At 50.9% G+C, this 70,704-nt stretch overlaps 2 protein-coding genes across 5 annotated transcripts in view; one reads left to right on the top strand and one right to left on the bottom strand.

Annotated features, from left to right (window-relative positions):
• Positions 1-10,181, top strand: part of INSYN1 (inhibitory synaptic factor 1) — a 12,403-nt gene extending 2,222 nt beyond the window's left edge. The window contains exon 3 of the mRNA XM_045848643.1: positions 8,608-10,181. Within this exon, the coding sequence (XP_045704599.1) occupies positions 8,608-9,330 (723 nt within the window). The 3' untranslated portion in view covers positions 9,331-10,181. The remainder of the gene's footprint in view (positions 1-8,607) is intronic.
• Positions 10,182-37,970: 27,789 nt separating this feature from the next.
• CD276 (CD276 molecule) lies at positions 37,971-68,210 on the bottom strand. Of its 4 annotated transcripts, none has more exons than XM_045848558.1 (8): positions 68,077-68,210; positions 52,490-52,610; positions 47,553-47,894; positions 47,079-47,375; positions 43,347-43,484; positions 42,246-42,287; positions 40,748-40,783; positions 37,971-39,287 (listed from the first exon to the last, which is right to left on the bottom strand). In XM_045848558.1, the coding sequence occupies exons 2-8, from the start codon at positions 52,554-52,556 to the stop codon at positions 39,265-39,267; spliced, it is 945 nt and encodes a 314-aa protein (XP_045704514.1). In that variant the 5' UTR covers positions 52,557-52,610; positions 68,077-68,210; the 3' UTR covers positions 37,971-39,264. The 4 variants fall into 4 exon arrangements, with proteins under 4 accessions (XP_045704514.1, XP_045704513.1, XP_045704515.1 ...); XM_045848557.1 differs by lacking the exon at positions 68,077-68,210 and adding an exon at positions 67,204-67,628; XM_045848559.1 differs by lacking the exon at positions 68,077-68,210 and adding an exon at positions 55,938-55,968.
• Positions 68,211-70,704: the final 2,494 nt, after the last annotated feature.

Raw genomic sequence — 70,704 nt, 5'->3', positions numbered from 1 at the left:
TTCGAGCCCAAAATGCATGACCAGCGTTCTGAGCCACTGGCCTGAATTTGCCCACTGGGTACCATTACACCAGCCAGGTGGGCTTTAGGCAAATTTCAACTCCTTGTAACTAGGGCCCCTGCAGAGATGGCAGGGAGAGTGATTGAATTGGAGTTATGAGCTTGGGCTCTCCCGGCCAGCTGTGCTGGGAGGATGGGGGCTAGGAAAATTGAGGAGAAGGGGTGATGGTGGGTACCGACTCCAGACTGGCAGAGTGGCCTGTAGCCGGGCCCATGAGCCAAGAAGCAGGGGTTGTTTGAAGGGAATTTTTTCCAGAGTGGAGATGGTGGGATAGGAATGTAGGTTGGGCGGGACAGCCCCTCTACCCAGCGTCAGCGTCATGGAGCCTGCCAGGGAGTCCCTGCTCAGTGCTGCAGGGAGAGAGAGGTGGCAGTGCTTATGCCGATGGGCTAGGCTGGTCAGGGTCTGGGCTGAACATCTTTGGGGAATACAATTTGGTGGTAAGTGCCCCTGAACAATCCCTCCTCCTCCAACCTCTTCGGTCCAAAGGACTACATCCCCTCTTCAACCCTCCCCAACCCCCATCTATTTCAGATGTTCTATGGCTCCATCAGAGTCATCGTAACTGTCCAGAGTCTCAGTCCTGAACAGGGGCATGGGGCCTATGCCCCAGCAGGCCCACCCAGAAAGAACCAGGATTGACTCAAAGCCTGAGAGTCGGCTTCGATATAGCACAGAGCCTGTTCCCAACTGACCAACTGAGCATCTTGTAGGAATTTGCTCTCTTCCCACTTCTGCCCCTGTGCAGAGCCATCCAGAGTTTGAAGGCTTCTCACAGGTCCTCCAGACCAGCCCTGTCCACTTACTTTTGAAAAAACTGAGGCCCAGAGAGGGGTAGGGACTTGTTGAAGGTCACAGAGCCTACCAGCAGCACTCAATAGAACCCAGGTTCTGATACCTACTCTGGGGCTTCAGAAGGTGGGCTAATGGGCAACCTCTTTCCATTTTGTTAGAGACCTTCTATAGATGATACCTTAGGCTCATGCTGTGAGAGGGTGCCCTTTAGGGGGTGAGACAGGAAGATCAGAAGCACTGAGATTTAATTGCAGATCTTTGAGATATCCCCTCCCTCCCTGCTCAACACACACATTCACCCACTCGAATGTCCTGAATGGCAGAGCTTCAGGTTCATGGGCTGTGCAGCCCAGACACCTGAGCCAGAACAGAGAAAAATGAGTCCCCTCCTCCGCATCCCCTCTAGGCCTTGTGCCTCCACCCAAGACTTTGGTGGGTTGCTACGACAACCAGAATCGACCCCACATGCCACCACCTGCCCACTGCCAATGGCACCCAGCTGGGGTAGGGGGCAGGCCTCAGAGTTCCCCCCACCCCTCAGGCAGGTCTGGACATGAGGTGATGGGCAGAGGGAAGTGTCAGGGAAGGCAGGTGAGGTTCCGGGAGGGCCAGGCAGAAGAGGAGATGCCATTTCAGGGGGATGGGATTTGTCAGGAATGGGGTTACCACCTAGGGGTGCCAGGCCCTGGTTTGTGATAAAGGTTGCGCCGCCCCCACTCTCCCACACACTTGGAACCTGTGATCTTGACTCTTGGTCCTCCAAGGGAGCTGCAAAGCTGGATCAGTTGCTTTGTGTGACATTTTTCAGTGGGGACCTAGGGTAGGCCCAAGGTTGAGAGGATTCCTTTATCATACCCTACCCTCTAGGCAGCACCAGCTGAGTTCACCATCTAAGTTCTGGTTTCAGGAGAGCAGACCACTTAGATCTGAATCCAAAATTCACATACAAGACTGCCTGGGAGCAGTACAGGGTGCTTGATAAAGGAGGAAGGCCAGCAGAAAGGAAGGGCTTAGCTGTATCCCCTCTGCTATCCCCCTTCTCCATCTGCTGCTTCCTTCCCCAGATACCACAGATCATGGCAGAGCCTCCTCATCCTCTTGAGCATACAGCCTGAAATTCACAGAAAGATGAGGAGCACTAAAGCACTGCTCCCTAGCCCCCAAGCCTCAGTCTGCTCATCTCTGGAATGGGGATGATGATAATTCACACTGAGAATGATCTTACAAGGATTTATTGGGGGCGTGGCATGCAGTAAGTGGGGGCCAATGCCTACTCACACCTCTAAAGGGTTTGGGGTTCCTTCTCCCATGTCTCCCTGACCTCCAAACCCCTGCTGCAGCTCTGTCTCTGCTTCCCCAGGGAGACGAGGGGCAAGTTCTGTCCCATGGGTGGGGAAAATAGTTTCATGGACTAAGTGAGGTGAGGAATGTAAAAGTGTTTTGAAAGCAAACATGGTGCTGCAGAGGGATGTGATGGTAAATCATTAATTAGCCCCCTAGGTTCACCAGTACTCCAGGGTGCCAGGCCAGTCCTAGCAGGCTCAGAATTCTAAGCTCAGAATTCTGTGGATCTTAATTTAGAGAAGCAGCACAGCCTGACATCTAAGAGCATGGGCTCCACAGCCCAGTGTCTCTGGTTCAAACCCAAGCTCCACCCTCTTCCTAGCTGTGTGAACTTAGGAAAGTTACTTTACCTCTCTGTGCTTCTGTTTTGAATCCCTAAAATGAGGGTATGCAATTTTATGCCACCTCCTGCCACCAGCCCTAGGGTGGTTGTGAGAATTAAATGTGATATTATATATGATGTACTTAGTACAGCGATGGGCACAAAACTAGCTCCATATGCGTTAGATATTATTGATTAAATATTCTAACACTGGCCTACTCCTCAACTCCATCTCAGGCCGTGTTCTTTTGGAGTCTCTGGCTTCTTCACCATGATCAGGGAGGTCAGAGCCAGGGCCCTGTAGTAGGCAGTTCCACCCTCTTCTGGTTGGTACAGGGGACAGTGATGGGGGTGGGAAGCAGGGCTCCAATAAGATGACTTTTGAACAGAGACCCAAAGGAAGGGAAGGTACAAGTCAAATGGATATGTGGGGATGAGTCTCCAAGCAGTGGGAACAGCCAGTGCAAAGGTCCTGAGAAGGAAGTGTGCTCAGCATGGTCGGGATCAGCAGGGAAGCCGGTGTAGTCAGGGTGGGCAGACCACAAGGCGGAGAGCAGGAGGCAAGGGCACACAGAGTGTACTGGAAACGGTACGGAATTTGGATTTTGTCCTCAGAATCCCACATGCTCTCCAGGAATCGCCTTGTTGTGTTTCTGGGTGGGAATCTGCCTCTCCACTGCTTTCCCTGTTCCCTACCAATTGGGAGCCCCCAGGGGCAAGGGTAAAAGCCCTTGTCCTTGGCCCCCTAGATGCTGAGCTTACCTTGAGTAGATACTTGGCCTCCTCTTCCTTGGTTCTCCCATCCCCAAGGCGTTGCTCAGCATGGGGCCTCAAAAACGTTCCTGTGTTGCCCATCATCACTGGCTGTTTGGTAGGATGTAACTCAAGGGCACAGTCGCCCACCTTGGCATAAACACCTCAGGAGAATGGAGCAGGGGACAAAATCCTTTTGCAGACTGAGGTAAAAGTGAAGTTCCCCACCTGATTTTCTTGGGGACTTGGGGACTTAGGCACATGGCAGTGGTGCCATCCCATTGGCAAGGTGCTGTGTATGAGGTGGCCAGGAAAGCCACAGGCCCGACAGCATGAGGGGAATGAATATGGCCCAGCCAGAAAGCAGCTGGAGCAGGAGAGGCTGGGGACCACAGAGATGTGCCAAAGTGGGTCAGCTCCATCACCCGCAGCTCAGCAAGAATTGTGCGAATTTTTTTTCCTTGCCTCCTTTTTCCCTTTGTGTTCTCCTCCTCCGGAGAGATTCACGAAGCTCCGTGGTCAATTAGGCCAAATTGCAGGATGAGAGATGAATCACGGTCAACTCACTCCCCCCCCCCCGCCATGCTACAGCCCCCAAGAAGACAATAAATAACATGATCACAGAATTAAAAAAATAATCAGTGGTCATAAATAATGCAGAATCTCAGTTATGTAACCATCTGCCTGGAGAGCCGGGAGGGAAGAAAGGAGGTAGCAACTTGTCAAGAGAAGTGAGGGGCCCAGGGGCGAGCAAGGGAAGACAGGAGAAGGCAGAGGCTGTGGGACTCCCCAGGCCTCTGTCCTGGCTCCAGGGTTTTGTGGAACACAGCCATGCTTTTCCTGGAGAGGCAGCTCGGCCAGGGCTGGAGGGAGGGCTGGGACAGGCAATATTGGGATGTCTAGGACCATAGAACATTTTCTCAGAAAAGGATCCCCCAGCAGTTTTTATTAAGCTGTCTGAACTCATCCACTCACTCAATGGCTGTATTTGTAAAGAATGTCCCAAGCCCTGTATCAAACTGGGGATCCACTGGCGGGCAAGGCATTTTCTGGCCCACTCCTCATAGGGAGAAGACACCAAGCACATTATAACCTATATGCTCATAACGTTGTAGCCGTGATAAATACTGGATAATATGTGAAGGAAAGTTACAGGGTGCTTTGAGAGGCTCTCATAGGAAACCTTTCCTTACCTGGAGATCGAGGAAGACTTCCTTGTGGCACTGAGGTGGAGTGAGTAGGACAGGAGCGAGACATTTGGGTGAGGTGCAGAGGCAGCAGCGTGCTCAGACAGTTTGCGTGTCAGCGTGGTGAGAAGGCATGCCTGGGAGGGTGGAGAGCAAAGCGCCCTCGGCCAGATTTGGTGAGGGGTATTGTTTGGAGGCGCAAGAGTTTGGGGAGCAAACTCTTCAAGTCTCCAAGCAGTAGGAGCAGCCAGTGCAAAAGTCCTGAGAAGGAAGTGTGCTCAGCATGGAAGTGCTCAGGAAGTACTGGAAGCAGAGTAGTGCTGAGGTCCTGTGGGCTAATTAGGAAGTTCCCTGGGTGCTGCGTGCAGTGGCAGCTGGACAGGAAGCTGCTGCTCACAGGGAGACTAGATGAGTTTGGATGCATTTGTTCAGGTGAGGGGAGCTGAGGCTGTGACCAGGACAGAAGTTGGGGATGCCCTTGGGTCAGGGCCCAGGCCCCCAGAGGATTCTGCCTCAGCCTTCACCTGCCCTTCCTTCCTACTGTTCCCTCTTACCCACTGTAAGCAGGCGATTCATGTTCTTAAGGGACCGGGCCCAGAGTCAGGACTCCTGACTTCTGCTCTCAGCTCGGCTCCTTCCAGTCTCTGGGCCTGTTTCTCTAGCAGCACGCACAGGAAGAAGGGTGGACGCAACAGTGCCTCCAGTCCCTTCTGGCTCTGCACTCCAAGACAATCTCAAATTACATGTAGGCAAAATGATTATTAAATCTCGGAGAGAAATCACAAATTTCAAGATATCTCAAGCAGAGAGGCAGGTAGCATGGGGCCTCCTACCCCTGCCTTCCCACTGGCCCCATGAGACGCAGCACCAGGGACGGGCAGCAGGGCTGCAGCCGACCAGGCCCCGCATACAGCCTGGGTGCCCCTGGCACCTCACTCCCCTTTCCAATCCTCACTGTGTCATTCATCATGTGAGTTTGACCTGTCCCACTTAATAAACGGAGCCAGATTGGCCCGTGGGCCTCAACCATTCAGCTTTTAGAAACTCTTCGGCGTCTGTTGCATCTGAAAACAGCCCTGCTTTAGGCAACATGGGTGCCACCCATGTGCTGGGGTTTGAAAGGCCCAACATGTCCCATCATTCTGCCACAGGCGCTGGATACGTCCCCATCAGCGTTATTCCTTTGGTAAAGAACTGACTCCCATCAGCTCTGGGGCCTGCTCATGTGTTAGTGCCCAGTGGTGTATGGTGAATATTGTTCCACATGCTTTCTGTGCCTCAAGTCCTTAAATCTTCACAACAGCCTAACAAGCCCCAAATCCTCACTGCAGTCTAACAAAGGAGAATGAGAATTCTTTGCTGAAGAAAGTTATACAGAGACAATGAGTAACCTGGCTAAGGTCATAAAGCCGGTCAGCTGTGGGCCAGGGCAGAGCCCCAAGTGTGGCTCCGGAGCCCAGGTTCTCAGGTGCTTGTGCGTGCTGACTGCACTTGAATGCACATTCATGTATCTCTTAAGTCCCCGTCCCCTGGGCAAGGAGAAGAGCATCATCCCACTTTACAATGGAGGAAACGGAGACTGGAGAGGGGAAAGCCAGACTTGGGACTTGAATCCAGGCCTCCCTCTTTGTCTTGCCTCCACACCTCCAGGGTGGAACCAGGGAGGGAATTCTCAGGGGGAAGGGGAAGGGCCTGAATGTGGAGGCCTCTGGAGAAGATGGCTGGCGAGGGCCTCTTGGATGAGGGAAGTGAGTTCAGAACTGACAGCCTCAGGGATTTTGCCCTGTGCACCTTGGATCTTTCTCACAGGGTGTTAGGAACCCAGCTTCTAGGCGTGGCCTGGCCTCAGCCAACTCTGTCATCCATCACAGCCGAGTAATGTTACTCCAGGTTCGTGTCACGTCCTTTTAGGCAGCAGCAGACTCTCAGCAGCTAGCTCGGTCAGGGCAGTCTGATTGGAGGGCGTGGCTTCCCAGAGGTACAAGCCCTCTCCTGAGGCCAGCAATGCCCTGAGGTGCTATTTCTTCATCAGCTTAACCCCAGGCCCTCAGGTCAGTGGTTCTCAGTTTGTTCCCAGACTAACAGCAGCAGCACAGGGAAGCCTGTGAGACCTGTACCTTCTTGAGCCTTACCCAGAACTTACTGAATCAGAAACTCTGGGGAGTGGGTTGATGTACACTCCAATTGGAGAGTCCTGATTCTAGGCCAGGGTCCCCACCAGCCCTCAGGCTGGGGGGGGGCTTGGGTTGAGCAAGGGCTTCTGGGTCATGCAGCCTTCTCTGTGATAGGGGGAGTCGTTGGAGTGGGAGACATAACAAGGGATGGCCAGACTGGAGGGTGGGGCCCCATGCCCACTGCCTGCCCAAACCCAGAAATCACAGCAACACTCAGAGCAGTGTCCAGACTTGCAGGACATGGCAAAGGCAGGAATCTCAGCTTCCCCGGTGACTGGTGCCTTAGTCCCATTACCTGTGACCTCAGGAAATGATGATCTCATGGGTGGAAAGTCTGACACAGAGTAGGTGCTCAGAGATGGGAGATGATGTCTCCTTTATCACCAGTGCCCCATAGGCCCATTTCACTCCCCCTGTCATTGTTCCTCATGAAGCTGTGGTGAAGTTGGCAGGATTGAGGTTGTCAGGCCTACTTGGTGGCAAAGGATGTGGAGGTCCAGAGAAGCTGTGTGACTTACCCAAAGACACACAAAGCACTGTCTGAGCCTGGAACCCAGGTGTCTTGACTCCCCCAGCTCTTCTGCAGGCCTCAGACAAGTGTTCCGGCCACTCTTGACCTGGGGCTGTGGGGATGGGCATCCCTAGGCATCGACACCCCGAGCCAGCTTCCCCAGTCACTCCTGGGATCTCAGAGACTGGAAGAACCTTGGAGATCAACCACTTCGGCCAACTCCCCATTTACAGATTGGAAAACTGAGACCTAAGTGGGAAATTGACGAGGTCACCTGCATGGACCCCCTGATCCAGTAATGCCCTGATCCCACTGTACACATCTCACTGACCCAGACGCTTCCTGATCCCCCAGTTTTGCCTTTGCTTTCCTCCTTCACTTTGGAGGACTCTTCGCCAGACCTCTAGCACATCCCTGGACAGCAGAGGTCCACAATAAAGATTTGTAGGCTAGGGACTGCACTGGGTTGTTAATTGACTGACTGGCCTCTGGGTAGGGATATTGGAGAGGCACCGATTGCTGGCCCTGGGCTTGCTCACTCCCTTCGTATGGCTTTGTCCCTGGGTCTCTTGGTTCCTCCATTTTGTTTTTGATGTTTTGCTATTTTGTTTTTGGCCTGAAGCCTCTCTTCTCTCAATGGTCCTCTCCCTATGTCTCTGATTGGGTCTCCCCTTTCCCCTCACCATCTCCACCCCTGAACCATGTGCTGACAGTTGTCTGGGCCAGGGGATGTCCCGCGGCAGGCCTGCCTGCGTGGGGTCAACTTCAGTCCTTCTGGGGTGGGCGGGCTGCAGTGACCTCACAGCTGAACTGCACCCCCAACCCTGACTGCATTTAACAGGCAGCTCTTGGCCCGGGAGGGATGGGTTTTTGTGTTGCTTACCGAATAATGATTGTTGTATTCCTTCCCCAACAAGCGAGGATTGATTGGCCAGTCACCAGAGGCCAGGCAGAGGAAGGAGGGAGAAGGCTCTGGGGTGCATGGGGGTGGGGTGGTAGGGACCTTAGGGGGACATTTGCTGACCAGCTGCACAGGCTGATCCAGGGTGTTTCCTCATGGTCACCCCATATCATTTTTCTCTCTGAGGATGGGTAGACCTGTCAGCTCTCCACTGAGTGGACTTGCTGGCATCTCTCAGCCTTCTTTAAATGGCCCCTTATTGGTCAAAGGAATCGGAACAGCAGCTGGCTTTGGGGGCACAGGGTGTGTGAATGGATGGGGGCAGGGCTGGAAGGCAGTCCCCCTGCTTCCAACAGACCACGGAGTGGAAGACTGGGATGGCAGGGTCAAGTCCTAGTCTATTCTGGGCTCTCCACAGGGCAGACAAGCCTGTGACTTCAAGTGTAGTCACCACCCCATAGGGTCATCAGCTGGGGGATGTGGGTAGGGGGACATGCTCGCACCTAAGTGACACCAGGTGCTGCCTGGCCCTTCTCATGTCTCTGCCCTTCCCCGACCAGGTGGTGAGCCAGATAGATAAGCTGACCTCGGACTTCGACTTTGAACTGGAGCCGGACGACTGGACCACGGCCACTGTGAGCAGCACCTCCAGCAGCGACAAGGCCGGTGTGGGCGGCCCCTTTGACCTGGGTCACTTGGACTTCATGACTGCCGACATCCTCTCAGATAGCTGGGAGTTCTGCTCCTTCCTGGATGTCTCTACCGCCTCGGACTCTGTGGACGGCCCCGAGCTGACCCGACCAGGGGCTGGCCCTGACTACCGACTCATGAATGGCGGCACACCCATCCCTAATGGGCCTCGGGTGGAGACCCCGGACTCTTCCAGTGAGGAGGCCTTCAGCACTGGCCCTGTTAAGGGCCAGCTGCCCCAGCGGACCCCAGGCACACGGGAGAGAGTGCGGTTCAGTGACAAAGTGCTCTACCATGCTCTGTGCTGTGACGATGAGGAGGGGGACGGCGAAGAGGTGGCAGCAGAGGAGGAGGTGGGCCTGTCCCCAGAGCCTCCTAGAACAGAGGCCCACAGGGGCCCCCTCAAGACCTCTCTGGCCCCCAACAAGCCAAGGCGCTCTCTACTTCCTGGCCGATGCTCGGGCCCCACCTTGGCCCCTGAGCAGACCCGAAGGGTCACAAGGAACAGCAGCACCCAAACGGTTTCAGACAAGAGCACGCAGACAGTGCTTCCCTACACAGCCACCAGGCAGAAAGCCAAGGGGAAAAACTAAGGGCCAGGGAGGGGACAGGGGGATGGTGGGTACATAGAGTTATAAATATATATATACATATATATTTAAACAAACACAGTCATAATAAAATTTTAAAATGCCGAGGATCCAGCCCCACAGACCCCCGAGCTTTCTCGGAGCTCATCTCGGGCGCAGAGATGCCGACTTGCCTCCCAGATCCCAGGAAGTGTGTCCAGAACTTCCTTCCCGCCCCTCTCATTGCAGGGCTCCTGAAGGGGGCAGTCCAAATTTAGGTAAATTAGGTGGGCTAGGTCTAACCTGAGGCTCCTCTGGAGTCTGGCTGCTGGCCTGGGCCAGGTCCTGGTGGGACTCGTGCACAGGAGGCGGGCTCTGAAGGAACCGTGTCCAGGGCCAGGGCTAGCAGTGTGTGGAGGCGGCGGTAGGACTGAGGGCCTGGGGCAGCAGCACTCCACCTGGGCCAAGGGTCACGCCTTCTACTCCATGGCAGATCTTGCCTCTCCTTCCCCAAGGATATATACAACGCTACCCCAAGCCCCCATCTCAGGGTTGCCCAGGACACACAGGGAGCAAGCTGCTCCCATGGGCCAGGCCTGCATGCTGGGAAGCTGGGCTTACACAGACCCTGCAGGATTAGCCTGGGCTGGGTAGGGGTTTAGAGAACCTGGACCACTCACAAACCTTTCTGTTCCATGCTCAGCCCTGTCCACCAGGGAGCAGAGACTCACAGCAGAGCCTCAGCCATCCTGTGGCTCAGCCCTGAGCGCAGCTGAGATCCATGTGAGAAAGGAGGCAGCAGCCACCATGGGGCACAGACAGGCCACTGACCTCAACAGGCAGGCAGCCCCTAGAGGAATCCAGTGGCCTTGCCTCTACACATTGGGACCTTGAGCCCACCTTGGCAGGTCATGAATGACACCAACAGAGACGAGGTAGGAGCCTAGCAGTACCAGGGTTTCACCTGGGGCGTGGTCCGTGTAGATATAGCATCTGAATATTCTAGGGCTGATAATCCAAACTGTTGCTCACATTCATTAAGCAGATCTCTATGCTGCTACTGTGCCATATGCGTTTCATAGCATAATCTCATTTAATCTTCACGAAAACCCGACAAGACAGGAACTATAGCTATCCTCATTTTTCAAATGAGAAGACTCAGGTTCACAGAGGTTAAGTAACTGGCCCAAGGTCACAGAGCCTGTGCTACCCTGCCCCCCATGAGCATGTGGTTTCCAGGCCATACCTGGCTCTGATACCTGGTAGCCGTGTGACCTTAGGCAAGTCCATTCGCCTCTCTGAGCCTATCTACCTCATCTATGAAGTGGGTCTGATAGTGTTCACCTACCTCACCAGCTACTGTGGGGCTTTGACAAGATGCCGACTGCGAAAGCACTCGGTAAAGGCCAAGGCACTGAGCATGTATTGTTGTCAGTGGGACCCCAGCGCCAATTCCAGTGTTTTCCAGGGCTGGGAGCCCTGAGTGGGGTGGGAAGGAAGCTGCTGCTGCCAACTGGGAGCTGCTTCTGGGTCACAGCACGATGGCCTCCCACTTGCTCAGAGCAGGGAGGTGGCGGTGATGGCAGTGCAAGGATGTCACTGCTCGGGGCTTCCCCGCAGCACACTTCAATGAAGGCAGAGGTACAGCCTGCCAGGAGGGGTATCTGCTCTGCACGTGGGTGCCCAGGAGAGCCTGGCAGAAGAGACGCTCTGCAGCCCCCGGGGTGGGGTGACAGACTGCTGGCCGGTTTGGAGCACATGCTGGAGATGCTGTCAGGATGAGACAGGCCAGGCCTAGGAGGCCTGCTCTTCAGTGTTGGGGTCTCCCCTCAGCCCTAAAGAGTCAGCCAGGTGTAGCCTCCAGAGTGGAAATCCAGGGTAGGGGGTTGTGGCTAGCTATTTCTGCCCAGGACTGAGAGTAAGAGGTCTGAGACCCTCCATCAGCCCCAGGACATTCTTGGACAGGGGTGTTAATTAGTGATGGGACCCTGGCTCAGAGAATAAATGCCAAGGGGTCCCCCAAGGGATGGCCAGCTGGACCCTGCCCTGCCTCACCAGGTCTGGGCACACCTAGCTTTGGGACTCGTTTTTGTTCTCCAATGGCAAGACAGATTGTAGACTTCCAGTCTCTCTGCCTTACAACAGTCAAGGGGAAGACATCTTCAGGGAGTCCCACTTCACCAGGAAGAAACTGAGGGAGCCCTAGGAAGGGCGTTGTCCTCTCCTGGGAGACCCCCATTCTGCTCTGAGATCACGTGTGGCCATGGCTAACACATCACCTGGCTCCTTGCCCCGTTGACGCAGTAGTGAGAGAGTGCCCTGAACGAGGGCGAAGTGGGTATCGAAATGGGTATAGGTTCTCAAAGGCCCCAAAAGTACTTGGCTGCCCTTGTATTGATGCCACACCCAGTCTGGGCCTCACTGACAGGGGCGGTTCCCTGTGGCTTTCTGATGACTTGAAAGGCAAAGGACGGCCACCTATGCAAAAGCTGTGACTGTGGAGCTGTTGAGCATGAAACACACTGCTTCAGAGTAGTGGGCTCCCTGTCTTGAGGCAGACACAGCCAAATCCCGGGCTTCCTCCAGACCTGCCTGCTCCTCCAGGTACAGGCTCTCCCTGCTTTTCCCCACCTCCGAACCCCTGCCAGTTTCTGGGTTCCTCGCCCAGAATGTCCCATCAAATCTCCCTGTTTCCAGGAAGTCCTATTTTACTGACCACCTACTGTGAGCTCAGGCCTGTGACAGCCAGTGCCATGGCGGAGGCAGAGGGTGCTGTGTCAGAGAGTAATCATAATCATAATACGTTCACTGAGCATGTCCTATGCACTGGGCATGTCCTAAGTATATGTCTTATTGCACTTATTCCTCACAGCAAATATGAATGAGATAAGCAATTATATTTATACCTGTTTTCCAGATGAGGCAACTGAGGCTCTGAGAAGTTAATAACTTGTCTAAGGGCACAGGATAGGTATGGTACCAGGATTTGACCCCAAACTCAGTGACTTGGTACTCAAACATGTTCTGTAGTCATAATCATGGTGGACCAGTGCTCTGGTCTCTGGGAACGAGGGATGGGCTGGGATCTGAGAGCCAGATGTGCCTCTGGTGGGGTGCGGGTCCTGGGAGCAGAAAACCTGTGAATGCCATTCAGTCTTTGGAGAGCTTGGCTATTATTAATGGCCCTTGACACAGAGCCTGGCACCAAATGGATTATGTATTCAATAAATGTTTGTTGAATGAATGAACGAGCCCCATTTGCAAAGGGAGCATTCATTCAATCAGCTTTTATTGTAGACCTCCTGCATGCCAGGTCTCATGTTGCTTGTGCACACACACACACACACACACACACACACAACTCTCCTGGGAGGGTCCGGTCTAGTGTTGCTCAGGAGCTGGGCAAAGTCAAAATGAAGGGGTGTGGGGTTTCATCGAGAAGCCAGGGGTGGTGGTGGGTCCAGCCTGTGGTCCCTGGGAAAGAAGCCAGGAGCATGAACCAGGGTGCTGGCTTGGTGGGGAGACCACTCTGGGATGTCAGGGCAGTGAGGAGAGGTCCTTGGTCCGATTCCACTTTAATGGCGTAGGCATATTGCAGTGTCTCCAGTGTGTGAGAATGAGGAGATGTCATTGTCTCCACTTTACAGGCAAGGGATAGGCTATCTAACCCACAGAAGTCTGATGTGACAGAGGAGCAGAAAGGGGGGCAAACTATTCTGAGACCCCAGCACCATTCCCTCCCCTTATGGGTAAAGCGGGGTCCTGTGAGTGGAAGGGAAATGGGCCAGGGGAGAGCTAGGAATTTAAGGCAGGCCCAGACCTCCACTGCTACCCCTTCTAAGGTCCCTTTCTCTGTCCCTCACCCACCCCCCACCACCCCCATCTATCTCCCATCCTCCAGCTGGAACTTATGTAAGAAAACTAGCATTTATTGACCACCTATTATGCCAGGCACTGTGCCGTGTCTTTTAACTAACACTAAATGACAGGTTTAGCTGCACCCAGTACATAAGAGGTTGCTCAGTAATTATTAAATAAATGGATGACCACAATCTTCATTTTACAGGTGAGGGCTCTGATGAACTTACAAGGAATTTGTTCAAAGTTGCACAGTCAGAAATAGGTAGAGCTGGACATTTGGGTTTGCTGTTATTTATTATTTATACCACATAAAAGCTGCTATTTCTGGAGTACCTACAATTTGATGCATTAGGCACTTTACATAAATTATCTTACCTATTTTACAACAGCTCTCCAAATAACTGAGATGATTACCCTTCTGCACATGAGAAAACAGAGACTCAGCAAGGTGCAGTGTCTTATCCAAAATAACCAGCATCTATGCAGAAACAGGACCTGAATCTAGACTTCCCCCTGCTTGCCACACTTCTAGCTCCAGGGGACCTAGAATCCCTGCAAGCAGAGATGTTGCCAGAGCCCAGATTTGCAGTTGGCACCACTGAGCAGTGCTCACCAGGGGTCAGGCTATACTTCCCTCAACACAGCACTAATGCTCCCCCGGGAGCATTAGCCCAGGCTCCTAGAACCCACCCCCAGTTCCCTGTGGGTCTGGGCACTCAGTAGGCAACCAGCCTAAACAGCTGTAAGTCCAGTGTCATTTCCCCTTCTCAACCTGTGGCAGAACCTGGAAAATTAGGCTGCCCTCAGCCCATTTCTGGTCTAGACTAAACTGGCCCTAGTTAGGGGCTGGGGTATCTAGGAAAGGCTTCTGAAAGGAGAAGGGAGCTGAAATGGAATTTATTTGCAATGGAGTAGAAACTTGGGCACCTGGAAATGAGAACTAAGGGCAATTTGAGCCAAAAATGGCTGAGGTGGCCACACAAGGACTAGAGACAGGCCTTGGTAAAGCAGAAGGTGCGAGACGGGAAAGATGTGAGTGCTGCGTAAGAGGCAGAGCCCCATAGCACCCCCAGAGCCACTCCATCCTCCTGACTGTGGGAAAAGGAATGGGGGTTTCCTGTCTAGTCTGAGGCTGAGAGATCAGATTTAAGATAACTCAGTAAATAGGGACCCACTGTAATGAATAGAGAAGAACAGCACAAAATCACACATTGGTAAGTAAAATAGATGTGCTAAAGCCCTTGAAACTCATCGTACCTTCCACGTAAGTCCAACATTCCTCCTGCAGTGCATGCTCACTAGACTTCTCTTTCCCCAGAGCGGGTGAGGAGACTGGGGTCGCACTGTCCTGCTCCTGCTCCTGCTCCAGGTAAGCTAGCTTAGGTCCTGATGAGCCCTGACTGTGACCACCGGCCTGCCCTGAATCCTGACTACAGACCCAGCCACCGTCACCACCTGACTCTCCCACTGTACCTGTCCCCAGCCATACTAGCCAAGGAGACCAAGGTGGGTGACCCCAGGCCCATGCTGTCCACTGTGCTTGATCAGATCTGACTCCCTGCCAGAAACGCTCAAGTTCACACACCTGCCTGCAGCTCTCAGTTCCCTGTTTAGGCCTCTCCCTCTCCTGCCCCTGCTGGGTCTGTATCACACATTGTTGCCCAGCAGGGTGTCCTCCCCACAGCCCTCTTAAAAGCACCACAGAAAACCAGTCTCCAGGTGCCAGCTCACCTGTCAAGACACTGTATTCCTCTGGTGCTCTATCCCCAAGAAGGAAGTACAGGGTGGAGGTCACTAGAGAGGACAGCCTGCACAGAAGCTATGGGAGGCCTTTCTGTATGGCCAGCGGTAGGGTCTTCCCAGAAGACCTCTGTAAGAATAGAGAATTTTTACCAGAACTGAGAAATAGACTGTGGGAAGGGCCCCCAAAAGGTAGTGATGGCTACATCCACTTTGGTGAGGTGGGGAAGGGAAGAAGTTCACTGGTGACCCAGGTGTAGAGGTGTGGAGGGACAAGTCAGGGAAGCCCAGTGAGCACTCCAAACTTCTTTTGACCAGAGATATCCCCCACCACTGACCCTACTCACCCTCCAATTCCCTGAGAATTTCTCTTCTCAACCAGAGGGTGCAAATTGGTGTCCTACACACCCATTTGCCTCCCACACCTAGATTTGTTTTACTTTAAAGAGACTTCTGGTCAAGATTGCAGAGTAGATACAAATGCTGTGCTCACCTCCTTCCATGACCACATCAAAATTACAACCAAATTATAGAAAAACCACCCTGGTGAACCACCTAGCTTAACAAAACTCCTATAACTAAGAATATAAAGAGGAGGCCACATCATCCAGACCAGCAGAAGGGGCAGAGAAGCAGAAGGGGCTGATCCCATACCCACAAGTGATCGTTAAGAATTAGGAAGAATATCCTGGCTGTGGAGGTTCCTGCTGGAGAGTGAGGGGTCCCAGCCCCACATCCACCCCCCAACCTGGAGCACCAGTGCCAGAAGAGGAATCCCTGTAACAGCTGACAGTGGAAACCAGTGGGGATTCCAAAAAGGACTGCTGTAGACACAGGTGTCCTCTTAAAGGGTCAGAGCATAGACTCACACACTCACAAACACTCACCTTAAGCTCCAGCAAAGGGACAGCAGCTCAAAAAGCACCAGGGACATATGGGGAGGAAATACATTGTCTGGCTTCAGGGTAAGAGCAGGAGGGGCAGCTCCCTGGAAATAAATGCTCGCAGAAGCCATTGTCTCTTTGCTGAGCTCTCCTTCCACCCAGCCAGCAGGCTCAAGTGGGTGCCAAATTTGATTGCCATCAACCTGACTAACCCTGCTCTGCCCACCCTGGGGATTCCCTGAGACCCTGCCCCACCCAACTAAGCACCAACCTGAACCTCTTTCAGTGGCTGTTTCTCCAAAGTAGCCCACCTAGGCTCACACTATGGACATTCCTAAAATCTCTCAGAAGTACACAAACCCAAAACAATCAGCAGCTGGCCTTGGTATGCCCTGTATCTCTTGCTGAGTGGCTCCAAGCCTGGCACCATTGGCAGCCGGCCTTGGTTCACAAAACAGCCTCTCACAGGTGCCTCCAAGCCTAACACAGGAAGCTACCAACTGAAGATTACTTTGTATCTCCTACCAGGTTGCCATGGGTCAGGCAAGGCAGAGATCGAACTTGACCTGCACTGGAGCCTCTCACAAGAAGACCCAGAACCAAAATGCCTAGTGTTTTGCTTCAGATCACATTAGAGCACCACCCAATTAGACCCACAAATAATAAAGGTGGAATTGGAAGGCACCAGAGCCCCACTAAAGTGAATCCTGCTCTGTAGGGTCAGCCCTGGCACAACAGCTCCTATGATATAGACATAGTCCATCTTCATAGCCAGTCAGCCTGAGGGTCAGTCCCTCCCACTGATGTGCCAACAGAAATCAAGTTTCAACAACAATGGGAGGATACACACAACCAACCCAAGGGACACCCCTAGAGCATTCAGCTCATGTGATCAGGGAGATTGTGCCACTGGGCCCCACAAGACAACTACTACATAAGGATACCTTGCCAAGACTAGATGTAGTAACTCTACCTAATACATGGAAACAAAAACAGAGAGTCAGCCAAAATGACTTCTGATCAAGATTGCAGAGTAAGTATAAATGCTGTCCCAAATGAAAGAACAGGATGAAAACACCAGGAAAAAAAAAACCTAAACAAAATAGAGGCAAACAATCTACCACATACAGAGTTCAAAACACTGGTTATAAGGATACTCAATGGAATTATGAAATAAATGAACTCAGTGAGAATTTACACGAAGAGATAGAAACCATAAAAAAGTCAGAATGAAGAATTCATTAACAGAAATAAAGAATACATTATAGGAAATCAAGAATAGATTAGATGAAGCAGAGGCTCAAACAGCAATTTGGAAGACAAGGTAGTAGAAAAAACCCAATCAGAAGAGAAAAAGAAAAAAGAATCCAAAAAATGATAGCTTAAGGGACCTCTGGGACAACATCGAGTGTATCAACATCTGCATCATAGGGTTACCAGTAGGAGGGGAGAGAGAGCAAGAGATTGAGAACCTATTTGAAAAAATAATGACTGAAACATTTCTAACCTGGTGAAAGAAATAGACATATAAGTCCAGCAAGTGCAGAGTCCCAAACAAGTCAGACCCAAAGAAACCCACACCAATATACATCATAATTAAAATGCCAAAGATTAAAGACAAAGAATCTTAAAAGCAGCAAGGAAAAAAGCAGTTAGTTATCTACAAAGGAGCTCCCATAAGACTGTCTGTCAGCTAATTTCTCAACAGAAACTTCGACATGAAACATTCAAAGTGATGAAAAGCAAGAACATAAAGTCAAGATTAGTCTACCCAGCAAAGCTATCATTTAGAATCAAAGGAGTGACAAAGACCTTCTCATACAAGAAAAAGCTAAAGGAATTTATCACCACCAAACCAGTATTACAAAAAATATTAAATGGAGATTTTTTAAAAGAGAAAAAAATCAAAATATGCATAATAACATGAAAATACCTACATACCTATCAATAATTACTTCAAATGTAAATGGATTAAATGCTCCACTCAAAAGACATAGGGTGGCTGAATGGAGAAGAAAAAAATAGAACCCATACATATGCTACTTATAAGAGGTTGACTTAAAATCAAAAGACACACACAGACTGAAAGACAATAACAAGAAACAAAATAGGACATTTCATAATGATAAAGGAATAATCTAACAAGAAGATATAGCCCTTGTAAAAATTTATGTACCCAATGTAGGATATCCTAAATATATAAAGCAAATATTGATAGACATAAAGGGAGAGATAAACAGTAATACAGTAATAATAGGGAACTTTCACATCCCATTGACATCAAAGGACATACCATCAGGGAAAAAATCAACAAGGAAAGAGTGACTTTAAATGACACATTACAGCAGATAGATTTGGTTGACATTTTTACAACATTTTACCCAAAGTAGCCAATTACATATTCTTTTCATGGGCACAGGCAACATTTTCCAGGATAGACCACATGTTAGGACAGAAAACAAATCTTAATAAGTTCAAAAAAATTGAAATCATATATGATTACAATGATATGAAACTAGAAATCAATTATAATATAAGAAAAACACACAAACACATGGAAGCCAAATAACATGCTACTAAACAGTGAATGGATTAACAACGATTTCAAGTAATAACTCAAAAGTTACCTTGAGACAAATGAAAATGAAAACACAATGACCCAAAAACCTATGGGGCAGAGTCAAAGCAGTCCTAAGAGAGAAATTCATAGCAATACCAGGCCTACCTCAAGAAACAGGAAATATTTGAAATAAATACTCTAACCATACACCTAAATGAGGTAGGAAAAGGAACAACAAAGTTCAAAGTGAGTAGAAGGAAGGATATTATAAAAATCAGAGAGGAAATAAGCGATAGAGTCTAAAAAACACAAAAGAGCAATAATTCAAGAGCTGGTTCTTTGAGAAGATAAGCAAGATTGATAAAACTTTAACCGGACTCATTAAGAAAAAAAGAGGACTCAAATAAAACCAGAAATGAAAGAGGAGAACAACTGGCACCAAAGAAATACCAAGGATTATAAAAAAGTATGATGAACTACATGCCAACAAGTCGGACAATCTGGAAGAATTATAGAAACATACAATCTTCCAAAACCAAATTAAGAAGAAACAGAAAATCTGAATAGACCAATGACAAGTATTAAAATCAAAGCATCAAAAATCTTCTAACAAACAAAAGTCCTAGACAGGATGGCTTCACAGGTAAATTTAACTAAGTAGTCAAGAAAGAATTAACACCTATCTATGCTGGTGTGAGTCAGTGGACTGAGCACTGGCCTGTGAACCATGGGGTCGCCAGTTCGATTCCCAATCTAGGGCACATACCTCAGTGGCAGGCCAGGTCCTCAGCAGGGGGCATGCAAGAGGCAACCACACATTGATTTTTCTCTCCCTCTTTTTCTCCTTCCCTTCTCCTCTGTCTAAAAATAAATAAATAAAATATTTGAATAAAAACTATCCTTTTCAAACTATTCCAAAAAAATTCAAAAGGAGGGAATATACCCAAGTTCATTTTACAAGGCCAGCATTACCTTAATTCCAAAACTAGACAAAAACACTGCGAAAGAAAGAAAGAAAGAAAGAAAGAAAGGAAGGAAGGAAGGAAGGAAGGAAGGAAGGAAGGAAGGAAGGAAGGAAGGATAGGCCAATATTTCTGATAAACATAGATGTAAAAATCTTCAACAAAGTATTAGCAAACCAAATTCAGCAATACATTAAAAATATCACACAGCATGATCAAGTGGGTTTTATTTCTGGGACACAAAGTTGATTTAATATCCACACATTATTTGATGTTATATATCACTTAAAAAAATGAAGAATAAAGTTCATGTAATCGTATCAATAGAGGCAGAAAAAGCATTAGACAAAATCCAGCACCCGCTTATGACACAAACTCTCAACAAAGTAGGAATAGAGGGAATATTTCTCCAATATAATAAAAATCATATATGACAAACACACAGCTAACATCATACTCAATGGTGAAAAGCTAAAAGCATTTTCCTTAAGATCAGGCACAAGACAAGGATGTCCACTTTTACCACCTTTATTCAACATAGTATTAAAAGTCCTGATCACAGCAATTAGAGAAGAAAATGAAATAAAAGGCATCCAAAATGGAAAGGAGGAAGCAAAACTGTCATTATTTGTAGATGACATCTTGTAATATAGAGAGAACCCTAAACATTCTACAACAGAACTATGAACAGATAAATGAATTCAGTAAAGCGGCAGGATACAAAATTAATATTCAGAAATCAATTGTATTTTCTATACCAATAACAAACTATCAGAAAGTGAAATTAAGAAAGTAATCCCATTTACAACTACATCAAAATAAATAAAATATTTAAGAATAAATGTAACTGAGGAGGCTAAAGACCTGTTTTACAATATTATAAGACATTGAAGAAAAATATTAAAAGAGCTACAAGTAAGTAGAAGCATAGACCATGCTAATGAGTAAGAAGAATTAACATTGTTAAAATGTTCTTACTACCCAAAGCAATCTATAGATTTAATGTAATCCCTATAAAATATCAATGGTATTTTTCACAGAACTTTTTAGGATTAGAGCAAATAATCCTAAATTTATATGAAACTACAAAAGACCCTGAATAGCCAAAGCAATCTTGAGGAACCGAACAAGTTTAGAAATGTCACACTCTCTGATCTCAAACTATAGTACAAGGCTATAATAATCAAACAGTATGGTACTCTTACAAAAACAGACAAAAAGCTCAATGAAACAGAGTAGAGAGCCCAGAAATAAACCCTCACTTATACGATCAACTAATTTATGATAAAGGAGATAACAATATACACTGGAGTGAAGACAGTCCTTCAATAAATGGTGTTGGGAAAACTGAACAGATGCATGCAAACAATGAAACAAGGCCATTTTTTTACACCATATACAAGAATAAACTAAAAATGAATTAAAGGCTTAAATGTAAGACCTGAAGTCATAACACTCCAAGAAGGAAACATAAGCAGTAAACTCTATGATGTGGCTCTTCATAATCTTTTGGATATGTCTCCTAGAGCAAGGAAAAAAAATGAAAAAATAAAAAGTTTTGCACAGCAAAAGAAACCAGCAACAAAATTAAAACATAATCTACTTAATGGGAGAAGATTATTTGCCAATGCGACATCAAATAAGGGGTTACTACCCAAAATATATAAAGAACTCACACAACTTAACACCAAAAAACTCCCAATCCGATTTTAAAAAATGCTGAAGGCAGATTACACTTATGATGGCTGTGTAAGTGAACGTGGTGCTCAGAACCTCCCACAACTACAACAAAATTACAACTAGTGTAGAGAACAATCATCATTCAGAACTGCCTGAAATCTGTCTGAACAGAAATTCTAAGGATATAAAGAAGAAGCCATACTGAGACTGGTAGGAGGGGCAGAGATGCGGAATCAGTCAGTTTCACACTCGTGGGTGGTGGTTAAAATTCAGGACAGATATATCAGCAATGGAGATTCCTCGTGAGAAGCAGGGGTTCCAGCCCAGATCTCCTAGCCCAGGGTGTGAGGGCCAGGAAGAGAAGTCCCATAACTTCTGGCTTTAAAAATCAGCGGAGATTGTGGTGGAGTAAGATGGAGGCTTCTGGGGTCCCAGGTGTTTCTGTTAAAGGGCTCACACACTGACTTACTCAGACTCACTCAGTCTGAGCCCCAGCATTGGGACAGCAGCTTGCAAGGTACCAGGGATTTATGGAGAGAAACTAAATTGTCTGCATCAAGACCAGGGCTTGAGGGGCAGCTTTCTCCCAAACAAAAGTGCTTGCAGAGGGCATTGTTTTTTGGGTTTTGTTTTTTGTTTTTTGCTGAGCTCTTGCCCCACAGAGCTAGCAGGTGGGTGCCATATCTGAGTCTCCATCAACCTGGCTAACACTGTTTGCCCTACCCCGGTTATTTCATGAGACCCCACTCCACCCAACTTGAAGGTCCACCAAAGCCATTTCCAGTGGCTTTTCCAAACAAATGGCTTCTCTTAGCTCATGCTTTGGACTTTCCTAAAATCTCCCAAACAAGCAGCATCTGCTCTCTGCACAGCTGTAGCTCTTGCTAAGTGGCCCCAGGCCTGGCAGTAGTGGCAGCCAGCCTCAGTTCTCATCTTGGGTCTCCCATGCACCTTCGAGTCCAGATCAGATAGCAGCCACCGGTAGATTGCTCTGTAATTCATGCCAGGTGGCCCCAGGTGGGGCACAGGCAGTGGCTGTCCTTGGCCTGCATCTCCTGGGAGGCCCCAGAGCTAGTGCACCCAATGGACAGCTTCAGACCACACCCGATTACAACCCAAACTACAGGACACCAAACTACATATGACCACTCTACCAAGACAGGGAAACATAGCAGCTCTACTTAATATATAGAAACAAACACAGAAAAGCAGCCAAAATGAGGAGGCAAAGGAATAAGTCCAATATGAAAGAACAGGAGAAACCTTCAGAAAAAGAACTAAATAAAATGGAGGCAAGCAGTGGGTCTAGGGATGCTCAAGAAACTTAGTGAGAACTTCAACAGCATAAAAACAGACATGGAAACCATAAAAAAGAACCAGTCTGAAATGAAGAATACACTAAAATGGATGATACATTAAAGGGAATTAACAGTAGAGTAGGTAAAGCAGATCAAATCAGTGATTTGGAAGACAGGGAAGCAGAAAACATCCAATCAGAAGAGCAAAAAGAAAAAGGTTCCTCCCCCCACAAAAGAAGGTGAGGATAGTGTTAGGAGCTTCTGGGGCAACTTCAAGCATACCAACATTTGCATTATGGGGGTGCCAGAAGGAGAGAGAGAACAAGGAATTGAAAAACTATTTGAAGAAATAATGATGGAAAACTTCCCTAACCTGTGAAGGAAATAGACCAAGCCTCAGGACAGAGAGCCCCAAACAAGATAAATCCGAAGAGGCCCACAGTAAGACACATCGTAATTAAAATGCCAAAGATTAAAGACAAAGAGAGAATATTAAAAGCAGCAAGAGAAAAGCAGTTAGTTTCCTATAAGAGAGTTCCCATAAATCTGTCAGCTAATTTCTCAACGGAAACTTTGCAGGCCAGAAGGGACTGACATGAAATATTCAAAGTGAAGAAAAGCAAGGGCCTGCAACCAATATTACTCTACCTGGCAAAGCTATCATTTAGAATTGAAGGAGAGCTAAATAGCTACTCAGGCAAGAAAAAGCTAAAGAAGTTCATTGCCATTAAACCAGTATTACAAGAAAGGTTCGAGGGTCTTCTTTAAGAAGAAGAAGAAGAAATAAAACATATGAATAACAAATAGCACTAAATACATTTCTCTCAATAATTAATTTAAATGCAAATAGATTAAATGTCCCAATCAAAAGACACATGGTGGCAAAATGGGTAACCAAACTAGATCCCTACATATGCTGCCTATAGGAAACTCACTTCAGAGAGAAAGACACACACAGATTGAAAGTAAAGGAATGGAAAGGGGTATTTCATGAAAATAGAAACAACGACCAAAAAAAACTAGTTATATCTGACAAAATAGACTTTAAAACAAAGGCCATAGCAAGAGACAAAGAAGGACCTGGCAACTCCACTTCTGGGTATTTATCTGAAAAAACCCGAAACACTGAAGAGAAAAGACACATGCATCTATACAGTCAGTGCAGTAGTGTTTGCAATAGCCAAGGCACGGAAGCATTCTCAGTGTCCACCAATAGATGAATAGGTAAAGAAAAAGTGATGCATATATACAATGAAATATGATTTAGCCTTAAAAATGATGGAATCTTGCCCTCTGCAACAACATGGATGGACCTAGAGGGCATTGTGCTGAGTGAAATAAGTCAGAAAGAGAAAGACAAATACCAAATGATTTCACTTATATGTGGAATTTTAAAAACAAAATAAATGAACAAGGAGAACAGAAACAGACTCAGATACAGAGAACATTTTGACAGTTGCCAAATGGGAGGGGGGTTAGGAAGATGGGTGAAAAAGGGGGAGGGATTTAGAAGTACAAATTGGTAGTTATAGTATTATCACAGTGAGATAAAGCACACCATAGAAATATAGTTGAATATAGTCAATTATATTGTAATAACTATGTATGGTGCCAGGTGGGTACTAGACTTATCGAGGGGGGATCACTCTGTAATTTATATAAATGTCTAATCATTATGCTGTACCCCTGAAACTAATGTAACATCGAATGTCAACTGTAATTGAAATTTACTTTAATTTTTTTTAAGAGAGAAATGGGTTGAAGCCCAGCTCTGGCCAGAACGAGGTAGGGAGCTGGGCCAGGCTTTCACCCACTGGGCTACTCATTTCAGCACCCCTCCTGTGTGCTAAGTATAAGGCAGGGCACACGTACACTCTGACCCAGCCCTCAGGGGTTCAGGGTCCAGTGGGGAGACAGGTGAGTGAGGAATGGCCCTCAGTGTAGAGCAACGGGAGGGGAGTGAGCATAGGGGCTGCGTGAGCCTGGGGGAGGATCAGACTCAGCTTAGGGTGAGGGGGACAGCAGAAAGATATCATGGAGGCAGGAGCGGCTACATAATTTGTATGGCCCAGTGCAAAATGAAATGCAGGCCCCTTGTTCAGATTTCCAGACGGCAGGAGGAAGTAGTAGAGCACTGAAGCAAGCACTGGGCCCTTCTCCCCTACCCCCAGCTGGGGTCCTGTGTGGCTGTGCAGATCACATACCCATGAAGACCGCCTTGCTCACAGGAGGGGACCCCTGAGCTTGTATGGAGGATGGGCGTGAGCATCATGAGCAATGGTGGCGGCTGTCACACAGCCCAGGGCATGCTGGGACCTGGCAGCCCTGTGGAATTCCCAGAGCCTCCGTTCCTCAGATATGGGTCTTAATACCCATCCGGGGGCTGAAGCGGCCCAGACAAGGTTCCCCCAGACCCCAGGGACCGCATCAGGCTGCTGGCTGTGCTTTCCAGGCAGGAGGCAGGGCTGGGAGTGGGGTCGCATCATTTTACTCTGACTGAGAGCCTTCCCACTCACTGGGAGATAAAACATCCTTTATTTCTTAAGAAATAAAAAAAGATTTTGATAATGTATTTGGCAAATAAATAAACATACAAAAGTGAAGTGAAAAAAGAGATATACATACAAATACATATTTCAGGTTTCTTGGGGAAAATCTTTTCACTTTTGCTCTTAAGAATTTGGCATAAAAATCACTCTTGCTGAGGAGGGTGTGGGAGGGTGGAGGGATCCAGCAAAAAAGAGCAAAAAAGAACTCCTGGACACAGACAACAGTGTGGTGATTGGGGTGGGGGCAGGGAGAGAGGTGGGAGAGAGTGCAGAGGGGATAAATGATGATGAAAAAGTGAAAATATAAAAAATTACAACCCTCTTCCCCCCCCAAAAAAAATCAGTAGACCTGACAACAGTGGGCTGGAATCCCTGGGGCCTCACTCATTCACGGTGGCTCCCACAGCGAGTCGTCTAAGACAGTGTCCTCTCCTGCCCCCAGGTGGTCTCTCACGGTGCCATCCCTTCCTTTCTGCCCCTGCTGCGTCTTAAATGTACCTTCCCTCTACCTTCATCACTGCATCGAGATCTGTTTTCCTGACACAACTGTCTGTCTACTCGAGTGAATTATAAGCCCCTCTGAGGGCGGGAATAGTCAATGTGCTTCCAGTGGTGGCCCAGGGTTGGCACACAGCAGGCACTCATTGTGAATAGAGTTAATTAACATGCCTCTCACCCTCAATGGCCCTCCTTTGCCCTCAGGAGAGCAAAAGCGGGGTGTCATCCTGGGAGTGAAAGGACCTGACCCTCCCGCTCTTTGAGGTGCTGACCTCTATTGGAGTGCCCAAACACTCACCCTGTTTTGTTTTGCTTTGTTTTCTAATTCAGAGGGGTGGTTTCATACTTTTTAATAAAGGAAACTGCAAGTCAAATAGCCCTGTAGCTCTTCCATCTGTCCACTGGAGCACCAGCCACAGCAATAACTCATTCACCAAGTAATTCCATTGTTCAAGTGTTCCATCAAGAGATGTCAGTTAAGTGAATTTTTGCTTAATCAAGTGCCTTTGCCCCATAGGTTTGTACATTCTAAGGCCCAGTGAAGTTCAGACAAGCTGGTCTACTTAAATACATCAGCACCTGCATCCCCCAGCTCCCCACTGCTGGTAGCCTTGGGAGCCTGCCTCAGAAGCCCCTCTGGACACCCTGCTGGCCAACCCTGTGAACTTAGCTCCTTCTGCCCCTGCCCTAGCCCTGTCACAACTTCCTTCACTGGAGGCTGCTGAGGGCACCTGCCAGGACCACTGCACATCTCCAGGGACACCATTAGATCACATTCCATGTGGAATGGGCCCTCAGCATAGCTCCCAAGAATACACCAGGGGAATTACGTCCCTTAGAGTTGTACAATGTGGTGGTTTTGGCATCTGCACAGGACCACAAAGACATAGGCCCAGACTCTGAGCTGAGGCTACCTGGGTTTTTTAGACCCTAGATTCAGAATGTCCTCATACCTCAGGCTTCTGAGCTCCAGCTGCCACCGAGGCACCCTCACCTCACACACGGTGGTTCAGAGAGGTTCTGATGTGGACTAGAGCAGGGGGCAGGGTGTGGCTAGTGACAGGGTCCCTGCCCTGGTGCCAGACTGATCCCACGAGGACCATAACTTCCACCCCTGGCGGAGAACCCATCCTCAAATTTCAGAGGGCAGAGAAGAATACCTGTAGCAGCCCAGCCTCAGCAGAGCACCATCCATGGTCTTGAAGCTCAATTCACTGACACCATGGCCAGATTCATGAGCTGCCTGCATCCTGGACCAAATGGTGGCCAGGGCCAGCCCAGAGGAAGCTGTCCTCCAAGTGACATAGCATGAAGTCATGGGCTTTGGGGACAGAGAGACCTGGATCTGAATTTGGGCTCCATCTTCTACTTGCATGTGACTTTGTAGGAGTTGCTGCATGTTTTTGAGCTTCACCTTATTGAGGAAAATAAGACCCACCCATCGGCTCTGCTGTGAAGGCTCAGTGACAACAAACATGGAACGCCCCTATCTGGGGCTGGGGCCCGGCGCAATGTACACCCGCGGTGTGTGTTTTCGTCCCTCTCAGGTTCTCTGCCTCCCTGTCACACGGGCCCTGGGAAACGTCCTGAGCTCAGGAGCAAGGTTCCAATAGAACATTCCTGTCTCTGCTCCTGGGATCAGTTTCTCCGGTCTGGAGACAGATGGTGTCTGCCCCTCATGTCATCACACAGGTAGTGCTGGAAGGTGGCCAGGAGCAGAGCATCCCCAGATGGCTTTGCTGGAAGTGGGACCACCAGAGCTGGTGGTATCCTGGTTTGGCTTTTTTTAAAAGATTTTATTTATTTATTTTTAGAGAGGGAAGGGGAAAGAGAGAGAGAGAGAGAGAGAGAGAGAGAGAGAGAGAGAGAGAGAGAGAGAGGGGGACATCAATGTGCAGTTGCTGGGGGCCATGGCCTGCAATCCAGGCATGTGCCCTGACTGGGAATCGAACTTGTGATGCCTGGTTCACAGCCCGCGCTCAATCCACTGAGCTACACCAGCTAGGTTGTATCCTGGGGTTTTAACAAGCTGTCCATTAGGGGAGGTTTATCTCATCCACCTCACAGATGACCACACCTGGTAGCAGGCAGAAACCTCTCTTGTCCCCTGGACTTTTAGAGACAGGACAGAGGCTTGCCAGACTGGAATCAAAACAGGAAACCTACATTGTTGAGGCTGGGGAGCAGGGCATGAAGGCATGGCCCAAATGGAGCTAGAAGGGAAAAGTGGGAAAGTGGAAAAAGTGTGAAAGTGGGAAAAGTGGGATGCAGAGGACAGATTCCCCTCATTCTGAAGGCCTCAGGACACTCCCTGTAATGCTAGGGCCTTGCACCAGACAAATGGGTTGTTGCTCCAGGGCCCCGCCCCAGGGGCAACTCCCCTGCTGCCTCCATTCAGTGCTGCCTGGGCCTCACGGTGGGTGCCCTACTGACCAGGGCTCCTCAGCTCTGTCCCCACTAAATAAGACCCCTGGGGACGTGGGTGGAAGAGCCCTGGGTCTGATCTCTCTCCTGGAGGCCCAGAGAGCGCACCTAGCCCAGGGCTATGATCACACCGCCAGCTGGTTGTCAGGGAGCTCCAGGTCTGTAAAGGGAGCCCCCTTTATGGTGGCAAAGGGAGCTTCATATTTTAGGAACTTACTCTCCCCTCCTCCCCCTCCTCCTCTTCCTACTGTTCCTCCTTAATTCCTGTAAAGCAAGCATTGTCCAGGCACCCTTCCCCAGGAAGCTGACACTTCTCTGCTTTTTTTAAGATGTGCGCTCTGGGCCGTGGACAGAGCCAGAAAGCACGGCTTCATTGAGTAAGTTGCTCTCTCACTGGTCGCACAGTGATCCACAGCATTCCCAGGTGGCTGGGTGAGATGCGGGCTGGGTCTCCACCAGAGTTAGGGCTCAGAGAGGGCCCAAGGGTAGGCAGGGCTCAGCCTGTGACCTGGGTCAGAGCTCAGTCTGCTCTCCCTGACCTGGCTCCCTGACCTCTAGTTTAAACCATTCTTCACACACAAAAGGCAAAACAACTTGTCCCTTCCCTGCCGTAAAGCCTTCTATGAAACAAAACAAACTAACTAGCTCCAGTGCTTCTCCGTGGCCTTTGTGGCTACAAAACAGGACACAGGCTGGTCTGCGCTGCTCTCTGCCTGCGCAGCCCCATCCCTGCCGCTCTCAGCCAGGCCGAAGAGCTGCTCACGGTCTCTGAAGCGCCTGGCTCCTCACACCCGATGTTCTTCTTCAAGTCCATTTCCTCACGGGACTAACCCTGCTTCTCCTCAGTGTCAGGTAGTGTTTAGAAGCTGGGGCTTTCAAGTCGAGAAAAGCTGGGTTCAAACCCTTGTTACCAAACAGGAGTCCGTCTACCTGGAGAAGCGTGGCATAGGATGTCATCTCAACCTCACAAATCACCCAGGCCCAGAGGAAAAGCAGAGTATAAAATAGTACAATATGTTCATCAGCTCCAGGGCTGTTGCCCAATCTGGGGCTTTTTGGCCCTGAATGCAGAACGCATAAACGGGAACGTGTGACTGAGGGAGCAGACGGGCCCCCATACAGGGGAGCATGGAGGGTCAAGTCTGGAAAATAACCAGTGAGCAGAGGGTAGGTCTCTCTTGACTGGAAGCAGAGGAAGCAACGGGCCAAACAGGGCCCCCACCCAGGGCAGGCCCTGACCCACTGCCCCCGGGACAGGCCCAGAGGCCCAGCCTCAGAACCCAGAAGGCCGTGTCCATGTCTGGGCGTGAACAGGGCAAGGAAACTGTTCCTTGAAAGTGTCAGATGCCTGCAACAAATGAAAGAAGACTCTGTGAGCCACTTCAGACAACACACCTATGAAGAGGGGCACAACAGGGGCAGACAGCTCTGCGGATGGCCGCCTCTGCTGCCAGGCAAGAGCAAAGGAGCCCTGCACGGGAAAACCGGAAGGTTCCGCCCTGCCTGTGGCTGTTGCTGTGACACTAGGCAGACACCATGCCCACTCGGGCCTCCCTCTTCTCCATCTGCGTAGTTGGAACAATAGGCTGTGTGCTAATGGGCTCATGGGAAGATGGAAAACAAGAGAGAACAGTGCAAGGCCGGGGTTAGGAGGGGGGAGGAGTGAGAGAGGCAGATCCTGGGCCACAGGGGCAAAGGGGCTCTGGCTGGGGAGCTGTCACCGACAAGGTTTCAACAGACAGGGCTGGGCATGAGCGAGCTTAAGGGACCAGCCCTCCTCCATCTCAACACTCAGCACACTTCAAATTAATAATTAAAATGCTTCCTGTCAGGTTCCAGCCTGACCCATAATTAGAGCAGCTCTAGGCTTCAGGCAACAGTGATGAAAACAGTTCTTGTTGAAAAGGAATTTTCTGAGGAACAGTGGGATGAGAATAGAACCTCCTCCCCCAGTTTCTCCATCAGGCCCTCCCCCCCATTGGCACTCCAGGCAGCTGGGGCAGGGCCCTCCCTCTGGCCCAGGAAGGGGCGAGGGGTCGGCAGCAGCATCTGTTCCCTCACTGCACAGGGGGAGGTCAGACAGGGTGCCGTTCCAGCTGACACTCGAGGACAGCACCAGGATTTGTGCAAGAAGGACTGGCAGGGCTCCGTGGAGTTTCAAAGGGCAGACAGACCAATCTGGGGCCCAGCTGCAGACCTCAAATCCCACCCCCAGCTTGTGCATACAAGGCGTTGCTATCACAGCCTTTCCTCTGAGGGCTGCTGGGCAGGAGCTGAGCTTGGTCGCCAACTGCTCAGTGGTCAACACACCCCAGCCCCTGCCCACTAACCCACGACACCCACCACTCTCTCCCAGAGGACAGCCCTTCCCCATTCCTATTAGCAAGATGGGCACTGACCCAGGAGTCCTAGCTCCCAGCTCCTGGACTTCTCAGTAGCCCAGGGGCAGAGATTGGAAGTGCTGTCCATGGTTCTAGAGAACCTGGCAGTTTTCAGGCCCCTCCCCGGTCAGTTCCTCCAGAGCCTCAGCCAGTCCCCTCACTCCCTTGACCCATTCTTTGAGAATCCAGCCTTTGAGCCCTGCCAACTGTGTCATACCTTCTCACCTGCTACCAGGCCTGCCCCCTGCCCCAGGAGGGAAGGGATCCCCCACGCCTAGCTCATACAGGGGGAGCCCTGAGTGCCCACCCTGGAGGCCTGCCCTGTGGAACTTGAGAAGCAGAGCTCATGCCAAAGTTAACTTATTAGAAGAAAATCATTTTAAAGCAATGCTATGCTACCTCATTGAAGTTGCCTTCATAAATATTTTAAAGGTGTTTATTAGGAAAACCACAGGAGTGGAGAGGAGGCTGCTGAGGCGGGAGGAGAGGTGTCCTATAAGGTCTCCATTGCTGCTGCCACTGCCGCCGATAAAACCTTTACTCCCTCAGGGGGGCTGATGCTGTGGGGGCTGCACCACTCTTGCAGGAGGAGGCTGAGAGATGCATGTGTCCCTGTCCTTAGACTGAACCGCGTAAGGCTGTATAACAGAGTCCTATGGACATGGCACCGAGCCAGGGCAGGGGCTTTCTGGGTCCTCCTCTCAGCTTTGCTCCCAATTGCTGGGCAGTTCCTGAGCTCATGATACAGCAGAGAAGAGGCTCGGGGTCCCTTCCTGGGTGATGTTTCTAGATTTGTGGATTCTGTCCTTTGCTTTCCTCTCCCACTCCCTCTTCTACTCTTCCTCCTGGGCTCACAACCATCCAGGGCCTTGTCAGACCAGGAGCAGCAGAGCCTGAGTGGGTACACAGGGCCAGACAAACACTTGCAGGAGCATCTTGGCCTGCCTCACCCCAGTCCAGCCAGCAGGGAGAGCAGGGCTTGGGGGTTGGGTAGGGGTGAGAATGGCATCTGGCCCTGGCTGGATGGCTCAGTTTGTTGGGCCATCCTCCCATACACCAAAAGTTTGTGGGTTCGATTCCCAGTCAGGACACATACCTAAATTGCATGTTCGATCCTCTATCAGGGCACAGAAGGGAGGTGGCTGGTCAATGTTTCTCTCTCACATCAATGTCTCTCTCTGTCCCCCCTTCTCTTGCTCTAAAATAAATTAAAATATATCTTCACGTGAGGACTAAAAAAAGAAAAAAAGAAAGAATGGCGGCTGTATGCTGCCCCATCTTTCCTCTAATAGGGTGGGACTGGGAGGGGGGCACCATGGCTGCCTCAGACATAGCTTCTCTCCTTGGGAAAGAGCCTCTTTCTCTGCCTCAAGCCAGAGCCAACAAGCCAATTAAACCTGGAGAAAACAGAATCAATCTGCAGGCTAAGGGACGACATCCATCTACTCTGCTGGCACCCAGGGGCCACAGCTGCTTTCTTGTGTCCCTGAGCTCCTCTGTTGCCATTGTCCTCTGGGCACTGAACCCTCCTCCCACCCCCATCTCTCTCTCACCCACCCCACTGCCCCAGACACCCTGTCTCACTGCCTGTCCCCTCCCTGTTGGTCTCGGCAAATCTCCTCACTTTGTCTGGACTGAGCCAGATGCCAAATGCTTAGAACTATGTATTCACACAGTGTTGGTGTTGGAAGTGCAGGTGGGCAGCACCATGGAGCCTCTGTCCTCTGGATGATCTCTTTCCATCTCATTCAGCCGGGGATATGGACACGACTCTTGACCCCATTTCACAGCTGTTGCCTGCAAGGTCTCAGAACATTCAGCTCCCCAAGTGGTAGCAGGTAGTGTATCCTCCACAGAGTTTAGGGAACCTTCTCTGGTAAATATTGTATACATAGAGAATGACTTGCCATTACTATATCAATTGTTTATGGGCAAATAGGGGTTTCTAAGAGATTTTAAAAATAGATTATTGCTTTAAATAAATGTGTGGCGTGTGAGAACATGGGCCCCTTTCCAAGCTCTGATTCCCCCTCCCACCCTGTGGGAACATGATGAAGCCCATCTGTAAGTGTGCTGTGGGGCATTGGGAGCCTGGAGGAATGGCCAAAAAGAAACTGTTCTTCCTGCAAGCCCAGATTGTAAATAGCTGGCACTTGATCTCACACAGCTTGCATGCAAGCACATCCACTTGCATGCCTGGTTGCTTTGTCTTCTGTACTCTGTGTAACCCTGCCCTGGGAAAGCCTGTGCTGCGGAGACTTCACCAGCAGACTGCCCCTGGTGCCCACAGAAGTCCGGATAAACTCACGTCTTTCACAGCCAGTCCTCCGGGTTACTTCTTTGGCATGCAAGCTATATGCAGAAGTCTTTTGGGGCCTCAGGTCTTTGCATAACAATAGGTTAAGCACGCTTGGCGGCCTCATTTCCATTATTCATTTGCTGGGGAATCAAGTTTTCAAGGGGTACTGCAGAAGCAGACTTCATCCTGGTCCTTTTCCTTCAGAGACTGGATGAACGGTACTTTCGTGCTTGCGCTGGGCTGGTGGGGGGCAAATGCAGACCTGCTCTGGGGAGGTGAACTCCCGGAGAACAGTGAAGGAGCCAGTGCCTTGTTTGGCTGTGAAACACCAGGTGCAGTTGGAGACCAAGTGATACACAGGAGGGCATGTGCAGGATTTGCACGGGCAGAGGAGACGGAGGGCAGGTCCTTGAGGGGAAGAGTTTGAGCAAGCCTTATGACCAAGACTGAATGTGATCCATGCAACTTCTGCCCTCCATAGGTCACCTCCACCTCCTCCCTCATCACCCATCCTCCCAACAGAGTAGAATGCACCCCTCACCCAGTACTGCAGACCCTGTTCCACAAACATCGGGGGTCCAGATTCCCTTGCTGCCAGCATATTCCCTTTTGGAACTGACCCAGATTTGTCTGGCTGCAGTGGGCAGGGGGGCACTCAGAAGGACAGCATGGAGAGAGACACCAAGGCAATCGGCACCATAGCCAGGCTTCCTGGGTCACCAAGGCCCTTAGCGTGGCCACACAGAGAGCTTGAGCCCCCTCTGCAACTTGGCCAGCTTCAGGTGCCCATAATGTATGCTCAAGTCACCTTGGTTGGTGTGGCTCAGTGGATTGAGCACTGGCCTGAGAGCTAAAGGGTTGCTGGTTCGATTCCCAGTCAGAACACATTCCTGGGTTGTGGGCCAGGTCCCCAGATGGGGGTGCACAAGAGGCAACCACACACTGATGTTTCTCTCCCTCTCCCTAAAAAATAAATAGATAAAATGTATGCTCAAGTCGCCATGATGAACATATAGACTTTAAAGCAGTTATGAAAACTAGAGGAACAAGAAGCAATGTGTTCATTTATTAGCAGCAGATTACACGAAACTGTCCTAGCAAATAATACAAAATGTCCGTTCAGTGGTTGGCAGAGACGCATGTTGGTCCTTGCTCCCAGCACCCCAAGACAGGGAGTCACAATCTGCAGAAACTGTTTAGGGAAGAATATTGAAACACAGAAGGCAGGAAGGGAGCCTGAGGGCTTGTGAAATATGGGATGAGGTAGGTAAACCCCAGCTGTATAAAATTTGAGCCTGAGGAAGGACTAGAGGCCAGAGACCTTGCAGGAGGGTGGTAGGGGCAGGTGTGGAGTAGGGAGCCTCTGCTCTGGGCACTCCAGGAATGGCAGGGCTGCAGAACAGTAGAGGCCCCAGGATATCTTGGGGGCGGAAGCAAATCTGAGACAGGGAAGGAAGAAAGCAGAGAGAACGTGAAGTGAAGGCTGCTTTCTTGAGCCTGGCACACACGCACAGAGTGACGGGCTGCCAGAGCAGGACAGATGGTCCTGGCCTCATGAAGAATACAGTGCTGGAGAGATGGAGCTGAACCAGCCGCGTGACTATGCACATCTGGAGGCCTGGGGGTGGAAAGGAAGGGAGATGCAGGGGGAAAGGGCGGCGGGCCTCTCATTTCCTAGACTGACCTGAGAGGGCCCGAGCCACTGTCCATGGCACCCCATCCTTCCCCATTCCTCCAGAGCGTGGGTGCCTGGTCTGACTTAGGGCAGGGGCTCAGGGCTCCGGGCCCCACAACACCCAGAGCGGGCCCCTCCCTTTTCCACACTAACCGTGATCGTGCCCTTTGATATTCCTTGCATCTATATGTTCTGTGCATCCTTTAATGTGAAAACAGACGTATCTCAGGTGCCTGGTCTCAGAGACCTCTGCTCGGGGTTGAACTCTGAATTCTATTTTGCATTGGCTTCTTTGGCTAGCTAGAGCCCCTGGGTGTGCACATGAAATATTTAACGGTTATCTCAACCAACTGCACCAGAACTTCTAGGGATGGATACCAGGTACTTCTATCATTTAAAAAATCTCCTAAGTGATTCTAATGTGCAGCCAGAGTTAAAAACCACTAGATTAATGGGATCTGGAGCTGTATCACTAGGAGCATGGCACTCAGGATCAGGGAGGTGAGAGGGTGATTTATTATGAGCTGCAATATTACAGTCCGTGCCAGGGCCTCACTTAAGAAGACAATGATGGAACCTGTCCAGAGAATGGCGACAGGGGTGGAGAAGTCATACAGCTGAAGGAGGGTGCGGGGATGGGGCTTTTTTGCAAGCTCAGATGCTGGGGAAAGCCTGGGGACAAAGGCCACAGGCACTCTTTTGCCCCATGAGACCCAGGTTTCTAGTGCTTTAACAAGCACCACCTCATTTGTGGTGAAATAGTGTCACCATAATTACCTGGAGCTAAGGGAGCCAAATAGCAGGTTAGGAACATCCTCAGACACAAGTGGAGAAGACTGAACTTGCCCTGAGGCACCTGTACCCAGCAAGGTGCGGATGAACTGCCCCCATGCATTCGGGTCAAGTGTCCCAGGTACGGGATGCAGGGCTTAGCCCAGCCCCAGCACACACTCAGACCGCCCCATCCAGCCGGAGGCAGACACACTCACCCTCAGGACTGGGATCCCAGAAATATGAAGATAGCTCCCCGGGAACTGAGGCAGCTGCTGAAGGGAGCAGTGGTCCAGAGTGGGTGAGAGGGAGAGATGACCACAGGCCCATACACTGAATCAGGCCCCCAGGTCCCCGACCAGCTGGGGTGGCAGTTCCCAGCGCCCTTCCTGCCCTGTCTGGAATCGGTTTTGCTCGTGGCCCTGAGTGTTCTTCGCTTGCACATTCTTGCTCACAGAGGCTGGCTAAAGAAGGCAGCCCAAACAATTGTCAACTCTGCCAACACTTAAAGTGTGCAGGCCTGTGACCCCAAGACCCCACTTCTTGGGCTCCATCCTGTAGAAACCCTGGCACAAGTCTGCATGATTTATACGCAAACTACACATAGGAACTGGCAAAACATTAGAACAGTAGTATTAATTCTAGAACATAGAATTTTAGCAGTAAAACTCTAGAACAGTAGTATTAATACTGTGAGATAGTACGTAGCCACTTAAATAGAATGAGGGAGGTCTCTGGATGAAGCTAGACATAGTGTAGGCTATAGGATTCTGCTTACAAGCAAAACAAATCTATGGCGAAAGCAGCCAGAATAGTATGGCGGGGGTGGGGGGGTGCTATTGATTGAGAAGGGTCACAGAGGAACTTTCTGGATTTGGAAAGTGAATCATATCTTGATCTGGATAATGGTTACATGGGTAGAGATAACTTGTGTGAGAATTCATGGAACTATACACTGAGAGTGATGTCTTTTAAACGCTAGATGTGTGTTACACCTCAATTAAAAAAAAAAAAGAAACAGAAGAACTGACTTGGGGAAATGGCAAAGAGAAAGAAGTTGCAGAATGACATGTGTGACTTCATTTTTGTGAATGTGTGATGGGGGGAGGTCTGGAAGGACCGCAAACCCTTAGCCGTGCTTCCCTCCGAGTAGGGGCCTGGAGGTGAGAACAAGAGCTTCACACGTTTCTCTACTGTTTGCACTTGTAGCGTTTGAATCTGCTGCCCCCACCCCCACCCATGCTGGCTCCTCACATCATGTCAGCCTCCAGCTTCTCTGCGGGTTTCCGGCCCTTGGAGGCCTGGGGCTTTGGCTACATGGGGCAAACTCTGGCTCCACATCGCAGTGGAGGCCTTGCCTGGCTCTGGTCAGCCGGGCTCTCTGCTCTCGAGGACCAGCAAACACCTCACTCAAGAACCGCCTCCTGGGACAAGCAAGGTCAGGTGCCTCCCCTGAACCGGGAAGGCACCGCTCACCAGTGTGAGCAGCGGGGCGCTCGCTCCGAGGGAGGGAATGAGCAGGCAGAGGAAGGCAGGGCGGCTTGGGGCCCTGGCCACGCTGTTTTCACTCCCACCGGGTCTGCTCCCTCTGAGTGGTCAGGTACACTCATGGTCGTCACAGCCTTGGTTACAAACGGTCCTGGAGGTGAGCTCCAGTCACACCCTGAGCCAGGCACACGAACCCTGACACCTGCAGGCTGCAGCTTGCCGCAACCTGAGAAGTACTTCTCCACTAAAACGCAGGAATTGGACATTTGCCCAGAAAGGCAGCTGAAAACACTGCTCTCTGAGGCACTTGTCGCCAGGGACATAGTAGCCACCTTCCTCCTCTCTCAGGCCCCCTGGGCAAGCCCCTTATCTGCTGGGTCGCTGGCCCAAGCACTTGATACACCGTCACCTCTAAGCCTTAACCTGGCCCTGCCAGGAAGAAAAAGCCCTGGTAATCGTACCTGTTTCACAGATGAGCAAACTGACTCGGACGGCGTGTTCTGGGCCGTGGCGCGCCAGCTACAAAATCGCGGAGGGAGCGAGAGTGCAGCCTCGGCGGCAGGGCGGGAGATGCCGTCCTGCGTCCCAGCGCTTGCTTCACAGTTCGCAGGGTCTTCTCATCGCTGCTTGTCCAGCCCTCACCACCGCCCCATGGAACCAACTACCCCCCACCCTACAGGCGGTTGATGCCCAGTGCGGCGAGCGAACCCCCTGTGGGGTGGAAAGCAAAGGCAGACTCTCACAGACCTTTTGATTCTAAAACCAGCGGTGGGACTTCAAGCCAGGCGCCCGCCTCACTCCCGAGGCCATCTACTTTGTAACAAGTGCTCCAGTTCGTAGAGAACGTCACCCCTACTTAATGGATAAGAAAACTAAGGTTCAGAGGTATGAAGGGCTTCCTCACAAGTTAGTAGTGGAGCCAGGGACAAAAGTTGAGCGTCCTGACCCCCAGCCCTAGGCTCCTCCTGCCACCCCAGGGCCTGCGGAGCTCTGGGGCCAAATGACTGGGGCAGAGACTCAGTCCCCCGGGGGGCAAAAGCGCAGCGCACTCTGCAGGCCCCCACTTCCGGAACCCGGTCCTCCCAACACCTGTGTGCCTGCACTATCCATCCCTTCCTCTCAGTCTTTGGAGGTGGGCAGTGGAGAAAACCTCAGGCCCACTTTACATACAAGTCAGGCCAGGGAAGCTACAGGCCCTGCTGGGGGTCACAGGCCAGAAGGAGGTCCTGGACCTCTGACGCAGGCCTGGCGTCAGCTTCCCCATCCGTAAAAAGCAGCGTGTGTGGGGCCCTAAGCAAACCTAGACAAAGCCTAGACGAAGGTCCCAAGGAGTCTCCCTGGACGAAGGACTGAAAGGATGTGGTAAGGAGTGGGTGGAGCCCCACGGTGGCCTGAGGCCAGGGACGGGCCACAGGCCTCCGAGCCCCAGTGCTGTGGGGAAGGTGACAGCAGGGAGACTTGGCTTCGATGCCCAGGAGGGCTCAGCTCCTGCTGAGCCCTGAGACCCGTCCTGTTTCCACACACTTCACAGAGAAAAAGCTTTCTACAAAGGCATTTATTTTTCCCCAAACCCCCAACCCACCCACCCAGTAAACAGAATTCTTCAGAGTCCCACATTTAAATTAGAAATACCCACATCTTCCATTGCCGGCGAAGGGAGACATTAGTGGGAAGACACCAGAACTTCAGAAGTTGACTCAACCGGAGGCAGGGCTGGCCAGAGAAGCCGGAGCTGTCTGCCCAGCCCCAGAACAGCACCATGGTGGGGGTGGGGGGGCGCTCTACTCCTACCCCCAGAAGTCCCAGGCTTCCCCTATGCTGGGTTCTCAGAGTCTGTTGGGCCTCAGTTGCCTGTTCATCTGCTCACCCTGGAAAGACTCTTTGGGGACCATCAGCTTCTCTTCAGGTAAGAATAGGGATGGGATGGGGGTGAGGCACCCAGGCAGCTAGGGGCACATAAGAGCAGCATAGTAGGGACAAGGCAGGAGCCTCTCTCATGAACCGCTATTTCCTCACCAGTTTCTGGCTAAAGGGCAAGATCCTTGAGGGAGTGGCTTGTCTTTTCAAAGATGGTTCCACAAACCATCTCTGGGGAATGCAAGTGCTCAGTGAGCACCGTTTGGGCAGATGAACAAGGGTGGAAAAAGCAGAGGGGCAGAAGCTGACCCTCAGAGACCCAGTGTGACCGGCACCTGCTTCTCATGGAAACAGTGGGCAGAGGGGGGCTCACAGGGCACACCTGGCGCTCTGTGGAAGAGATCGGACAGGGGAGGTCTGAATGAGCTCTGGCACATGCCTCTGTGTCTCTCTGCACAGCTGGGGAGGGCGCCTGTCTGCACTTAGAAGGGAAAGGAAAGGCCAGCACTGGGAACAGTGCAGGAGAAGGCAGGAGGAGACACCACTGGACTCAAGGAGATGCTGAGGCTGCAGTGCCCCGTCTGAGGACCCAGGACTATAGGCAGCTCGGGTGGGGAAGGCGGAGGTGATAACTAGTGTACCAGGGCCCCTGGAGAAATAAGGCAGGCTGACTGTGTATCGTGTCTTTGGAGAAGTAAGGCAGAGGGTCAGTCTGCATACTGTGTCCTCCGGAGGAAAAAGGCAGCCAGGGGGCCCATGTGGCATATCCACTGGAGAAATAAGGTAGTGGGTCATCTGTGTCTTGTGTCCGTGAGAAATAAGGCAGCAGAATGACTTGGGAGCCATGTCCATTGGAGAAATGAGGCTGTGGGTGGTCTGTGAGTCACATCCTTTGCAGAATGAGTCAAGTCACCGGGGTGGGGCCATCTGTTGGGCACAGGGAAGCCCCAGCCAGGGGCTCACACTGAGGTCCCAGGGCAGCCAGAGGTTGGGAGCTCAGGGCAGGGGCAGCAGCTCGCTGGTCCTCGTAGTCAGGCTATCTCTTGTCCATCACCTGCATTTCATGATCGGAAGAAAAAAAGGAGGGAAAAGCATTAAGTGCAGGAGCTCTGCTGTTGGGAGTATGTCAGAACCCCGCGCACATGGTCGTATGCTTCAGGGTGGGGGGTGAGTGTGAGAGTGGGCACAAAAGTCTGACTAGCAGTCTCCAGCACTAAGCCCTGCCCTGAGACCCAAAGGACATAAACACAGGACCTGGGAGTCAGCAAACCGCAAGGGCACCTGCGGGAGACGGCCCAGTGATCGCCAGCCCTGCTCCCTCCCCACAGGTCTACTCACCCAAAACACTCCCCACCATGGGCCCCTCTGCCTGGCCTACTTCCCTGCTCTAGCAGGAAACCCTCTCCAACTTCCCTATCCCACACTGATTTCCCCAGCATCCATGCTGTAGGGAGCCTCCTCCCCCTGGCTTTGCGTCACGCCGCAGATTCACAGCCTTGACCTCACAGCTCCTCTCTGGCCTGGATGGAGATGCATGACCTCGCCCTTCCCTCGGCCATTCTTTGGGGGTCTGCCTGCCTGTTGGAGAAGCCGCTCTCCCTCCTGGGGACTGCCCCTGTGCTGGTCCAGCAAGTCCAGAGCCTGGGGCCCAGAGGAAAGCCAAACACAGGCAAGAGTATCTAGAAATTCCTCTCAGAGGTGACTTGAAAAATACTTAAGGTTCCATAATCTTTGGCGAACAACCTTGATTTTCTAAGTGGAAGCCACTCAGATCTAGTGGCAATATTTTACATCATGGAATATTTTGTTCAAAATACACACAGAAACACACACAGAAATACAATATTTACACACAAACATACATATATAGAGGTGCCTGTTGGTTACTTTAGAAAGAATCTCAAACTAACCTGCAACCATTTCCTACTGTAACTGCTTGTTACAATAATATGAGCACTAATAATTGTTAACATTTACTAACTACCTAAGTACCAGGTGGCTGCCCTTGTGAGACATTTCCTGGTCTCACTAGAGTTAGGAGTCATGTGATAGGTTCTGACCAATGGGATGTAAACAGAAGTGCCCTGAGCTATTTCTAGTCAAGCCCTAGAAAAAATTGCACTTCCCTTGCTTCCTTCCCCGCTTCAGGTGTGGGGGTGCAGGACCTGGAGCAGCCCCGTTGGACTTGGGAACAGAAGCTTCATGCTGAAGGGGCAGAAACTGGGAGGATGGAAGCTGGCTTCAGGACATGAGTGGCCTTAAGATCCCCTATGCTTAGACTTTTACAGGAGAGAAATGAGCTCTTGTCCTGGTTAAGCCTGTCATGTTTGTGTCCTAGCAGAGCAGCTGGGACCTTGGTTACTCTGCCCTTGGCCACCTCACTAGGGAGGAGTGCAGGCTGCTCGTGTGGGGAGCAGGTCACCAGTGAAGGGTGATAATTACTTCCCCATAGCCCTCTCTGCCTCCTACACACAGGTGCACGCACGCACAGTCTCAAGCACCACATGTCATTACCTTCTTTGTTTTCAGAGTGTTTAAGAGGCCGCAGGACTGTAAAAAAGGAAGGAGCACATGGTGAGGAGGGAACTATGGAAAGTGGTAGGGCAGAGAGAGAGGAGCTGAGGAAGGGAGGGCCAGGACTGGGGGAGCAGGAGGAGGCAGGTGAGTGGGGACAACATCACGGCACCAGGGAAGGTGCCCCAGGCTGCTGTCCCTAGTCCCAGCTCCACGCTGTGGCTTGTTGCCCCTTCTCTGGGGCTCAGTTTTCTGCATCTGCCTGAGAACAACCCCCCTGCCCTCCAGCAAGCTAGTGATGTGGAGGTGCACTGGGTCTGTTCCAAAAACACAGTGAAGTGAGAAGCTAAAGGGGCTGCCAATGTCCCCAGATGGCCCCGGGGATCGTGGGGAACTGACACTGACCAAATCTCTAAACCCCTGCTCCTCCGCACTCCCTCCCTTCTGTCAACTACATCTGCCTCTGGGCACGAAAACAGGAGGCCCGATCCCACAGCTATCTGCACCCTGCACACCAAAGGCAGAGAATTCACGGGCATAATTCACAGCAGTCCCAGGGGTCAATCTCCTGCCCTTCCTCCTGCAGCCGTGGGGAGGGCACCTGTGGGAGGGGACCAGCGAAACTGGCACCATCCTGAATGGCTCAGGAGGAACCTGCCTCTCCCAGCCCAGAAGCCAAAAGGGAAGACAGTGAGGCCACTGTGGCCACAGGACACCAGTGCTTCAGCACCCACCCCCGCTGGGCTCCCGGTTTGTGTCTCCTCAGCATCATGACCTTTGCAAACCCCTGTCCTGTCCAGTTACTCCAGAGAACTTGAAAACTAGCCCCTGGAGCCACTGGTGCAGGGGCAGGGTGACATTTTCCAGATGGAGAACTGAAGCCCAGAAGAGCAAAGCACTTTGACCAGAGCTACCTAAGCTCTAGCCAGAATGGGACTATCTTAAACTATCTGCCTGGTGACAGGACTCCAAGGTATTTACTGGGCACCAGGTAGGACACTAGGCCGTTATAACCCCTACTTCATCTAATTAAACCCACTCAGCCAATGAAGACAGGCAGTTACTATGAGGAAACTGGGACTCAGAGACAAGGAAGCTGAGGCCCAGAGAAGCAAAGTGACTAGCTCCAGACCGCCCAGCTTACATGAGCAGGATCTGGAACTGAAACCCAGGTTGCCCTACCTCCTGAGCCCTTCCCACTCCCCTAGGAAGCCACCAGACTCCACAGTGCTGGGTCCCTAGGGGTGGAGCCAGCTGGCAGATGGGCGAAGGTGGGCAGGAGAAGTGAAGCAGCCCCTGGGAAGGAATCAGGGAGCTCCGCCTGCAGGCCTAATGCTGAGTAGAGACCAAAGTCACCCCGGTAGGGAGGCCTCTGCCCACCAGACATACTGCATTCAACCTCACACAAATGTGGCTCCCCCAGGTCCTGGACACCTCTGCCCTGTCCACTGTCCTCCTCTCAGCCAGTAAGGCAGGCCAGCTCCAAGCTTAGACTTACCCGTCTTAGAGCCTTCTCCATCTCCATCCTGGTCCTCAGCTCCTGGAAGACAAACAAAACCTTCCTCAGCTCCATTTTCATCACCACACTTTCCTGCCTGGGGGTGCAGGAAGCCGGTACATGGGAAGCAGGCATGGCCTATGGTCAAGTGTTGGACATAGAGTTGGACCTTGAGAGCAATGAGCACAGAACGGAGCCTGGGGGCCGGACGAAAGGGCTGTCTGCTTAGAGTCCACCATGCGCCCAACCAAGGACCAGCTCCTCACCTCCCCCATCCACCCACCCATCCCCTCACCTACCCACTCTCTCACAGATCCAGTCAACCTCCACCCTCCAACGTGGACAACCCCCACCTATCAGCCCACTCACCCTGCCACCAGCCCGGCCAGCCACACTACACAGGTGTCACCTGTCGACCAACCAGACTCCTCCCCATTCACATATTCACTGTGACACACTCCAGGTCATCTCCCCACTCTCACCGCCGACTTTCATGTTTATCCAAGAAAACCTCCCACTGGGAGGTTTAACCCATGCACCACCCACCGGGCAACTCGCCCATGGACCAATGTCCACTCCCTCACCCACCACTCACTAGAGTCGGCTCACTCACCCACCAAGGTCAAGTCACCTGTCTAGCGATATCAGCTCACCACCTGCCTGCCTGTCGCCAAAGGCAACGCATACTGACCCCAGCCCAGCAGACAACAGTCATGCCTTCACACAGTGACCCCAAGCCCACGAAGCACCCACACTTTGCTAAATTTCCTGGTTCTAAGCCTGCACTCTCACTCACAGACACACCCATGGGACTCACACTCTCATAGTCACACTTGTTTGCACAGACATATTCACACCTCTGCACACTTCAGCCTTATACATCCACTACTCATTTCCAGTCACACTCATCCTGCATATTTGCACACTCACAGATAGGCTCACACTTCTTCACACACACAAGACACTCAGCCTGGAGATAACACACACAATCCAGCCCCATTGGCAAACTCACTCTGTTACCAGACAGTAACACTCAGATGGACATCCCGGAGGCCCCAGTACACCCAGGCATGTGTGCACACGCACTCGCCCCCCCCACACCTGTATTCTCCTCTTCTTCACAGCTCTGTTTGATCTTTCTCCAGCACACGAAGGCCAGGGCCACCAGCAGCACGACAAGGCAGATCGAGAGTCCCACAGTCACCCACAGGGCTTCAGGGGGGAATGACACAGGCTGTCCTGGGAGAGGGAGGGGAGAGAACAGGGAGGAACCATCATCTCTGGCCCCCATGGTCACAGGAACAGCACCCTCTGGCTCCAAGGTGTGAATGGGGGCCCCCACCCTTTCTGAGCGCCAGCACTACACAGAGTTCATGTGCCCCTTTGCTGCGCATTCACACACCCTCCAAAGCCTGACACGGCCGAGCTGGAAAAGACATGCCTCAGCCCAGCAAGGCTGAAGAGTCTGCAGTTGATGATGCCCAAGAACCTTCTATGGCTCCCTGCTGACATGGAAATAATGCTACAACCATTTCAGGATGATTCAAGAATCTCAATAATGTAGCTGCTGCTTAACCTCCCCCAGGCTTTGTATCTTATACTGCTATAGGAACCTCTCATCCAGCCAAACTGGTGTCGCAACCATTCTCTGAGAAGACAACAGGCACCCCCCCAACCTCCACACATTGCTGTCAGTTTCCTCCACCAAAAAGTGCCCCCAAGATCTGCACCTAGCTGAAGTCCACCTCCGCAGCCCTGACTATCCCAGCCCTACCTGGTGACGGTCCCTACCCTACTCATAAGGAGTCAGCAAACTAAGTCCTGTCAGCTAAATCTGGCCTGCAGCCTGTGTTTGTACAGCTTGTGAGCTAACAGTGATTCTTCCACTTGTAAAGTGTTACCAAAAAATGGAAAAGGAGGGCCCTGGTGGGTGTGGCTCAGTTGGTTGGGTGTTTCAGTTGTGGGTTCGATTCCTGGTCAGGGCACATGCCTCTGTTGCAGGTTCGGTCCCCGGTCAGGGTGCATACAGGAAGCAACCAATCAATGTTCCTCTCTCACATGGATGTTTCTCTCCCTTTCTTTCTCCCTCTCTAAAATCAATAAGCACGTCCTCAGGTGAAGGTGAAAAAAAAATGGAAAAGGAGGAACACAAAGAGATGAAAAAGCAGCAGCAGCAGCAAGAGACGGTGTGTGCCCCACAAAGCCTAAGATGTTTACTGTCCAGCCCTTCACAGAAAGCGTCTGCAGACCCCGCATATCGATGAGGGTGGGCGGCGAGGGCGCCAGAGTGAGGAGACGTGCCAGGGGCGTGTTTCCGTGAAACGCCGCGGGCCCTTCTGAACTGTGTCATGGCAGACGGAAGGAGCTGAGCGCCCACACCTGGGTCAGGGCCGAAGCTGTTCTGAGCGTGCCATCTAGCCTAGTTTCTGGACCCCTGCTGGGTCCTGGGAAGAGGCCTTAGGGACAACAAATCTGACCAAAGACAGCGCTGCTTTCCTGCCATCTTTGGAGACCACAGGCACCCCGGGCATTGGCGGCAGCAGAAAGCACCAACAGTGCCAAGTGCAGTACCCTGAGTCCTTCGGCAGCGGAGGCCCTAGCACAGACACAGGCATTTGTAGCAGGTGTCACCTTCAGCTGACATGACTGGCAAAGCTGCCACTGTGGACACTGGAAGCAAAGGGGCCCATCACCCAGATAAGCAGGAGAGGAGGACAGCAGCTGATACAAGGGGTCAGGAGGGCCAGTCTGTGAAGCACATGGGAGAAACTCCTGGAGACCCCAGAGTGCAGCTCCTGCAGCAGTGACACAGCAGAGCCACGGGAACACCCACAGGGAGACAGACTCTGTGTTCACCCCGAGGCTGGTGCCTGGAACACAGGTCAGACTTGCCCTCGTTCCACCAGCCAAGGCCAGAGCAGGGCTCAGAGCTGCATCCTCAGGCCCCACAACCAGCGCCTGCTCCACAAAGCCGCCTCCACACAGCACATGCGACTTCACTGACCCCCAGCAGGCATGGTGGGGAGAGGCCAGGCTGCAGGACTGAAAGTCTGACTCTGAGAATGTTGTGAGAGGCACAAAGCTCCCTGAAGCAAAATACAGGCCAAAGGCTCCAAAGTAGGCCAGACCTGCTCTAATGAAACAGGAGGCTGGGTGGTGGCGGGGAGAAAAATTAGACTGAGAGGCTGAGTTCAATTCTGGTCACTGTTCATTTGCTCACTGTGGGATGCAGGAACCCAGGTCCACAGACCCCATGCGTGAGCTTAGAGGGGCCATGCACCCTCAAAATTGAAATGCAAACTACAGCATTTATCATTCACCCCATTTTCAAAGAGCTGCCTGACCCCCACCCCCGCAACCCCCGCCAGAGAGAAAGCCACTGAGCCAGTCTGCGGCCTGGGGCAAGCTCGCTCTTCCCTCAGGGCTTCGGTTTCCTCCCTTGAGATATGAAGACACTTTAAATGTTAGTTACCAACGTTTAAAGTAAAGATTTTTGTCTTTGGTGGGGTAAACGTTCTCCCTGCAATTACATTTATACTGACGAGCCCTTTCTGTACAGTGTGGCAAAGATCTAGTCCAGCCAGGTGTGCAAATTACCAGGATCCTTCAAGGTCCCATTGACTCTCACCTGTCCCTGCAGAATTCTCTTGACCACTCCAGCCACTCTCACTCCTGACAGCTCTTATTCTCCCCTGAACACACACTAGACAACATGCTGTTCTTTAAAAGGTCAAGGAGACCCCGCAGAACACCCAACAGGCTGGGGCAGTGACTTCCCCACAAAGAGCACCGAGCCTAGGGGCTCTGCAGGAGTAGGGTGGGGTCAATCTTGGGAATGGGGTGGGCAGAGGGAACACAGCCTTGCCAGAAGGAAACACCTGAAGGAGAAGAAGGAATGAATCTTAACACCTAGACAATAAGCGAAGGCCTCGGAAGGTCCAGGCACACTTGGGAGGAGAAGAAAATCAGGAATAAGTCAATGAAGCCTGAGGCTTGTGCATAATCTTGGTGGCCAGGTGCAGACTGGGGCGTGGGTGGGCTGGGGGGTTGGATGGACGTCATGGGAAGAGAAGATAGGACAGAACCTGCTGTCCTGGCCCCAGGGTACATGGGGAGGCCCCTGGGAAAGGCCAGGTGGCCCATGGGAAGGGACTGAGGAGCCAGAATGGGATCCAAACACAGATGGAGACGGCCTCCCTTTGCCCCGACCACTGGCCTGAGCCCACTTATCTCCAGGCGCAAGGAAAGCCCACTGAGGTGGGCACTCAGGAAGGGAAACGGTGTCTGGCTCAGGATCCCCAAACCAGAGACTATGGTATCCATCTAGTATCTGAGCACACGGGAGCAGCAGAGAGAGCCCTGGACACTGCAGCTGAGAGTGATGCGTTGCTGAGGACTGCCCACATGCAGGGGCCCAGCTGTCTCTCAGGGCCTCGGAATCAGATGGTGCCCACGGATGCAGCAAAGGCTTCCCATCACACAGAGAAGTTCCCACAGGACAACCCTCCCTCACCAGGTCCTGGGGCCATGCCCCGGAGCAGCCCCAAAATTCCCACCCACATCTCAGATTCCAGGCAGGTACTTGGTATAAGAAGCACAAGTCCCACCTAAGGTGCTCCTAGGAGAGCAAATACTACAAATGCCTCTTGTCAGCTCTTTCAGGCAAGCCCCTTAAGGACTCCTTTGGGGAGAGTTTGAGATACCTGAAACACGTGAATATGATTGTTCAAGTCTTCTGAACACCCAAACCTACCTAAATTCCAGCCCAGGGTCCAAAAAAAAAAAAAAAGGGTGGCTCCCCCCATCCTCCCTAGCTGTTCGTCTGGCCCTTACCTGTGACAGCGACAGAGCCGTGAGCGTCCTGCTGCAGCACGGGGTTGCGCACCAGACAGCTGTAGGTGCCATTAGCGCCCAGCGCCACCCTCAGGACGCTGCGCACATCAAACAAACCCTGCTCATTGGCCATCTGCGACGTGGTCACGTTGCCTGCCAGAGGCACACCCTGCCCGTCCTGCCAGAACACCTCCGCCTCAGGGTAGCCCCGGGAGCTGGCGCACGTGATGGTAACCGTGTCCCCAGGCCGCAGGTCCTTGTTGGGCTCCAGGGTCATGCTGGGCTTTGAGTAGGGAGCTGGAGGGGGACAAAGGGTAAAGGACAAGGTAAGGCGAGGGCCGAAGGGGCACAGTGAAGGGACAGGGCACCTGGCGCTGTGAGGACGGGAGTCAGCACGGGGAGGCGGACAAGGGGGTAGGGCTAGGGAGTGAGAGGGGTGTGCCAAGGGGTAGGGCGCCCCCTTCGGGTGCTCACCTGCCACCTGCAGGCTGACCGCAGCACTACCAAAGTCCCGGACGCTCACGAAGCAGGTGAAGCTGCCCTCGTCAGCCACACGCACGCGCTGGAGCCTCAGGGAGGCGTTGCCCTGTGCCAGCAGGTCAGGGAAGAGAGCGGTGCGGTTGGCATAAGCGCTGCCCTGGTCCTGCCCCTGCGTGAAGCTGTGCACCAGCTCTTTGGTGTCTGTCAGCTGCCAGATGAGGTTGAGCTGAGCCAGGCTGAAGCCAGGTTCAGGCGAGAAGGAGCAGCTCAGGGTGGTGTCTGTGCCCACCAGGGCTACCACGGGGTTTTCGGGGACCTGGACCTCCAAGGCGGTGCCTGGGGGCAGAGTCAACGGGGTGGGGCAGTCAGAAGGGGCAGGGGCACTCCGGCCCTCCCTGGTCTCCTTCTCCTGGTCTGACTCCAACCCCACACACCCGCCCTTTGAGGCCTGAGACCTAAAGTAAGTTTGTTGGCTTCATAAGCACCTACCATTTGCCAAGTGTAAGAGTTAGGAATGCAAGACAATAGGACCAAAGTCACACCTCTACAGAGCTGACATTTTAATGGAAGAGAGGGACACACCAGCACACACGTTCTTATTAGCATGTGATTAGGGACAGAAAGGAAGAGAACATTCCTGAGTGGATTAGAAAGTAAGCTGGTAGATGTTCAAGCACCTGGCAGGTATTTAACAACTGTCTCTGCTGGCTTCACTTTCCTGTAAGTATATATTATCTTAATAAATCGGAAAGTGAAGTCTAAAAAAAGCATGTGCTGAAATGTTAATAGTGTACTTCAGTGAGTAAGGAAGGATCACAGTGCTTTTTCTTTTTTCTTTTCTTATATAAACATGGTTAGTTTTCATACAAGGAAGAAAGTACACCCATACCTTTAATACTTTTGCAAGACTCATTCTTAGAGCTACTAAGCTGATACGTAAAGGGAATGAACAGGAGCCTGATGTGCCAGAGCCCCACGAGGGCGACCGGTCCCACCAGGTGACCTCAGCACGGCAGCTCCCCCACTGGAGTCACAGCCTGAGGGTCAACCCTCCCAGTGCCAGGCCAACAGCGATCGGGGCTCAACTTTGACAGGAGGGCACACACAACCACACCTGGAGTTCCTGGCTCAGGTGGACACAGAGAGCGCACCACTGGGCCCCACAAGACACCTACTGAGGCCACTCTACCAAGGCGGGGAGTCAGAGCAGCCCCACCTAATGCACAGACACACACACAGGGAGGCTGCCAAAACGAGGAGACAAAGGAACATGCCCAAAAAACTCCAGAAAAAGAGCTAAACAAAATGGACACAAGCAGATGCAAAATTTAAAACGCCGGTTATAAGGATGCTCAATGATCTCAGTGAGAACTTTGACAAAGAGATGGAAAATATAAAAATGGAAATAGAAAACAAAACAGAACCAGTTAGAAATGAAGAATACAATAACTGAAATGAAGAATACATAAAAGGAATCAACAAGCGAGTGGATGAAGCAGAGGATCAAATCAACGATTTGGAAGATAAGGTAGCAGAAAACACCCAATCAGAACAGCAAAAAGAAAAAAGAATCCAAATAAAGGAGGATGCTTTAAGGGGCCTCTGGAACAACATCAAGCATATCAACATCTACAGCATAAGGAGAAGAGAGAGAGGGAGCAGGAATTGAAAGCCTATTTGAAGAATAACAACGGAAACGTCCCTAACCTGGTGAAGGAGATGGGCACACAAGCCCAGGGAGCACAGAGAGCCCCAAACAAGATGAACCCAGAGAGGCCACACCAAGACACATCATAATTAAAATGTCAAAGGTTGAAGACAAAGAGAATCTTAAAAGCAGTAAGAGAAAAGCATTTAGTTGACTACAAGGGAGCTCCCATGAGACTGCCAGCTGGTTTTTCAACAGAGACTTTGCAGGCCAGAAGGGGCTGGCACAAAATACCAATGTGATGAAAAGCAAGGACCTACAGCCAAGATGACTCTATCCAGCAGAGCTATCATTTAGAATGGACAGCAGATAAAGAGCTTCCCAGACAAGGTAAAGCTCAAGGAGTTCCTCACACCAAACCAGCATTACATAAAATGTTAAAGGGTCTTCTTTAAGAAAAAGGAGAATATAAATAATATGAATAATAACATGGCAATAACTACATGTCTATCAACAACTACTTTAGATATAAATGGATTCAACACTCCGATGAAAAAGCACAGGGTGGTTAAATGGACAACAGAACAAGACCCTTACAGATGCTGCCTATGAGAGACCCACTTCAGATCGAAGACACCCACAGACTGAAAGTAAAGGGATGAAAAAAAACATTTCATAAAAATGGAAATGAAATTAAAAAGCTGGGATAGTGATATTTATACCAGACAAAATAAACTTTAAAACAAAGGTTGTATCAAGAGACAAACAAGGACCCAGCCATCCCACTTTAGGGTATTTCTCCAAAGAAATCCAAAACACTAATTTGAAAAGATATATGCCCCTTATGTTCACAGCAGCATCATTTACGGTAGCCCAGATACGGAAGCAATGTAAGTGTCCATCAATAGATGAATGGATAAAGAAGTGGGACATGTATATAGTGGAACACGATAGCCATAAAAAGGAATGAAATTTTACCATTTGCAACAGCATGGATGGACCTAGAGGTTATTTGTGTATTTGTGTTATTTCACTTAAGTGAAATAGTGATTTCACTTATATGTGGAATCTGAAAAGCAAAATAAATGAATAAAACAAAACACAAACAGAGACACGTACAGAAACATTTTGATGGTTTCCAGATGGTAGGGTGCTCTGGAGGGCTGGGAGTAAAAGGTGAAGGCACTGAGAAGCACAAATTGGCAGTTACAAAGCAGTTATGGCGATGTCAAGTACAGCATAGGGAATGTAGCCAATAATATTGTAATGTTTTTATGGTGTTACAAAGGTACTAACACCATAAACACCATTGGGGTGATCACTTCATAAGTTTCATGTCTAATCACTATGTTGCACACCTGAAACTAATATAACATGTCAACTGCAGTTGAAAAATTAAAAATAAAAACATTTAAAAAACCAAAATTAAAAAAAAAAGAACAACCTGGCATACAAAGACCTGGGGTAAGAGCTGCACACAGAGACACCAGCAGGTGGAAAGGCCCCGAGTCAAGACCCACCTTGCTGCATGACCGTGTCAGGAAGCTGGCAGTGTGGCCAAATCATCTGGGTGGGAGAGCTTGGTGAGCTGGTGAGGAATTTAGGGCTTTCTATGTGTAATGGGAAGTCATTTGGGGGTTATTCAGGCATAATCTGAGTGCTTAGAACTCACTCCGGCTCCTCTGTGGAGGACGGATTCGGTGGTCACTTCAGTGGCGCCTGTAAGAAGTGACGGTGGTTTAGCTCTAGAGGGTGGCAGTGGCGATGGACAGAATGGACAGACAGGAGGTTTATTTAGGAGGCAGAACGAACAGGGCTTGCTAAGGGATTCGACGTGAGGGGAGCACAGGTCCCAGCAGCCCAGGCCCACTCCACACCCAAGGGCAGGGCCAGGGCCAGGGAACAGCCGGAGACAAACCCCACTCCCCCCACCCCCCATCCTGTGGCTTTACCCTGCAGCCTCCCCACTCTATCAATTCTGCCTCCAATCCAGCTTTTCTTTTAGAGCCCTGGAAAGTCAGGGAGGGGTCCCCTGGGATCTTTCTTTTGAGGAGATGTGCCTCTACCCTGGCATTGCCATTCTTGGGTGCTAGATTAAGTGTGTGCTTTGGACACCAGCAAAGCAAGCACACTCAAAAAGTGTGAAAATCAGTCTTAACACAAAATTTACTGAGTACAGAACTCATAAAGATTTCTTGAATTTAGAAAAATGACGTCTTATCATGAACTGTACACAGGGCAGGGGCTTTCCTAATCTCTGCAGTGCACTGAGCTCTTTGAAGGTCTTACACTGGCCCTGAATCCCTCCCTGCAACACCAGGTGCACCAGGCCGGCTCTGCAACTGGAGATCAGCTGCACCAAGGTGCCCCTTTTGGGGCATTTGGGGAATGAAACCTGAGGAGTCACCCAAACAAATTCCTTTCTCTAGCAGGGGTGTCCAATCCCTGGCCCACAGGAAGCATGCAGCCCAGGATGGCTATGAATGTGGCCCAACACAAAATCGTAAATTTACTTAAAACTTTTTCTTTGCTCATCAGTTTTCATTATTGTTTGTGTATTTAAATTGTGGCCCCAAACAACTCTTCTTCCAGTGTGGCACAGAGATGCCGAAAGGTTGGACACCTAGAGAAGTAGGAGCAGCAGTGGATAGAGAGGCTTCCTTTGTGACCACTAGATGGCACCAGAGACTCAGCTTTGTCTTTCCCCATGGAGGACGAAGTAACAGATTAAGCTTTGAAACATAAGGTGAGAATATTATGATGAAAGTAGTTGCCATTGTTGAGTGCCAACTCTGTACCAAGCACTGCGCAGGAAGATTTACAGCATTTATTCAACATGGGGACTGAGCACCTGTTATGGGGCTGGCACCGATCCTGTTCTCTGAGCAGAGAAAGCAACAAGAAAAGAAACACAGTATGTCAAGTGGAGACAAATGCTGGAAGCAGTGTGAAGTAAGGTCGGGGGTGGGGAGGGATGTGTTATTTTATACAAGGTAGCCAGGAAAGCCTGGCTGAGGAGGTGACTCTGGACATATTAGTGCTCACAATGCCATTTTATAGAAGAAATGGAGGCTAAGAAATGTAAAGTGAGTTACCTATTGGATCCTGGAAGTGGAAATGAGCGTGGACAAGTACAGGAGAGACTGGGAGGAGGTTTGCCAAACCCTTCTGATCCCCGATCCCCGCTAAACAGAGGCTCCACAGGACCCAAGGTGGTAGTGTGATCCCCTCCCCTACCTCCAGCCCAGCACCGGCACCCTGCCCCTCACCCTGCACCCCTCACCTGTGAGGCAGAACCACAGCACTCCTAGGGCAGTGGCCACATGCACACCTGTGCCAGGACTGTCCATCTTCCTCTGAGGCAACTGACAGCTGGGCTCTCGGTGGTGGAAGGCTGCCCCTGCCTGTGAGGAAGAGGAAGTGAGCCTTTGTCTCAAAAGGTCCTCTCTAGGCACAGCCCACTCATCTCCCCTGGACCAGTTTGGGGCCAGGTTGCAACTGCCAGCTGGGATGACCTTCCTCCCACACACCCACAGGGCTCCTCCCTGCTCAGGCAATTTTTGAGAGATTCTGGTAGGAAGGAATTGAATCACTGGGGAGGCTAAACCAGGACAGGTAGCTGCAACCCACCCTTTCAGAACCAGGATGCAAACATAAGCTGAAGGAGGCAAGTAGAGGCAAGATAGGCCAGCTCAGGGCAAGGATGTGCTCCTTTGGCAAAGGCTGGAGCCAGACTTAGACATAAACCAAGAGGTCTGGTCTTTACCCTGAAGGCAGGTGGGAACTACCAAAGACTCTGGAATTGGGGGAAGGATATGGTCTGAGCTGTGCTTCATAACGATTACTCTGCAAACAGCTGCAGGATGTGGAGAGACAAGCAGGGTAACACATGCCAAGGGAGTGGGAAGCAGGCCTCGGCTTCAGCACAGCTGCCCCAGGCCACGGACGACTGCCTGATAGATTGTTGTAAGGGAAGAATGACTTGGCTGCTTGCTATATCACCATACCAAGAAGGAGCAGCAAATGTTCTTAAAAAATAAAATGTACATAGCCTTGTGGTTTGTCTTTCTCACACTCTGCTTCAAAGCTGGCTCAATATATACAGCCTGCCTTCACCAATAAACAGTTCCCTCCTCTGCATCCCAGAGAAGGGACTCCACCGGACCCCGCTTTGACTCTGTGTCTTTATTTCTCAACCCCCCACCGCCTCTCCTCGGGACCTGACTGATCTAGCTGTGCTGGTCACGCCACAGGATAAGTGAGACAAGCCGGGCAGAAGAGAGGGAGCAGGTCTGGGTGAAAGGGCCAGGACTGGAGAATGCGGGGACAGAAAGAGAGCAGTCAGGGGTCCACGGTTTTGTGCCCAGTGACCAGGTGGGGTACTCACTGACAGAGAATGTGGAACGGTTCGGCACAGGGCATGGAAAGTTAGCGCAGTCTACGTAGTGACTTCCAGGGGTGAGTTCTAGGAGGCAGCTAGGTGCACAAGTGGGAGGCCCAAAGGGAGAGAACGTTTGCTGGTTTAATACACTAGATTGAGTTAACAAGATGGATCAGAAATGGAAGGGGCCAGGACTGGGGCTGACCCTCACGGCTGCAGTGAGGACTGACTGAGAGATAGGTCTGTGGCCACAGGTCAGACCTCAGCAGGGGGCCCAGTCCTCCCGGGATCTCTGATAGGTGGTTAGACAGACAAGAGCAGAGCAAGGAGTTGGGCCAGTGACAGGTCAGCACAGCGGAGAGTCCCAGGTGTCTAGCAACTGGCAAAACTGAAAAACCAAGGACCTGTCCCCCAGGGTGACTTTCCTCCCTGGAATATCACTGGCCATGTGGCTCATACCCCCCTGACCTTTTCTCCCCTGGCTTGTCACTAGTCACGCAGTAGACCCCCTTGGAGGAGGCCACAGGGGGCTGAAGGGTGGTCTCATGCGACTCCCATTGGTGCCCTTGCACGACCACTTCCTTAAGCACTGACCCCCGGGGATGACATCTAGGCCTCCAATGTTTCAGCCCCAGGCCCAGAAGAGCAGCAAAACAAGACAAGTGACGCCATGGCTGCCTCAGGACCAGCTGCGATGACTAATGACCCCCCCATCCTGACGCCAGCCAATGAGTGGAGACCAGGACCCTGAAAGGACACACCTGGAAAGCTGATGAATATTCTGCTGGGATCTTCCCCTGCAACCTTCCCTAAAATCCCCATCCTTAAAATCCCTTAGGACGGAGGCCCCAGTGCAAGCACACCTGTGCTCTTCCCTTGCCCCTCCTCTCCCCCTCCAGGCGTGCCGCCTTTCCGTTTCTCTCTCCTGCATTCCCTTCTCCTGCCTGTGTAATTTGTCTTCTGAGCCCATTCCTTCTACAGCTCACTTCCTCCACCTCTGTGACTTCCTAAACAAACTTGTATAGTTTCAGTCTTGTCTCTGAATTCTCTCTTAGTCAGAACTCAATTATCCAGGTTTTTTAACCAAGCTCCGCTCTGCTTCCACCGTCCAACACCCGACGCCCGCGGCGTCTGACTTGGGCGGGCTGCTGGAGCCTCTGTCCGCGCCTGCAGCTGCTGCCTGCCTGCTGGAGCCCGGCCACACAGACCGCGCAGACCGCCGCTGTCTGACACCGGCGGGCAAGCCTGGAAATGGTTTCACATTCTCATAACCCCAGGGGGAGACGGGCTGAACTACTTGATCCCATTTCGTAAGAGAAAAAAACAAACTTAAAGCCCAGACAAGTGAAGTGGCAACACGATGTGCTGTGATTTGCCAGTTGGCACAGCTGAGAAGTATTTGAGTTCCCAACCACATCTTTCGGCCCTTCCTCGGGGCAAAACTCCACAGCCATTAACACCAGTTCCAGTCTCAGGCATGGGCCTCAGCCCTCCTAATCCCAACCAAGCACCCACCAGCCCCCACACACCTAGAAGCTGGGCTGAGGGAGTCCCTCACCCTCACCCAGTGCTTCCTGCCAGCCCCTCCCAGCCCTCCGCAGTGGGGAAGCCCTGAGCAGCCACTTCCGTCCCAGATGCTTCCCGTCCAAACCTGGTGACCCAGAGTCTCACCAAGGGCTGAGTCAGCAGCCTCCTGCTTCATTCATAAAGCATCCTTGGCAAGCACCACATCCTGCCATAGGGCTGCCGTGGCCCACAGGAAAAGCCAGTGGCCCGCCATGCCTGCCTGGCCCCCAAGGAAGCACCCAGGACTAAGGGTTAAGAAACTGCCAGATTCCGAGTCTCCCTTCCTCACTTTCATCCCCAGAAAAGCCATGGGCCCCACACTCTCTCCCTGCTGCTCATGCCTCCCACCTCCCATCCTGACCCTCCCAACCCACTCCACTCTGTCCCCTCAGATAGCTCCATTCATTCTCTGCAGTGCTTCCTCTCAGGGCCTAGCCCCTGCTCAAGGGCCTCCCACAGCTCCCCATTTACTACGAAAGTATACAGCCCCCTGCCCGGTATTCAAGACCTTTCTTAATGGCTGTCACCTCCAAACATCAAGGTAATTTCTGCCACTGGGGTTTTACTCCCTGAGGTCTCTTGGGAACGCCTGCCACCTCTGTGAATGTGGGGGATTGGGGAGCACTCTCTCCTGGCCAGACCAATCCGGGCTCCCCAAGGGCTAAGCTCTCCTTCCCTCCAATGGAAGAACGAGGGAGGCCCCAGGGGTGGGTGTTGTTGGGCTTGCTACCTTTTTCCTTTCCTAGACGCTGGACCTAGAAGAGTTCCCACCTTCGTGGCTTACCCTGACAGCCCCGCACTGAGACCTGAGAATTCCGCAGCACCCGGTGGCTCCACCCCAACAGCCGGGCACCCAAGAGCAGAGGGCGGAAAGGAAAAACACACCTGGCAGGTAAGGTGCTGCTCGGTGAATAGGAGCCTGACTGGGAACAGAAAACCAATCACCGCCCCTGGCAACAGATGAGCTGCCCGCCCAGAGCACAGAGCCTAGACCGAGGACTGCAGGCACTGGCACCGCCCTTCCCCTTCTCTCCGCAAACGGGAATTCTCATCCCCAGGCAGACCAGCCCTGTGGGAAGCGCATGCTGCCCCTCCCAGTGAGTCAGTCACCAGCCAGCAATTCCTTCTCCTTTTTCATCCCCCTCTACTGTCCCAGTCCTGGCTGAATTCGGGAACTCCAAGGAGCTCTGCCAGAAGAGACCTCCAAAAGAAGCAGGAGTGAGAGGCCCAGGCCACCTTTAGCCTGAGAGTGCAGCAGGCACAGTCCATCTCCAACAGAGGTGGAGCCACAGGGAAGCTCCTGAGAAAGGATGCAAGATGTGACCCCAAGGGCTAAGGCTGGGCTCTATACCAAGGTGCCCCGGAATTGGGGGTGTCCTGGAGGGACTCCTTGCCCTCACCATGGCTACCAGCAGCTGCCCACATTCTCCTGCCTTCTCCCAATCCCTGGATGGACTGCTTGGGCAACGCTTCCCACAAAGAAGGCAAGAAGTGTCAAGGCACATAAGCAATGTTAATCTATGCTAACCTGCATAGCACAGAAGCACCACTTCTAAAAATGGCGGTTGAGCCCCTGGATACAGCTATGCCTGAGGTAAGCTGCACATCTAGACTGCCCAAGCACTCCAGCCAGTCTTTTCCTTGCCCCCCAACCCTGCCTTAAGCCAGTTTGAGCTAAGTTTCTATAGCTGGCAATTGAAGAAGTACTTGAATATACATTTATCCATGTATTCAGTAATGCATTTGATGATTAGGAAGGTACTGGGGATAGAAAAATGACTCTACATTCCAACAGGGAAGGTGTGCATGCACACAAATTATTGCAGCTCAGTACAGTGTGTGGCTTAAGATACAGGGAGGCCCACTGAGAGGCCCCTCAGAGACCTGACAACTCTGAATCCTGAAAACTGATTAGCACTTCCCAGGTAGACAGACTATGAAAGGTGGCCCCTCCCTAGTCCCAACCCTCCTGGTACTGCCTATCTGCCTCTCAGGCAGATCTCTTTGAAGAGGTAGAAAGTGAGCCCAAATTTGAGGTTCTAGTCTTCACTCTGCCACTTTACTGTGCAGTCTTAACAGCTGACTTCCCCTCTCTAAGCTCAATGTTTCCTTCCATAAAAAAAGCTTTGCTGGTTGTTGTTACAACTTCATTAGTGTGTTCAGCCTTCAGGTCCTATATCCCTAAGGTCTAGCCAATTAGCTGCCATGCAGATCTTACTGAAATGTGAGAACCAGTGTTACAGAAATAACTCATTTTCCTCTTATGCCTAATATCTCCTCTTCTACTGTGTCATTTTTAGTTAGGTATGTGGTTACTCAGCTAAAGACTACAGATCCCAGCCTGCCTTGCAGCTGTGTGTGGTCACATGACCATTTTCAACAGCAACCAGCAGGTGAGAACAACTGATGTGCACAACTTCTGGGTCATGCCTTTAAACAGAGTGCATATACCCTCTCTTTGCTCTTCCCTGTTGGCACTGGCTGGAACACAGATGTGGGGAGCCACCTGGGGCCATGCTGCCAAAGGCCACACCCTGAGGACTGCAGGGCAGCAAGACAGAAGGCCCTGAGGAGCTGCAGTATCAGCCCTGAACATACCCGGACAGTCACGTGGGTAAGAAATAAGCATCTATTCTAGCTGTCTTTCTTACAGTCCCTTTTTGTGACTAATTCGGGGAGCCATCCCTCCCTTACTTTCCCTCCTTCTCTCCCCACTCTGCTCACCCCATGATAACTGCCACTACTCAGAGGAGAAAAAAAAAACACCCCACATCTAAAATAAATATTTCAAAAGAAAAACTGGACACTGTCTCATCAGAGTCACTCAGTGATGCCTGGCCCAGATTTATTTCAAAGGTAGACGTGATGCGCTTGGGGACTGCGTGGGAGGGAGGGGCTGAGAGAGTCAAGGCCGCACTGAAGGCTTGAACAAACAGGAGCAAGTGGGCATGCACGATAAGAAGGGGACCCTGGAAGTGACGCATGTCTAGGGGGAAGTATGGTTCCTATGGGCTTGAGCTATGGATCATCCCCGCCAAAATGCCTGGTGGTCACCTCGGACACACAGAGCTGGACTAGAACAGAGAGGGGCAAGGGAGCCATCTGCGCACTGGTGGCAGTGAAAGCCAAAGCTGAGATCACTGAGGGAGACCATGGAGCGAGAAGAGGTCCCCCACAAATTCCGGAGACACTGTGGAAATTAATGGTCAGGTATCAGAACAGGGAACCCCTCTCTGGCCACCATCAAAACCTGTGTTTGCCCCCTCCCCTGACAGACACCCACCGCCTCCCAAGTCAGTGTCCTGGCTTTTTGGGCAGCTCCCATTGGCAGAAAGCTCCACCTTGTATCGAGCCAAAAATCTCTCTCATACAGCCCACGTCAGTCCTCATTCCACCCCTTGGACCATGCAGAGCAAGTCTGCCCCTACCTTGTAATATTCAATTTTCCTCTCTCTTGAGGTCACCAATGGGCATCCATGTCATACTGTTCACCAAATGACCCAAGACGATAGACTATCAAATGACCATCCATTGTTTTCATGGATTACTGCTGATCCATGTGTGGACAAAAAAGGGGCCACACACTAAACCTGACAAGCTCAGGAGAGGTCTGTACCCACCGTGAGCCTTACAAACTCAGAGACCAAAGTAGCCCCGCAGATGGTCTGAAGGTAAAAATGCCTGACTGAAAGTGGGTCGTGGCGGGGAGTCACATCCCAGGCCTGTAGCTTCCTTGACAGAAGTCAATGTTTCCAGCAAGGGAGCCTGTCCATTGTCTTCTTGCATCTAGGATAACATACCTTTGAAACGTCAGAGTACTCTGCTTTCCAGACCCCTCAGGGCACAGCCTGGCCAAATAAGAGCACCAGACCCTAGAATTCCGAGTTTCTGTTTTGTTGCTCACATGCAACCTCTCTGTGCTCTTTGTGCTGTCAACAGTAACTATTCTGTACCCACTGATGCACAAGTACCTGTCTTTGTTTTACTCTTTAATCAGTCCCAGAGATCTCCCTGCTCTTTGTTCTTTAGCCTCCCCAATCTACCACCAGTGGATTTCATGTCACCCTCCTTACATCTCCTCTTTAATTCTAAGGCACAAAATAAGCTGCACAATGGCTGGAACACAGTTTCTCTGGAGCAGTTTCTTAGTCCATTGAGGTTTCACTTCCTGGCAATTGTCATCAGTTTGGTTCAAATAAACTCATAGAAATTCTCCTCAGGTTTGGACGTTTCTTTTCTTATGTCAGAACACAACTCTTCCATCCTCTTCTGAAGGATTTGGGGAAGAGCTGGAGCTTAATAGGAGATTTCAGTTTTACTATTACATTTTATCTGGTTAAACTGAGTTCATCCCTTCAACTGTCGTAATATTTTTTTTAATTGTACCAAAATATGCACACCAGGAAGCTTACCATTTTAACCATGTAAGTGTGGTGTAACCATGATCTTCTGAAGTACTGTTTGGACAGTTCCTGGTACACAGAAGGTGCACAACACTTTTTAAGTGGACAAAGAACAAAGAGTGAATGAATGCCATCCAAAAAGGTTGCTCTCCTCTCCCTGCTCTGTCTCCTTCTCTTGTGTCAAGGTCCTCGGGGAGAAGGCAGGAATGGGAAAACCCCACAGCACTAGGGTCAGCGTCCATCCAATGTTTAGGGCTTGTGAGCCGTCCTCCTTAAGCTGCCACCCAGCTGCCCGCCCGCTCCTCTCCACCCTAGGCTGTCTCGGGGTGTGTCATGGCTTCTGGTAATGAACCAATCATGTGAAGAACCAGAAAAAAGATTCACGTGAGGAAGATGGCCTAATAATTGGCTCCAAGACTTTGTCAGGGATTAAGGACAAGTTCACCAACCTGTGGTTCCCACAATCTACCTTCTTCCCCGTAAAACTGGTTATTTGCCCACCTCCAGTCTCCCAGCCTTCATTTCTCCATTCATGCAACACCTGTGTCCTGGGGGCACGGTGCCGGGTGCTACAAACAGACAGAGTGACAGACACACAAACATACCCACATAAATGTTCTTGTTCTGCAGTTGGATTGGGCTTATCATTAAGTTCCATAAGCCCATCGTACTACATTATTTTGTTTGCAGCAAATGATAATAAAAGCCAACAGTGTTAAATGCCTGCTACCTACCAGGTTCTGTTCCAAGTGCTTTTACACACATTAACTCCTTTAAGCTTCCCAACAAGTCTAGGCACTATTTTTATCCCATTTCTCAGATAAATTCAGGCACAGAGTCATTAACTGGCCCAAAGTTACAGAGCTACTAAGTGGCATATCTGAAATATCATTTTTATTTATTTTTTATATTTTATTTACTGACTTTAGAGAGGAAAGGAGAGACAGACAGACAGACATTGACTTGTTGTTCCACTTACTGATGCATTCACTGGTTGATTCTTGTATGTGCCCTGACCAGGGAGTGCACCTGCAACACTGGCATGCTGGGACATGCTACAAACATGCTACCTTCCAACATGCTACATTCCAGGGCTGAAATGTCACTTTTATAATGAAAATAGGAAAAGGGTTTGGGAGAAAATATATAATTAAAATAGCCGAGGTTACTAAGAAGGAGGATGTGCTCCGGGGCCATTAGCAATGAGTCCATCAGCTACCACCACTGTAAAGAAATGACCCAAACAAGCGCACAGGGGCAAAGATGAAAGCTGGAGGAATACAGACACAGTGTGCCGAAAACAGCATTTAAGCTCCTGTGCCTGAGGCAAGCTGCTCCTGCAGACTGCCCAGGTACTCGAGCCAGTCTTTTTTTTTCCTTATTCACGCATTCAGTAATTTAGTCATTCATTCACTGTGCACCTGTTAGGCAGACATGGGGAACAGAGACATGGAGAAACTCGGTGTCTGTCCTCGAGGAGCCTGCACACGAGTCACTGCAGCCCCGCATACTGTCCTATTTAAGATGCAGCGAGGGCCACTCGGAGACACCTACAGCACTTGGTAATCCCAAAGCTGCACCCTGAATATTGACCTGAAGCTACCAGATGGTCAGGCTGGGAAAGGCCATTCCAGGCAGAGGGAACGCAGGTAGGAAGTAGTGTGGCCAGCTGCAGGAATTGCAAGCAATTCGGTGTGGCTGACCCGAATTGCACGGTGCTGGCTACAAGAGAGGAAGGCAGGGACTAGAGCAGGGAGCTCTGTTTGGACTTTGTTGGAAGGTGGTGAGGAAGAACGAGAAGTAACTATTGTTATAGGTAGGCTGAACCTTGATTGATCAACTGATTAATAATGTAATGTTAACTTAGCTGAGGAGTTTTAAATTTTAAAGGAAGATACGTAAAAGAGCAATGGTGTACTCAAAATAAGAAAGAGGTGATGATGGAGTTTGAGGCATTAAAGAATTTTTTGAGACTGTACCCTCCTGGAGATGCTCAAAACAACTCACTCCACCTGTGTGTGGACCCACTGCTGGTCATGGATGTAGGACTGAGTCAAGCAGGGGTCAGCAAAGGTCAAGAGAGAAAATATTTTAGGCTCTGTGGGCCATCCAGTACCTGCCGCAGCTACCCGATGTCACGGGAGAGCAGTTGTAGAGAGTGTGTGACAGAGAGAGGGTTCTGCTCCAACACTCAGATTTGAACTGCATATCATTTTCATGAATCACATGATTTTTTCCAATAATTAGAAATGTAAAAACCATTCTTAGCTTGTGGGCTTTTTAAAAACAAGCAGCAAATATCTGGCTCATAGGCCATTGTTTCAGAATCTGGGTTAGGGAAACACTAGCATCACTGCTCAAAGATACCCGGGTGGCAGCAAAAGCGGGAGACAGTGGGGAACTGGTGCATTAACTATGGCCAACCTAGATAATGGGTAGCATACAGCTTTTCAAAAGAAGGCATACTAATATGGAAATAACATATTTCCATGACATATCTCTGTGACATATTTTTGAGTGAATGATACGTTTGTACGACCTCATTTCTGTGGTAACAAAATGCCCTATGGTCTGAGGCTGAGTCACCCATGTCTCTCTCTTCATCTGTCTATCACTTGTGTTTCACTGCAGGCCCTTCCTTCCCCAGCACTTCCTTGGTCCTTTGGGCTCTCCAACTCTGTTACTTTTTTTCCTAGATGATTTTATCCACTCCCACAGCTTTAAGTACCATTTATATTCTGGAAACTCCTGAATTTATTTCTCCAGTCCACAACTTTCATCTGAGCTCCAACCTTAAACCCAACTGTTTCCTAAGTGTCTCCGTTCCAGTGACTACCAGCATCTTCCTCTTCACTCTCGATTTCTCCCCCAAACCTGTTCCTCCCAGCGCTTACTGCATGGTAAAGGCGCCACTCTTCACCCTCTGCTCAAGCCAGGAACCTGGGTTTCTCTCATCTCTACAGTCCATCACCAAGAACACCCCAAGAACACCAGCCACCCCAAAATATATCTCAGGGGTCTGCAAACTATAGCAGCCCGAGGGCCACATCCACCCCGCCACCCGTTTTTGTTCAGCTCACCAGTTAAGAAAGGCTTTACGTTTTACGTTCACATGGTTGGGGGAAATCAAAAGATCATTTTGCGACACAATGAAATGACATGAAATTCAAACATCAGTGTCTGTAAATGAAGTTTCATGGGCGCACAGCCTCTTCACCTGCGCGCCGTCCATGGCCGCGTGTGCACTCCCACAGCAGAGGAGTGGTAGCAAGGCCTCAAAGATTCACTTTCTGGCCCTTCGCAGAAAAAGTTTGCTGACCCATGAAATATATTTACTCTCTCTTTTTCCACCTCTGCTTCTCTCCTGGCCTTCCAAATCACCAGGATCTCTTGCTTGATAACCACAAAAGCCTATTCACCAGTCTCCCAACTTTCTCTCCAACCAGTGCTTTACACCAGCCTATAACCTATACTCCATACAGCAGCCAGAATAACCACTATGAAAACACAAATTGCATCATGTCATCACCTTTAATATTTCAATATTTTATCTTGGGATTGTCCTCTTACTTGGGATAAGATCCCAACTTCTCCGTGATCCTACCTGGTTTGGCCCCACCCACCTCCCTGGACTTGCCACCCCCAACAGTGGGCCTTCTAGTTCCCTCGCAAACACAGTTCCTTCTTGGATGGCTGGGTAACACTACTCTTTCTGAGATTCACCTTGGCAGAAAAGCTGGGTCAGAGGTCCACCACTCTAAGGTAGGCGCTGCTATTCATTGCCCACTTTGTTTTCTCTCTGTCACACTGAACTCCCCTTAGCAGGAAATGCATATGCTTTGTTTACTATTGTATCCTTAATTCTAGCTAAGTGCTCAGCACATATTTAGTGAATGCATTAATGAATGAACGAGCTCATACATGTTTGGGTGGACAGAGAGATGGACGGATGGATGTTTGTACATGGGAAAAGGGTCTGGAAACCTGATAAGGAACATAACCCTGGGGTGTGGGAATGGGGGTAGAAGCCTACTTCCATTTTCTAGTTGATACAGTCTGTGTCCGGCTCACCCCTTTAGTCCCTCTCCCCCTTCCTCCTTCCAGAAGCCACGTCACAGCACTTCACATCGTGGGCGCCAGCCCCTACCACTCCTGCTGCCGCCACATCTCCCAGTACAGGGCCTCTCCCCCATGGACACAGTCCAGTGTCTCCCCTGTGGAGTCCCAGTTCCTCAGAGCCTATGCTGACTTTCAGGTGACCTGGGAGCCCTGTGTTCCGGAGGTGGTACTGTCCCTGCTCCAGGGCTCCAGGGCTTCAAGAATCCAAGGCTCCAAGGCTCCCAACAAAAAACACTTCTCATCTGCATTCCCAGCAGGTTTCCCTCCAACATTCTCTCCCTAAGCCTCAAGAAAGCCAAGTGTCTGAAGTCATGAGGGGTGGGGAGGAGGCAGAGCACTGTCAGAACCAGAGGGTGTGGGAGTGGCCCCTGGAGACCCGGGTGTGCTGAGGACCAGCCTCCAGAAGAGCAAGCACTCTCAGCAAGGGCCCTGGCTGGGATGCCAAGACTATTGGTTGGAGACACCCAAATCAGGCCTGCCCTCTCCCCAGCTACCCCCACCCCAAGATGAGTCCTTGCTGCCTCACTGTGGGGACCCTCGGCACATCTTGCCAGCCTACACAAGAAGCAAGTGCCTGCCTTCCGAGTGTCAGAAAGAGCCAGTCTTGGAGACAGACCAAATCCCAGCTCCAGCATCAGCCAGCTGCGTCTTTTGGCGGGGCTTCCTCCTTCTGAGCTTCAGTATCCCCACCTATACAATAGAGCTAACGATACCCTACCTCACTGAACTGCTATAATGATTAAATGAGATGACATTTTATTGAGCATCCAGGGCAGCTCTAGCCCCAAAACTTGAAAACACAGTGCCCTTATCTGGAAACTCATGATGCAGGCGAGGCAGAAGTGGGGGTAGCAAGGGAGGGAGAGTTGCATAACAGCACACGTGGCCCTCTTCCAGATGTTTGTTCCATTCTGAGCCAATAAAACCAAAGGAAATTATTCAAGGATCACATATGTCCACCCTCTTCCCTCTCCCCTAGGTCCAGGCTACACTCTCCCTCTTTTGCTAGAGGACAAACCTGTCACTCCTGTCCTGGGGGTGTGGGAAAGGGATAGCAATGAGAAGTTGCCACCCACTCAGAGGACAAGGTCATGGATAGTGATATCATCCTGCCTGCCTTTCTTCTCCCTCGCCTGACCCCATGACTCAGGGCCAGAGGCTCATGGCCTATGGAGTCCTAATCTCAGAGGCTGCTTGGATTTGGGTCATTTTCTTCACCCAGCCCAAATCCTGCAAGTCTAGCTGAGAAGCAGCCAGCAAAAGGTCAGATGGCTGTCCTACAACACTTTCTAGGAGTCTCTCCAGGTGCTGCAGAGTCCCAACTCAGATGGCTCTATGACCCCTCTGGGTCTATGACTTCAAACAGTATTGTCCAGGTCAGTGTGAAACCCAAATTCTGCTCCAAAGAATGAAGATATATGACTTTGGAGAAGGGTGCAGTTTAAGGATGGGGGAATTCCCACAAGGAAGACTCAGACATCAACCTCACCAGAATAAGGGCACAGCCTCCTCAGAAAGGACAATGCTTCTCTTACTGTCCTCTCCACAAACATTCAAGCACCCAGATGCCAGACATCCAGCCAGCTTGCTCCAATCAGGTGCCTGGCAGAGCTGGAGAGGACCAGGGTACGAAAGGAAAGCGGTCTTCAAGTCGGGCACCCTTCTCATCCTCAGGCTGGCATCAGCACAGGCTCCTCACCTCTAACAAGCTGCATGGTTTCACTGGAAAGCTCAGAGCAGGTAGGCAGCACAAACTACCTTTGAAGAGAGAAAAGAACTCTGAAGACCATTCATGGGACCAATAAAAGCATCGCTGAAGCCACTAAGTGCAAAGCTCACTCCAACAGTCCCCTTGCCTTATGGCCCCTCAGTGCAAAAACTGATGTTCACAATGCAGACCTGAAGTCATACAGAAAAATGAGTGTCCTGATGTCAGACTGTGCTGTACATAACACAGAAGAAAGGCTTCCATGCTCAACAGTTAACAGCAGTGTTGGTGCTTAAGCTGGGAAACTTCAGATGTCAGGGAAAGGCACTCAGTCAAAACAGTCCATTCCCAAATAAGCCAAACGCGAGCCACCACCCAGACTCCACAGCCTTGGAGCCCCGCAGCCCTTGGCCCTTCCCTGACACTGAGACCCTCCTGCCCATCCCACAAGTTTAAACTTCAGTTTCCAGTTTAGACTTCAATTTCCCTTAGCCTCCAGAAGGGCCCCACCTATGGTGCAGGCCCCCAAACTACAAGGAGGGCTGCACAGCATCGGATTTCCCAGGAATTTCTGGGAGGCCAGAGGGAATTAGCCAGGAGGCAGAACTAAATAAAGAACTCTCTTAAAGACTGACCGCTTCATTACTTGCTAAAACAGAAGCTAAATGCAAAGATGCCTGTAAGAAAAGGACCAGGAGTCCTAATTGAATGAGGAAATCAGACTCATTTACAATTTCCGCATCCCATTTGAAGCAACTTTTTCTCAAGTCAAACAAACCCTCTCCAACCCTCTTTTTTTTTTTTTTTTTTAACTACTTGCTGGCATTTTCCCTCAATGACATATCCCATATCTGAGTCACTCATCACACATTTCTCATTAGGGCATGTTGCCCTTTGGAAATAAAACCCCTTTTCTTGTAGTTCACTGCCTTAGGCCCCCAAAGCTGTCAATTTGATGGCTGAACAGTAAGTGAGGGCCTTGAAACCTGGGATTCGATCCCCTCCCCTTTCGTGTTCCCCCACTCTGGTCCCTACTTTCCCTCCACCGGTTCCCTTCTGTGTCCACCCCTCCTCACCCACTATCTCCCTGGGATTTCCCAAGCCCAAACCACCCCATCCCTGCCTGTGCTTTCCTGTTCTTTGGCATTCTACTGTCTCCTCCCCTACCCCAACACCTAGTCACCCTTTCACCCAGGCCTGCTGTCCTTACCTGTTCTCAGAATATGCCCCACTCACGCCCACTGTCGCCTGTAGAACTCCTCCCGTCATCCACTCCTTCATCCTTTAAACCCCAGCAGAGTGAACCCTAAGCACTCTCCTTCCCCTCCCAGGCAGCTCCCCCTCCTCAGAACTCGTGCTCAAGCTGTTTTCCTCCACAGCGCGCGGGAGACCGCTTCCCTCCCAGCTCCACACAGCCGGTTAAGCTCTTCAGAATCACCAACACAGTGACAGATCTGCCTGCGTGCCCCCTGCACACCGGGGGCCTCCGTAATCACGACCACCCACCCAGCCTCCTCCAGCAGCGTACCAGTGAGGGCAGGTCGCACCGCGCCCCAGCCCCCTGGGCTGGAGGGACCGGGTGGCCAGATCGGAGGCGGGGTTGGATTCCAGCCACCCCCAGCTGCCTCTGGGCCCCCGAAGCCAGGGATGCCGCTCGGGTTCTCCCTGCTCACGGCGCAAGGGCCAGCTCCGGACAGGGAGAAGGCCTGGTGGCTGTGCCCCACGAGGGAGGGGACGCTGCACTGCCCGCTCTAGCGGCCTCGCAGCTGGGACCGGCCACAGACAAAGGCCGCCCGCGCCCACGCCACGCAAGCACTCACCACGCCGCGCCCGCTCCCGGGATCCGGGATCCAGACTCGGCGGAGCTTCGGAGCCACCGCCGCCCCTGCCGCCGCCGCCGCCGCCGCGAGGCCGGACCCCAGTGGGGGTCGGGGGCGGCCGGGAGTCTGAGGGGCGGGGCGGGCTGGAGGAAGCCGCGGGCCAGGAAAGGCGGCGGCGGGTGAGCCCAGAGACCGGATCGGCGGCGTTTGGGGCCAAGGCCTGAGTCCGCCCGCTGGGCAGGGCGAGGGGTCTGGACCCCGCCCCGAACCGGCCCTGACCAGGCAGGGAGAAGCGGGGGGCAGGGGGAAGGAGGTGCTGGCCTAACCGCTGCCCCTCCTTCTCCCCGTTCCCACACTCCCAGGATCCAAAGTTTATTTCCCACGAGGGGGACGGCAGACCAGTCACTCTTCCCACCCCCTCCTCAACAGGCTGCTGGCGGCGGCGGCAGCAGCGGCTGCGCGGTAGCTCACACCCCACTGTCCGACCCCAGGCTCGCTTCCCTCGACACCTGGCTGGGACCGTGGTCTGGAAAGGGTTAATGCGCCTGCGAGGAATTAAGAGCTGCTCTATAAATACGGCGTAATGGGCGCCTGAGCCAACCGCAGGGTAATTTCCACCCAGCTGGTTTTCCTCTTTTCCTTCCGCCCACGGCAACCCCATCCCCCCACCCCACCCCTCCCCCTCCCCCCCACCCCCAGCGGCCAGCCCCATCGGTATTTGTAGCCAAACACAGGGCGCTGGCCAGACCAGCTGGGCTCCCAAAGAGGTTGCGACTCTGACCACCTTGGCACAGGCTCTGTCCTTGTAAGACCCCATCTCCAGCCTGGGAAGACATGGAGCCAGACTCTGCCTCAGCCCATCCCTCCCTGCACCTGTTGTGTGACTTGTTCTTCATCAGCTAGACAGCAAAAGCTCCAGTGGAACGGGCTTCTGTGGGACAGGCTCTTTCCACGCTGGGCCTCTTGGATCCTCACAATAGCCCATCAAGTAGATAATATTATCCTTGTTTTGCTTTTGCCAAGCCTACCAGCAAGTGGCGGTATACTCTGGGGGAGGGCTTGAGAAACATGCAGGAGCACGTGTGTCTGCATGTCAGCCACTTAAAGCTCTTCACCACTGTACCTCATTTCCTGTTCACAACTCAGTGAGATAAATGCTATTACTATCCTCATCTTTACAAATAAGGAAATTAAGACACAAGGACTAAGTAACTTGCTTCAGAACAACCAACTATTAAGTGGAAGAACCAGGATTTGCTCCATTGAACTTAGTGCTGAATTCATATCTAACTGTGGGGTGTGTATGTGTGTGTGTGTTCATGGTGCGTGGGTGTGTGTGTTCATGGTGTGTGGGTATGTGTCTTTGTGAACGCAGAGAAACTCTGTGTTTGAGTCTCTGTGCAGAAGGGTTCCTGAATATAAGTTTGATGGTGGCTGTCTTTCTGGCTGCTCCTAGGGATGGGAGGAGGGTGTGGGGCATCAAGGCCAGGCCATCCAGTCCAGGGTCCCTGGAAGTCATTAGCTTCCCCACCAATCCACACGGCTCCCCCTGCCCTGTCAGGCCCTGTGCTGCCTGGGCCTGGCCTGGCAGGTCTCAGGAAGAGTAGCCCCACTGGGACCCACACAACCTGGGGCAAAGAGTACGGGGAGAGAGGCATCCCTGGGCTGACAGCCAGGAGTCCTGCAGCGGAACCCTTGAACACATCTAGAGGAATTTACTTTCCTCCCTTTGTCCACAAGTCAGTTCTGTGCTCCATGCCCTGTGTGGTGACACAGGGTCATGTCCCAGAGGACTATAGCCTGGCAGGGAAGGCATGACTCAGCCGTGACGGATAGTGGGCCTGGGGGGAGACTTATGATAAAAGGCAAAAGACACTATGATACAGTTTTTTAAGAGGACAGGTCAGGAAGGAAGGAAGGAAGTGAGTATTGGCTCTCATTCCTGGAAGCAGTGACCTGAGAGGGCACTGATTCCCCAGAAAGGGCAGACAGCTGGGGCAGGGGATACACAGCATGTCTGCAGGACAGGCTCTGCTGAGACTCAGCTACCTGGCCCCAAGCACAAACAGCTAGAGTGAACATTTCAGCATGGAGGACTCTCTTCAATTCAGATAATGTTTGTTACATGTCTAGTTAAAAATGCATCCTTTCTCAGACTGCTTGCAGCAGAGGTGGTTGTGTGACTCAATGTGGCCCATGAGACAGAAGTGAAGCTCTCTGTTTGGAGTTTTGGGGAAAGCTTGTTAAAGGAGAAGACTTACACTATGGAAAACAGCAGGGTATTTCCTCAAAAAATTAAAAATAAAATTATCATAGGATCCAAAAATTCCACTTCTGGGTATGTACCCAAAAGAATGGAAAGCAGGGTCTTAAAGAAATATTGTGCATTCATGTCCATATCAGCATTATTCACAATAGCCAAAAGGTGGAAGCGACCCAAGTGTCCATCAATGGACATCAAGTGGATAAACAAAATATAGTATATTCGTACAACAGAACATTACTCAACCTTAAAAAGGAAGGAATTTCTGACACATGCTACAACATGGATGAACTTTGAGGACATTATGCTCAGTGAAATAAGCCAGTCACAAAAAAACCAAAATACTTTGTGATTCTAGACAGTGAGCTATCTAGAGCAGTCACTTTGTTGAGACAGAAGGTAGAATGGTGGTTGCGAGGGTTTGTGGGGAGGACAGAATGCAGAGTTGTCATTTAATGGATATAGCGGGTCAGTTTTGCAAGATGAAAAGACTTCTGAAAATTGGTTGCAAAACAATGTGAATTCACTTAATACTACTGAACTGTGCACTTAAAAATGTTTAAGATGGGACCTGACTGGTATAGCTGTTAGTTGGGCATCATCCCACAAAATGAAAGGTTGCCAGCTCAATGTCTGGTCCCTGGTAGTGTCGCAGTCATGGCGTGAATGAGGGGCAACCATTTGATGTTTCTCTCTCACATCAGTGCTTGTCTCCCTCTCTCACTCCTTCCCTTTCCCTCTCTCTAAAAATAAATCAATAGGCACTGATAGAAAAAAAAGTGGCCCAAATAAAAGAACAGATCAAAGCTCTGGAGAAAATACAACTAAGTAACGAAGAGATAGCCAACCTATCAAATGCACAGTTCAAAACACTGGTAATCAGGAAGCTCACAAAACTGATTGAGCTCAGTTGCAAAATGAAGGAACAAATGAAGGCTATCCAAAGTGAAATAAAGCAAAATACACAGGAAACCAACAGTGATGATAAGGAAACCAGGACTCAAATCAATGTTTTGGAGCAGAAGGAAGAAAGAAACATTCAACCAATACAGAATGAAAAAACAGGAATTCAAAAAAATGAGGAGAGGATTAGGAACTTCCAGGACACCTTTAAACATTCCAACATCCTAATTACAAGGGTGCCAGAAGGAGAAGAGGAAGAGCAACAAGTGGAAAACTTATTTGAACAAATAATAAAGGAGAACTCCCCCAATCTGGCAAAGGAAAATAGACTTCCA

Source organism: Phyllostomus hastatus, unplaced genomic scaffold (assembly GCF_019186645.2).
Source record: "Phyllostomus hastatus isolate PE091 unplaced genomic scaffold, TTU_PhHast_1.1 phas_contig_62, whole genome shotgun sequence".
NCBI lineage: Eukaryota > Metazoa > Chordata > Mammalia > Chiroptera > Phyllostomidae > Phyllostomus > Phyllostomus hastatus.
The sequence above is the reverse complement of the archived record's forward strand: the minus strand, read 5'-3'. Positions and strand labels throughout refer to the sequence as shown.

Excerpts from the sequence above, each read along its gene's own strand:
- CD276 (XM_045848558.1), bottom strand. The coding sequence starts at position 52,556 with ATGGACAGTCCTGGCACAGGTGTGCATGTGGCCACTGCCCTAGGAGTG. Across the intron at positions 47,895-52,489 it reads GCTGTGGTTCTGCCTCACAG|GCACCGCCTTGGAGGTCCAG; the intron begins GTGAGGGGTGCA and ends CTCTGCCCCCAG. Across the intron at positions 47,376-47,552 it reads GGTCAGCCTGCAGGTGGCAG|CTCCCTACTCAAAGCCCAGC; the intron begins GTGAGCACCCGA and ends GTCCCCCTCCAG.